Raw genomic sequence first — 72,089 nt, 5'->3', positions numbered from 1 at the left:
CATAGATGGAAGGCCGGGTGGACCAGCATGGATCTATTGTCCTCTGAAGATTGTCTAGTGATGAACTGGTAGAATGGATACTCTGTCCGTCCTCTCCTAGCCCACGTTTAGCCTGGAAAATACCTAGCCCACGTTTTTAGCCAGGAGAATACCTGCCAGCCTCAGACTGTTTTTCTCGACTACAACTGCAGATTCCTGCCGACCATTAATAATCACAGCCCCAAAGCTAGCCCTGAGCCCGGCTAGCAAATGAATTAACAACAAATACAATACCTTTTTCGCCATCTGGCCCGGTCCCTTTGTCGACACGGCGTCCCGCCGTACCACCAGGACTGGTCCGCAGACGTAATTCCATCAGCTGTGCCTTCAACCGGCCTTTGCCGGACGACGGAGCAGACGCTTCTCCTTACCCCGGACTGCTAACTTTAAACGCTGTGTCTCCCGCGTGCTAGTGTAGTGTCGACTGCCTAGCTGTTTCCCTGTTTCATCGATTGCTGTACACTGCACCCTATGATCACTTGGCTACATAGCTGATGCCTGCTGGACTGTTCATTTATCACGGTACTCCACTTTGTTTACCTTTGTTTATTTGTAGGCCCTAGCCCCGAACTCAGGCCCTGTGTGTAGTTAACCGACCCTCTCTGCCCATTCATCACCATTTTACCTGTTGTTGTTGACTTAGCTGATTAGCTATTGTTATCTTAGCTAGCTCTCCCAATCAACATCTGTGATTTCTTTATGCCTTGCTTTATGTCTCTCTCAAATGTCAATATGCCTTGTAATCTGTTGTTTAGGATACTTTTCATTGTGTTAGTTTACTTTGGAGCCCCTAGTCCCACTGCACATGCCTTAGATAACTCCTTTGTCCCACCTCACACAAATGTGGTGACCATAACCAGCATGTCCAGAGATGCAACCTCTCTTATCATCACTCAGGGCCTGGGGTTACCTCCACTGTACCCGCACCCCACCATGCCCTGAATCTATTCTATCACGCCCAGGAATCAGCTCCTTTTATTCTCTGTCCCCAACGCACCAGACGGCCAGTTTTGCTAGCCAATATAATTATACCTTAACCTCTAGCGACGAGCAATCCCGTATCTGGGAGCGTAATCATAGCCTCAAGTGCATTACCATAACGCAACTTTTTCTATTCATGAAAATCGCAAATGAAATGAAATAAATATATTCAAACACAAGCTTAGCCTTTTGTCAACAACACTGTCATCTCAGATTTTCAAAATATGCGTTACAGCCAACGCTAGACAAGCATTTGTGTAAGTTTATCATGGCATGATGCTATGCTAGCTCTGCTGGCAGCAGGCAACATTTTCACAAAAATAAGCAAAGCAACCAAATTAAATCATTTACCTTTGAAGAACTTCAGATGCTTTCACTCAGGAGACTCCCGGTTAGATAGCAAATGTTCCTTTTTTCCAAAAATAATATTTTTGTAGGCGAAAAACGTCCCGTTTGTTCATCCTGCTTGGCTGAGAAATCGACCAAAAAATACTTACGTCAATACTTACTTACTATAACGCCAAACTTTTTTCAAAATGAACTCCATAATATCGACATAAACACGGCAAACGTTGTTTAGGATCCATCCTCAAGGTGTTTTTAACATATGAATTCGATAATATATCCATCGAGGCAGTTGGTTTCTCATAAGAAACGATTGGAAAAATGGCTACCTCAGTATTTTACGCAAGGTTTTCTCCGGGAGACACCATGCGACCATTCGCCCTATATGGTCTCTTACAGCCATTCTCCAATGGAAATGCCTAAAAAGACGTCACAATGCTGTAGACACCTTGGGGAAAACGTGGAAAACGTAAGCTGACTCCTAGCTCCTTCACAGCCATATAAGGAGTCATTGGCATGAGGCGGTTTCAAAAAATGCAGCACATCAATGATTGGATTTTTATCTGGGTTTCGCCTGTAACATCAGTTCTGTGGCACTCACAGACAATATGTTTGCAGTTTTGGAAACGTCAGAGTGTCTTCTTTCCAAAGTTGTCAATTATATGCATAGTCGAGCATCTTTTCGTGGCAAAATATCTTGTTTAAATTGGGAACGTTTTTCATCCAAAAATTTAAAGAGCGCCCCCTATATCCAACTAGTTAAACTTATATAATATGGCATCCTACTCCTCCTCTGTTCCTCGGGTGATGTGGAGGCTAACCCAGGCCCTGCATGTCCACAGGCACTCTCATTTGTGGACTTCTGTAATCGAAAAAGCCTTGGTTTCATGCATGTTAACATCAGAATCCTCCACCCTAGGTTTGTTTGCTCACTGCTTTAGCACACTCCGCCAACCCTGATGTCCTTGCCATGTCTGAATCCTGGTTTAGGAAGGCCACCAACAATTCTGAGATTTCCATACCCAACTACAATGTTTTCCGTCAAGATAGAACTGCCAAAGGGGGAGGAGTTGCAATCTACTGCAGAGATAGCTTGCAAAGATCTGTCATACTTTCCAGGTCTATGCCCAAATAGTTTGAGCTTCTAATTTTAAAAATGTATCTCTACTGAAATAAGTATCTCACTGTTGCCACCTGTTATAGACCCCCCCTTAGCTCCCAGCTGTGCCTTGGACACCATATGTGAATTGATTGCCCCCCATCTATCTCCAGAGCTGGTTCTGTTAGGTGACCTAAACTGGATATGCTTAACACCCCAGCAGTCCTACAATCTAAGCTAGATGCCCTCAATCTCACATAAATTATCAAGGAAACCACCAGGTACAACCCTAAATCCGTAAACATGGGCGCCCTCATAGATATTATCAAGACCAACTTGCCCTCCAAATACACCTCTCAGCGATCCGCTATGGGTCCGCAGACAAACGACCACCCCTCATCACTGTCAAACGCTCCTTAAAACACTTCTGCGAGCAGGCCTTTCTAATCGACCTGGCCCAGGTATCTGGAAGGATTTGGCCTGGTCGTTCTTTAAAAGTAATATCCTCACCATCTTAAATAAGCATGCCCCTTTCAGAAATGTAGAACTGAGAACAGATATAGCCCTTGGTTCACTCCAGACCTGACTGCCCTTGACCAGCAAAAAAACATCCTGTGACGGACTGCAACAGCATCGGATAGGCCCCGCGATATGCAACTGTTCAGGGAAGTCAGGAACCAATACACACAGTCAGTCAGGAAAGCAAAGGATAGCTTTTCCAACAAACTCCAAAAAGTTTTAGGACACTGTAAAGTCCATGGAGAACAAGAGCACCTCCTCCAAGCTGCCCACTACACTGAGGCGAGGCGAAACGGTCACCACCGATAAATCCGTGATAATTGAAAATTTCAATAAGCATTTCCCTATGGCTCGCCATGCTTTCCTCCTGGCTACCCCAACCCCGGCTAACAGCTCTGCACCCCTCGCAGCTACTTGCCCGAGCCTCCCCAACTTCTCATTCACCCAAATCCAGATCGCAGATGTTCTGAAAGAGCTGAAAAACCTGGACCGTATAAATCAGCTGGGCTTGACAATCTGGACCCTCTCTTTCTAAAATCATCCGCTCCATTGTTTCAACCCCTATTACCAGTCTGTTCAACCTCGCTTTAATTTTGTCCGAGATCTCTAAAGATTAGATAGCTGCCGCGGTCTTCCCCCTCTTCATAGTGGGTGACGGTACAGACCTATATCCATCCTGCCCTGCCTTTCTAAAGTCTTTGAAAGCCAAGTTAATAAAAAGATCACTGACCATTTTGAATCCCACAGCACCTTCTCCGCTGTGAAATTCGGTTTCCGAGTTTGTCACGGGTGCACCTCAGCCACGCTCAAGGTACTAAACGAGATCATAACCGCCTTCAATAAAAGATAGTTCTGTGCAGCCATCTTCATCGACCTGGCCAAGGCGTTCGACTCTGTCAATCACCGTACTCTTATTGACAGACCCAATGGCCTTGGTTTCTCAAATGACTGCCTCGCCTGGTTCACCAACTACTTTGCAGATAGAGTTCAGTGTGTAAAATCGGAAGGCCTGTTGTCCGGACCTCTGGCAGTCTCTATGGGGGTACCACAGGGTTCAATTCTCGGGCCGACTCTTTTCTATGTATATATCAACGATGTCGCATTTACTGCGGGTGATTCCCTGATCCACCTCTACGCAGATGACACCATTCTGTATACATCTGGCCCTTCGTTGGACACTGTGTTAACTAACCTCCAAATGAGCTTCAATGCCATACAACACTGCTTCCGTGGCCTCCAACTGCTCTTAAATGCTAGTAAACCCAAATGCATGCTTTTCAAACATTCGCTGCCCGAACCTGCCCGCCCGACTATCATAGCTACTCTGGACGGTTCTAACCTAGAATACGTGGACAACTACAAATACCTAGGTGTCTGGCTAAACTGTAAACTCTCCTTCCAGACTCATATCCAACATCTCCAATCCATCGGCTTTCAATTTCGCAGCAAAGCCTCCTTCACTCACGCCGCCAAACTTACCCTAGTAAAACCGACTATCCTACCGATCCTCGACTTCGGTGATGTCATCTACAAAATAGCTTCCAATACTCTACTCAGCAAATTGGATGCAGTCTATCACAATGCCATCCATTTTGTTACCAAAGCACCTTATACCACCCACCACTGCGACCTGTATGCACTAGTCGGCTGGCCCTCGCTACATATTTGTCGCCAGACCCACTGGCTCCAGGTCATCTACAAGTCTATGCTAGGTAAAGCTCTGCCTTATCTAAGCTCACTGGTCACGATAACAACACCCACCCATAGCACGCGCTCCAGCAGGTATATCACACTGGTCATCCCCAAAGCCAACACCTCTTTTGGCCGCCTTTGCTGCCAGTGACTGGAACGAATTGCAAAAATCGCTGAAGCTGGAGACTTAAATTTCCCTCACTAACTTTAAACATCAGCTATCTGAGCAGCTAACCGATCGTTGCAGCTGTACATAGTCCATCTGTAAATAGCCCACCCAATCTACCTACCTCATCCTGATATTGTTTTTATTTACTTTGCTGCTCTTTTTCACACCGGTATCACTACTTACACATTATCATCTACTCATCTTTCACTCCAGTGTTAATCTGCTACATTGTAATTACTTTGCTACTATGGCCTATTTATTGCCATACCTCATGCTATTTGCACACACTGTAAATATACTTTTTTTATGTGTTGACTGTACGCTTGTTAATTCCATGTAACTCTGTGTTGTTGGTTCTGTGGCACTGCTTTGCTTTATCTTGGCCAGTTCGCAGTTGTAAATGAGAACTGGTTCTCAACTAGCTTACCTGGTTAAATAAAAAAAAATTTAAAAATACGGGCGGAGAGGGTATCACTTCTTTAGTGAATAAGAGTTCAAAGTTCATAAGTTGCAATACGTTTAAGATCATGCTATATTCTGGCTGGTATAATTCATCCTTTCGGCGTGTGGATCGTCATCTTGAAATTCGATGCTAATTTCGTTAGGTTCTTGTCATTCAACCAGAGCTCACGCTGAGGTTGGCTTAGTTCTGTAGGTGATCTTTGTCCTTTCAACGTGGGGACCGCAAGTCTGCACGTTCCTTGGAATAGGAAGTTGAATTTTTGTCAAGGGGTTTATATAGTGGTGAAAGAAGGGTGTGTTTCATAGTTTTACAACCCATGTCTGTTCACTTGGGTGGGGTGAGTGAGTAGAGTGGTGTTCTTATGACAAACTGTTCTCTCATTAAAAAGCTAAAAATATATTTAAACATTTAAATTGCATAACAATTCCATGTGAAGATACAGTTTGTCGTCCTATCATCAGTAATCATGTCTCAGATGTCAACTGATCTGATTTCATATTCATTAAGTACCAACGCACATTTTCAACTGGTTGGATTACCGAAAGACGGTTCCATTTCCCACCTTTTGATGTCACCAGACTCTCTCTCTCTATGTTAACAAAGGCTTTACAAGAGTCAACTCTATAAAGTAGAGAGAGAGAAAAGGGGAAAGGTATTTATGGGGTCATAAACCTCCCCAATCAGGCCAACGTCATGACAAAGCACATACACACAATCCCTAGTCTGGAATCCCTGTTTTTACAATAAATGTATTTGTTGCTCGCTAAATTCAAATTCCTATAAAAATCTAACTTTCATGAAATCATACGTGTAAGATACCAAAGTAAAGCTACACGTGTTGTGAATCCAGCCAACATGTCAGATTGCAAAAAGGCTTTTCAGCAAAAGCAAACGATGCTATTATCTGAGGATAGCACCTCCATAAACAAAAGAGAGAAAACATATTTCAACCCTGCAGGCGCGACACAAAATGCAGAAATAAAAATATAAATCGTGCCTTACCTTTGACGAGCTTCTTCTGTTGGCACTCCAATATGTCCCATAAACATCACAAATGGTCCTTTTGTTTGATTAATTCCATCCATATATATCCAAAATGTCCATTTATTGGCGTGTTTGATCCAGAAAAACACTGGCTCCAACTTGCGCAACGTGACTACAAAATATCTCCAAAGTTACCTGGAAACTTTGTCAAAACATTTCAAACTACTTTTGTAATACAACTTTAGGTATTTTTTAAAGTAAATAATCAATAAAATTGAAGACGGGATGATCTGTGTTCAATACAGGAAGAAAACAAATTGATGCATGCTTTCTGGTCATGCGTCTCTATCAAAAAGTACACATGAAGTGACCCTTGTTCAAGATGGCCGTAGTTCTTCATTACACAAAGGAATAACCTCAACCAATTTCTTAAGACTGGTGACATGCAGTGACACAAGCGGTAGGAACTGCAAGAAAGTCCCTTAGAAATCTGGATTCCCAATGAAAGCCCATTGAAAAGAGTGACCTCAAAAACAACAAAACATCTGAATGGTTTGTCCTCAGGATTTCGCCTGCTACATCAGTTCTGTTATACTCACAGACATGCTTCAGAGTGTGTTCCATCCAAATCTACTAATAATATGCATATCTTATCTTCTGGGGATGAGTAGCAGGCAGTTGAATTAGGGCATGCTTTTCATACAAAATTCCAAATGCTGACCCCTATCCTAGAGAAGTTAAGCCCAGGATTCAGGTGCTCCTCTGTAGCTAGGTTTCTTTTCAATGAAGTAGAAAAGTAGACATGGCTGAATGGGGGCCTCTGTTTGTCAAGCCAAGCAGAAGCCAGGATGTAGCTACAGTACCTAGCTAGCTAATGATGGTATCATCTTTCGGAGGTGCACTGCATACAGCATGGTTCGCCACAACTTCACTTGAACTGCAATAGAGTTTGACAGCATTGTTGTTCTAAATCTCCTTCACTTTAATCCAATTATTATGACAATGTTTGGGGGTGGGGGTCCATGTGTACCCAGTTTCACCTATGGTATGCAAGCATACATATTTGATACACCCATGGGCGTCATTGCTCTTATTTGGACCTTATGTCCAGAAGGTGTGACTGAGGATAACAGTGTTGCTTCCATGCCTCATGTTGGTCCAACCTGGGCATGAACCAGAACATTTCTGAACACGTCGACACAACTCACCCACAAAGTAGTGTTACCAGTTGTGCAACAAAAACCACAGCTCTTGCAAAGCAATGGAAACAACTACTTCTTGGTCTCAGAGTGGGTGACATCACTGCTAGCGCACCGCTAACCAGTCGCTAGCCATTTCACATACACATACATGAAACTACCAATGTACCAGATACCTGTGAGCTTGCAACAGCTCCAAGAAAGCAGTATCCCTTGTGGGAGTGAGTATTTTCTAACGTCAAGGTAGCTACAATATAATTATACCTTAATCTTATGTAATACTTAAATAATATGGCAGGACTGCTGTTATCAAACCTTCTGGGAACAAATCCTGGAAGTAAATAAAAACACTTTTTTTAAAGTGAAAAATGTGCTTTATTCTGAAGCCAAAAAAGACAGGAAATTCTAAGTCTGATTTGAACTATGCACTAACAAGACTTCAGCATGCACAGCTTGACACCGGCTAGATTACTGTAGCTTTATTGATCTCCTGTACTTCAACAACAGATATACTCACATTGGATAGTTTGATTAGGATTTAAACATCTAAAACCAGCCTAATACATACTCTTACAGTAGGTTTACGCATGAATGTACTTGGTAACGCAAATGTGTTTTTTCTTGTAAGACACACATGCAATCTGCCATTTTGGAATCTGTTTGATGGTCATTACATTGATATCCATTGGTATTTAAAGGGACAATATGCGGTTCAAAGAACAACAAATCTGTCACCTTTCCATTGTTTTGGTAAGGAATTGGTTGTGGATTAATGTAACCACTCTCAAATTCATCAATAGAGCTATGGATACAACATGACAATTTTAACCATATTCAGAGGCTAAACAGCATTTTTTTTACAATTATATTGTTTACAAAATATTTTTTGAACAAGCAGATATTTTGGGTTCTGATGGGGTAGTCATTTGGACTAAGCTCATGAGGCCTTATGTACGTTATATTCGTGAATAATCAATGGGTTTGTGTAAATAAATTAAAACATTTTTTATCACAGATTGATCCTTTAAATAAAATAAATTATCACGGTCTCAAAAGCATAGCACAACGGCCTTACCATATTAAAACACAAAATATAAGGTTGCATAATTCCATTGTTTAAAACAGGAACATAAACATTGATACTAATGGGTATCAATATTATGACCATACAGATTCCAAGATGACAGACTAACACCATGTATAGCTTCAAGATATGTAATACGTTTCCCATTTCCCATTAGAGTAGGCCTATGTACAGTTGAAGTCGAAAGTTTACTTACACCTTTGCCAAATACATTTAAACTCAGTTTTCACAATTCCTGACATTTAATCCTTATAAAAATTCCCTGTTTTAGGTCAGTTAGGATCACCACTTTATTTTAAGAATAATAGTAGAGAGAATGATTTATTTAACATTTTATTTCTTTCATCACATTCCTAGTGGGTCAGAAGTTTACATACACTCAATTCGTATTTGGTAGCATTGCCTTTAAATGGTTTAACTTTGGTCAAATGCTTCGGGTATCCTTCCACAAGCTTCCCACAATAAGATGGGTAAATTTTGGCTAGGAATGTGATGAAATAAATAAAATGTTAAATAAATCATTCTCTCTACTATTATTCTTAAAATAAAGTGGTGATCCTAACTGACCCAATTCCTCTTGACAGAGCTGGTGTAACGGAGTCAGGTTTGTAAGCCTCCTTGCTCGCACACGCTTTTTCAGTTCTGTCCACACATTTTCTATAGGATTGAGGTCAGGGCTTTGTGATAGCCACTCCAATACCTTGACTTTGTTGTCCTTAAGCCATTTTGCCACAACTTTGGAAGTATGCTTGGGGTCATTGTCCATTTGGAACTCATTTGCAACCAAGCTTTAACATCTCAACTGATGTATTGAGATGTTGCCATCTATTTTGTGAAGTGCACCGTACCCTCACAGCATGATGCTGCCATCCCTGTGCATCATGGTTGGGATGGTGTTCTTTGGCTTGCAAGCCTCCACCTTTTTCCTCCAAACTTAACAATGGTCATTATGGCCAAACAGTTCTATTTATGTTCATCAGACCAGAGGACATATCTCCAAAAAGTACCATCTTTGTCCCCATGTGCGGTTGCAAACCGTAGTCTGGCTTTTTATAGCAGTTTTGGAGCAGTGTTTTCTTCCTTGCTGAGCGGCCTTTCAGGTTATGTCGATATTGGACTCATTTTACTGTGGATGTAGATACCTTTGTACCTGTTTCCTCCAGCATCTTCACAAGGTCCTTTGCTGATGTTCTGGGATTAATTCTTCACCATTCGCACCAATGTAAGTTAATCTCTAGGAGACAGGAGGTGTTTCCTTCCTGAGCGGTATATTGGCTGTGTGGTCCCATGGTGTTTATACTTGCGTACTATTGTTTGTACAGTTGACCGTGGACCGAGGTCTACAATTTTTTTCTGAGGTATTGGCTGATTACTTCTGATTTTCCCATTATGTCAAGCAAAGAGGCACTGAGTTTGAAGGTAGGCCTTGAAATTCATCCACAGGTACACCTCCAATTGACTCAAATGATGTCAATTAGCCTATCAGAAGCTTCTAAAGCCATGACATAATTTTCTGGAATTTTCCTAGTTGTTTAAAGGCACAGTCAACTTAGTGTATGTAACATCTGACCCACTGGAATTGTGATTGTGAATTATAAGTGAAATAATCTGTCTGTAAACAATTGTTTGAAAAATGACTTGTGTCATGCACAAAGTAGATGTCCGAACCAATTTGCCAAATCTACAGTTTGTTAAAACTTCCTAGGGCTGAGATCCCGCTAATGGGATCGATATGACAACAGCCAATGAAAGTGCAGGGCACCAAATTCAAAACAACAGAAATCCCGTAATTAAAATTCCTCAAAGATAGAAGTGTTTCACACCATTTTAAAGATACACTTCTTGTTCATCTCACCACAGTGTCCGATTTCAAATAGGCGAATGCACCACAAACGATTATGTTAGGTCAGAGCCAAGTCACAGAAAAACACAGCCATTTTTCGGTCAGAGCCAAGTCACAGAAAAACACAGCCATGGAGTCACATAATTCAGAAATAGAGAGAGAATGAATCCCTAACCTTTGATGATCTTCATCAGATGACACTCATACGACTTCATGTTACACAATACATGTATGTTTTCTTCGATAAAGTTCATATTTATATTAAAAAATCTCAGTATACATTGGCACATTATGTTCAGTAGTTCCAAAAACATCCAGGGATTTTGCAGAGAGCCACATCAATTTACAGAAATTCTCATAATAAATGTTGATGAAAAAACAAGTTTTATGCATGGAATTTTAGATACACTTCTCCTTAACCTCACTAGGGTACGTGGGAAACTAACGTCCCACCTGGCCAACATCCAGTGAGATTGCAGAGCGCCAAATTCAAATACAGAAATACTCATCATAAAAATTCAGAAAACAAAACACATTTTATATAGGGTTAAAGATTAACTTCTTGTGAATCCAACCACGGTGTCAGATTTAAAAAATGGTTTACGGCGAAAGAATACCTTACGATTATTTGAGAACATAGCCCAGCAGACAAATCATTACAAACAGTAACCAGCCAAGTAGAAGAGTTACACAAGTCAGAAATAGAGATAAAATGTGTCCCTTACCTCTGATAATATTCATATGGGTGCACTCAGAAGATTAATTTACTCAATAAATGTTCCTTTTGTTCGATAAAGTCTCATTATTTCCAAAAACCTCAATTTTGTTAGCGTGTTTGTATCCATAAAGTTCATAGAAACATGTCAAACGATGTTTATATTCAATCCTCAGGTTGTTTTTAGCCTAAATTATCTCTAATATTTCAACCTGACAATAATGTTGTCAATATGAAAGGTAAACAAGACAGGCACTCTCTCTGGATTGCACATGAAAAAGCTCTGTGACACGTCAGGGTCCACTCATTCAGACTGGTCTTACTACCTCATTTATCAGAATACAAGCCTGAAACAATTTCTAAAGACTGTTGACATCTAGTGGAAGGGATAGGAACTGCAATTTGAGTCCTTAGTTAATGGATACTTTAATGGCATTGAATAGAAAACTACAAAAACAAAAAACAAACTACTTCCGGAATGGAGTTTTCTCAGGTTTTCGCCTCTGTTATACTCACAGACACGATTTAACAGTTTAACAGTTTTGGAAAGTGTTTTCTATGCATATCATATCTTCTGGGCCCGAGTAGCAGGCAGTTAAATTTGGGCATACTTTTCATCCAAAATTCCGAATGCTACCCCCTACCCTAGAGAAGTTAATGCAACCGCTGTGTCAGATTTCAAAAAAGCTTTATGGAAAAAGCAAACCATGCAATAATCTGAGTACAGTGCTCAGAGACCAAACAACCCCAAAAGATATCCGCCATATTGTGCAGTCAACAGAAGTCAGAAATAACATCATAAATATTCACTAATTTTGTTAGCGCGTTTTGTAAACAAATCTAAACTCACGAAGCGCAGACGAAATGTTAAAAAGTTCCGCTACAGTCTGTAGAAACATGTCAAACGATGTATAGAATCAATCTTTAGGATGTTTTTAACATAAATCTTCAATATTGTTCCAACCGGATAATTCCTTTGTCTGTAGAAAAGCTATGGAACGCGAGTTACCTCTCACGTGAACGAGCGTCACGAGTTTGTGGCACTCTGCCAGACCACTGACTCAAAGAGCCCTTATGAGCCCCTCCTGTACAGTTGAAGACTCAAACAAGTTTCTAAAGACTGTTGACATCTAGTGAAAGCCTTAGGAAGTGCAACATGACCAATATCCCACTGTATCTTCAATAGGGAATGAGTTGAAAAACGACCAACCTCAGATTTCCCACTTCCTGGTTGTATTTTCTTCTCAGGTTTTTACTTGCCATGTGAGTTCTGTTATACTCACAGACATGATCTAAACCGTTTTAGAAACTTCAGAGTGTTTTCTATCCAAATATACTAATATTTGCATGTATTAGCAAATGGGACTGAGTGGCAGGCAGTTAACTCTGGGCACCTTATTCATTTAAGCTACTCAATACTGCCCCCAGCCATAAGAAGATATATCAAGAAATGTGTGGAGTGGTTGAAAAACAAGTTTTAATGACTCCAACCTAAGTGTATGTAAACTTCCGACTTCAACTGTATTAGGCTAGGTCACATGCAGGAAATCATTTTTGCTGTAGAGTCTCCATTGGTATTGCTTTTTAGTCCCGGATTAGGCTTAATCTGTTTCCGGGAAAGCCTCCCCATAATACTTAAATTACTGGAATATGGGATGATGTTTTATATGAAGAAAATAAATGCTTACATTACCAAGTACATTCATGGAGCAAACCTAGTCTAAGAGTGTGTATTATGATGTTTGAGGGAAGGTTTCAATCCTAATCAACCCATCCAATGTGAGTACATCTGTACTTGAAGTTCAGTAGATCAATAAAGCTACAGTACTCTAGCAGGTGTCTAGCCGTGTATGATGAAATGCCTTGTTTGTGCACAGGTCAAATATGATGTATTATTTAATGTCTTTTTAGCTTCACACAAAAAGGCAATATTTTGTTTAACATAGTTTTTGTATTAATTAAATATTAAAATTGAACTTGTGTCAGGTGTTTTTTCTTCTTCTTTAAAAGCAATTATTTGCATTGAGAGTAAATCAATGTGAATGTGAATCAAGACCTAATTAAAATATGCAGCATTCACTGCCTATCTATTAACCCTGTCAGCTGTTTTGTTAACTTCCTATTTGATTGCGATAGAAAATATAATTTATGTGTGAAAGAGGAGCATTCTTTTTATTTTATTTAGATTAAATGCAGTTAGTAAATCAATTATCACACATCCAAACTTGATGGAGGTGAAAACTAGATTATCCGATTGCTAATGGGGTAGTTTTGAAGACGGGCACAATCATGCTTTCATTGATCGTATACTCTGATAATTGAACCTAGGGGTTAAAAGAAAGAAAATCAATTTGTAATCAGCGATTGTGATATCCTCAGAGTCCATGTTAGGGTAGCATTTTTCAGGCCTCTTTCATTGGGTCTCAAAGTTAGTTTGGCGTTGCGTGGGGTAGTTTTGTGGTATATTGTGGTGTGGTATATTGTAGTGAACCTAAAATGTTTTGAGTTTGTCACTTCTATGTCTTCCCTAAGCCGTTTGAGAGAGAATAGTCTGAATCATAATATTTGGTTGCCTTAATCTTTGCCTGACTTTTTACAATACATTATAGACAAGCCAGCCCTCTCTCTCTACTTCTCTCTCTTTACCTCTCTCTCCACCTCTACCTCTCTCTCTCTACCTCTCACTCTACCTCTCTCCCCTAAGCCCCCAAGTGCTCTACCCTAATGTTATTATGCCTCTTCATTCTTTCTTTTTATTTATTCAAATCAGAGTCATTGTGTGATTATGTGCATTCCGCTCCCATCTTCCCCTTGCTGCTTGTCATATTGTAATGACGGGCCAATCATGCCCATTTACAGTCAAAGCCACAGTTTATTCCTCTACTAAAATATCCCCTCGTATTATTATTAATATAATTAAAAAGACACTGAAAGGATGGCCTCTAATTAGTGCTTTATGATCAAACACAATGACTTCATTTTGGATCTGCTGCTTGATTAAAGAGGTTATCAAGTTTCAATGGTTCCTTTTCACATAGGGATAATTTCCCCAATCGGAGAGAAGAGGAGATAGTGGAGTTTGATGAATTGATTAATAATCAATGTTCCCCCATCTGTCTCTCTCTCTCTCTCTCTCTATGTATATATGTTTTTGGTTCCAATGAGGTATGACAGTTGAACTAAGCTCATGAGATATTTCTAAGTTATATTCTTCAAGAGTCAATGGGCACATATAATTTGTTTTCAAGTACAAAATGGATGTAGCAGCTGCAGCTTGCCCCTTCAACGAATAGGATGAGGAAGGAGAGAAGGGAGAAGGGGATAAAGAATAGAGTCAGCTAGGTGGTGACCCCTGCGAATCCCCTCAAGAGTAATCCATTGGATGACATTGGATGAGGAAATACTAATGGCATGCTAAGGTCAGAAAATACCTCGGTGTGAACCCAGCTTCTCCCCCAGTTCCACATGATTATTTCTCACCTTGTTAGCCCGAACAAATAGTCAAGGGTCTCTTAGCAAGGCCTTGCACTCACTAGAATCAATGCTGATTCTAGCAAGTTGGTCCAAAAGGAACTGGAGCGTGGCAACCACCAACCAAAGAGAGACAGCCAGGGCATAAGAGAGAGAAAAACAGGGGTTTTCAGAGTTAGCACTTTCTCTTTCTCCATGATAGCCCAATCGAGGGTTGTGAAATAATTGGCCTGAGTTGGGTAGTGGATAGCCGTGGTGTGTAGTGATGGGTAATACCGAATCAGGCACTATATGGGTAGACTTGCCTTGTTAAATCATTCACACTGGTATGCTGTATGTGTTAGCATGTGAATGCATATCCATCCACACCAACAGCTCAATAACTATAATAGGGCTTTGATTTAGGCGGCGTGTACTGTATATAATAAGAGAGAGAGTCCAAGGAGTTTAAAAGTTCAATAGATACCAGCAATTTCTTTGTTTAACTGCGCTCGCTCTGTACTCTGGATTGTGATACTACGACCAGTGGAGTGGAGAAGTCAATTAAAAACAGGACACCATTTTTAATGACACTCTGTCCAGCAGCCTGTAAAAATCTCTCATTGTGGTAATGGAGAAAATACACACAGACACACTCTCACGTGCACACACACACACACACACACTCAGATGCTATCTCCATTGCTATAACCAGGTACACAGCCATTATCTAAGACAAAAACACACACCCTTTAGCTTTGATGTAGCAAATTGTATGTGGCATTGACAAACACACACCTCACTGAGTGTGGAGAGATTGAAGAGACGTATCATCAGATGGACACTGAGCCTGTCAACTTTCCCACCGCCAACAGATGGCTCTTAATGCTATACCAATGCTCGCCAAAGGAGTAGGAAGTCAGTGTGTGCGTGAGTGATAATGTGTAGATATGGGAGACACACCACAGGGATAGGATATTAGCAGATTAAGGAGGCACGATATACTTTAGATTCGTGAACACACTCGACTCAGCTCAGCTGAGATTGAAAACAATGAGGATTTCAGATGCTCGCTAAATCTGGAGCTATAGCATCAGAAAAATCATTGGATGGGAGGTGTTTCATTCTTAAGTTACTGGCCAACACCGTTGTAATGTCTTTCGAAGGGGTGTGCCAGCGGTCATATAGCATATAGGGGCGGTAAGCGGGGCCCTATCTCCACAGACGCACATCTGAAGCCCCTGTCTCAGCATGACCTCTTCCCTCCTTTACTCCATCCCTCCTCCCTCCACCTCCATCATGATTAGAGAGGTAGCCCACACAAGTCTACCACTCTAATCATCGCATGCTATCACGCACCTAACCTTTCGGTCTATTTCATCCTTTACTTCCCCCTGTTTACTATCTCCTCTCTCAATTTCTTTCTCTCCTAATTGACAGGAGTCAGGAACAGTGGCATTTAAGCAGTGCTTTGGTGCATGTACTCGCATCATTTGAAAATTAAGGAGGTTTATGGAGAAGAAGAGCAGGAGAGGAGGGGTGTTGGTGGGGTGATTGACTAATGATAATTATAATAAGTGATTTGAGCCCACTCGTGGTACTGCTAGAGGTTTGTCACGTTGTGACCCCGCTTAGTTGCTCAATTATGATATACTGCTTAGCATGCATTCTCATATGGGCTTAAACTAGAGACAATTGACGCAACCGTGCGTCACACATTGATGTAATTTTGAATATTGAATAGCTCCCCATGTGTTTATGCTAGAGACTTACTGTTGGCTGCAGCTCAATCCCCTCTTTCTGCCTATTCCATAAAATGGGGCTTATGAAATCTTCTGTGAAACCTAAACCGTCTGAACTTTAGGTTGTGGATGTCCTCATTTCGCAGAGTTCTTCTCACAAAACTGACTGTCCAGGCCAAACCGTTGGAGATGCAAACTAATATGTCAAAAAAATGTAACTGCTGTACAGCTTTATTATGCACAAAAGGTTCAGGGGAGTTGTCTGAATGTACCCCAGTACTGGGCTGTAAAAATTGCAAAAAGTGCATAGGGGTTAAAATGTGCCAAATAAACAAACAACATTTTCTACATCTACTAATTTTTCCAACAATTGTTTACAGACAGATTATTTCACGTATAATACACTGTATCACAATTCCAGTGGGCCAGAAGTTTACATACACCAAGTTAACTGTGCCTTTAAACAGCTTGAAAAATTCCAGAAAATGATGTCTTAAAAAGCTTCTGATAGGCTAATTGAAATCATTTGAGTCAATTGGAGGTATACTTGTGGATGTATTTCAAGGCCTACCTTCAACCTCAGTGCCTCTTTGCTTGACATCATGGGGAAATCAAAAGAAATCACCCAAGACCTCAGAAAAAAAATTGTAAACCTCCACAATTCTGGTTCATCCTTGGGAGCAATTTCGAAATGCCTGAACGTACCACGTTCATCTGTACAAACAATAGTATGCAAGTATAAATACCATGGGACCACGCAGTCATCATACCGTTCAGGAAGGAGACACGATCTGTCTCCTTGAGATTAATGTACTTTCGTGTGAAAAGTGCAGATCATTCCCAGAACAACAGCAAAGGACCTTGTGAAGATGCTGGAGGAAACAGGTACAAATGTATCTACATCCACATAACCTGAAATGCCACTCAGGAAGGAAGAAGACACTGCTCTTGAACCACCACAAAAAAGCCAAACTGCACATGAGGACAAAGATCTTACTTTTTGGAGAAATATCCTCTGGTCTGAAAAAACAAAAATTGAAATAATTGGCCATAATGCCCATCGTTAGGGGGAGGCTTGCAAGTCGAAGAACACCATCCCAACTGTGAAGCACGGGGGTGGCAGCATCATGTTGTGGGGGTACTTTGCTGCAGGAGGGACTGATGCACTTAACAAAATAGATGGCGTCATGAGAAAGGAAAATTATGTGGATATATTGAAGCAACATCTCAAGACATCAGTTAGGAAGTTAAGGAAGTTTTTTGCAAATGGGTCTTCCAAATGGACAATGCATACTTCCAAGGTTGTGGCAAAATGGCTTAAGGACGACAATGTCATGGTATTGGAGTGGCCATCACAAAGCCCTGATCTCAATCCTATAGAACATTTGTGGGCAGAGGGGATTTTGACTCAGTTACACCAGCTCTGTCTTGAGGAATGTGCCCAAATCCACCAAACGTATTGTGGGAAGCTTGTGGAATGCTACCCGAAACATTTGACCCAAGTTAGACAATTTAAAGGCAATGCTTCCGAATACTAATTGAGTGTATGTAAACTTCTGACCCACTGGGAAAGTGTTGAAAGACATAAAAGTTTAAATATGTAATTCTCTCTACTACTATTCAGACATTTCACATTCTTAAAATAAAGTGGTGATCCTAACTGACCTAAGACAAGGTATTTTTATTCGGATTAAATGTCAGAAATTGTGAAAAACTGAGTTCAAATGTATTTGGCTAAGGTGTATGTAAACTTCCGACTTCACTTGTATATCTACAGGGGTCCAAAAATTCATATTGCTTAATTATACATTTTATGACCATCTTAAAACAGTTTCATATGTTAGTTTATTAGATATTGCAATTATAAGGCGTTGACATTAATGCAATCTCTACTCATTTCACTGTTGCTTGTTACAGATAGTGTATTGGTGGTTGGAAACAGAAGCAATCCCCTGGATTGACTCAAGGTCCGCGTTCCAGACTGAAAACATTGCAGAAGCATGCCAGATCTCACAATATATAAATAGGTGTTTAAAACCACATCATAGGATACAGCAATATGATGCCCGGCTGCGCATTTGATGCCATTGTTTGGTCATTTCAGGGGACTATGGTTATTATAGTTTTTGTATAGATTTGAGCTACAGTATATGACTATGCTTTTTATCCAATGTGAATCTACAAATATCTCACTGCTGGATTGATATTACAGTTGTATTGCTTGAGGAATGCCGTGCTATTAATGAACTCAACACACAGCATATTCAGACACTCAAGCAACATAAAATCTTCATCCCAAAGTAGAGACCACTGTAACCGCTTTCACCGGAAGAAGAGGAATCGTCAGACCAAAATGCAGAGGGATACGTGTTCATCTTTATTATAACACTGAATACAAAAATAACAAAAACGAAAACCCGAAACAGTCCTGCATGGTGAAACAAGCACTAAACAGAAATTCAACTACCCACAACCAAAAGTGGAAAAACAGGCTACCTAAGTATGATTCCCAATCAGAGACAACGATAGACAGCTGTCCCTGATTGAGAACCATACCTGGGCGAAACATAGAAATACAAAAACCTCGTCATACAAACATAGAACCCAAATCACAGCCGGACCAAACAAAAATAGAAACATGCAAAGCATTCTACGGTCAGGGCGTAACAACCACCAACTCACCCTTAAGGACTGAGAAAGACAACATTATAGCTACCAGTTCTCCTGCCACCTACTTTTCTCCACATTTTGACATTGTTTTCTCCGGCTTGAAAGGGGCCAGTGTACAAGTGTTTCATGACTTGTAAAAAGGTAGTCAGAAGAGTGCTGACTTTGCATGGTGCTCCAAACATAGGGGGACACAAAGTGGTGGGAGGTAGTCAGGCAGGGAAGGGAGAGAGGCAGACAGGCAGAGAAGGGATACAGGAGTGCTGGGTACTGTTGAGAAGAGAACAGTTGTGAATTTCTCACCTGGAAGACTATTTGGAAATGGGCCAGAGAAGGGCCTTCAACTAGGTGTTAATGATGTGTCAAGTGCCCGACTTTAAAGGCTACCTGCAGTAAATATCTCTCCCCATTTAACAGTCGAAGGAAGGAAGGAAGGGCCCGTTCGAATTGTGAAATGGGCACTGACAGGTGCCATGTGTGGCTTCGTCTGTACTCATTTGGCTCAAATAGGCACTCTATGCTGAGTTAAGAATTCAAATATTATGGGTAGGTATCTCTCAAAACGGAGACGCACTCTTAACGCTGTGCTGTGTTTGTATTGTAGGGTTGGTCTTTAGACACAAAGGCAAACATTGTTTCTCTCTCTAGGGGCATTCATTTGTTTACTAGTAATGAGTATAATCATCACATCTGTGGTCCCAGAAGAGAGAGTGTGTGTGCGTGTGCGCGCGCGCATTCACGTGTGCACCTGTATGCATGAGACATCATTTTTACATTTATGCAATGTGTTTTGCATGTAGTTTCTAAATGTCTGCAAATATGTCTGTATACTCTGCATCTCTGCTGTGTGATGGAGTGGGCTCACGACGGCTCTGGGTGGCTTCTTCTCTGCAATCTCAAAGTAAAGCAGTGAAAAGCCCTTAGCTCTTTCATGTGCAGATTTTTACGTGGATTTTCACAATGTCATGTGTGCTTAATCAGCTTACAATATTCAAAAAAATATTTTGCCTAAATGGATACTGAACATCACTGAGCATCCAATCCAATATATGTTGCCTTTGTCTCAGTTCGTGTCTGTGCGTGTGATCACATGCATGTGTGAGTTGATGCATGTGCTCTTGTGTTGCGTAGTTGGTCAGGTGGGTGTGATTAACCATTGTGTCTCCATATCTCTGTAGTCAGCTTGACTGTCCCTTGTGCTGCTGATTTTTGTTTCATGCAGAGTGCTTCTGCAATGTATAATTATTCCCTTTACAGGGGACAGTATCCCATGGACAAAATATCTCTCAACTCAAATTCATTTATGGAGTAAGTAAATCAATTTTTTTAACATAGTTTAATAGTAATACATGTGAAAACGCTGAGCCAGAGAGTATATGATGCCAGATAATAACATGACTGAGATGTCGGATGCTTTTTGTAAAATCTCCATTAGTTCTGAGATTACTGACATCCTGCATACATGTATTGAAACAAATCTAGTCCATATCTGAGGCAGAGTTCAGTGGCATGTTGTAGCTCAGAGCAGTGTCTATAAAAAGAAAGATAGGGCTTTTTGTAAAGTTTGTCATTTGCTTACAACATAGTGTGGGGATTTGGTAAAGACACACTTAACATCTCGTGAAACACCAACAACAAAAAAACGGTTTTACTCTCCCTCCGCCATGGGGGATGTGGGGTGTCTCATAAAAAATGCATTTGAAGAGGGACAGTCTGCTGGTTATAAGTGCCTCTCAAAAGTGGCGCCCAATTAGCTTTGAGAAAGAGCTCCCCATCGTTGCCATTTACCCACACCACCAACAGAGGATTGGAGACACCGGGACATGACATAATGAACCCAATCAACAATAATTAGTAGGGGGAACGAGTAGCCCTCACTTTGAGCCATCATAAAGATGGGCAAAGGCTGCTGGTTACATTTTGAGTGACCTCTCCTTCTTGCCTACCAGGAGTTTAAAATGTATAACCCTAAGAGATTTGTACAGTCTTCATTTCAGTTAATTCATCCAGTTTACAGAGCGCATATGGTGAGCTGACTAAGATACACAAAGAATACTCTATTACCTGCTGCAAAGTTTGAGACAGAGCATTTGTGTCTCTTCAAACTAAAAACCAACATGGCTGATTTGGGCTGCTGTATTTCTTTTATCAGTCTTTAAACTGGACCCAGATTCGTTTTATCCAGTGTTTCATACTGACATTGATTCCATCCATCAAACTCTTTGAAGACACAGAGACCTACCCAGAATCCTCAGGGGATTTGAGTGAGCGAACTGAACAGCGGGGTGGAGGGGGAGGCCGTGGGGCTGGGCCGTGTGCCTCGATCAGCTCTAATGGACATGGGTACTGTGGGAGTAGAAAAGGAAGGTAGCCAGGCAGACAAGCTAGGCCAGAGCAATTCTTTAAGAGGGCCTGGAAACCCTCCAGAATACCAAGCAATGAATCTAGGATCTAGCTAGCTCCAGTGGAAAGAGTGAGGAGAGATGATGCCAGGAGCTGAAGTACTACTGGATAGATGCTATGATGGGTGGTTGGCTGGTGTTGACAAAGATCAATAGATGAAGAGTTTGAAGACGCACATGTTTGTGTATCCGGTGATGTGTCTGTACGCTCTGTGCCATTCACCATGGTTTACTGATGGTTACCAGCTTCAACCAAATGAGATATATTAGGTTTTGTCCAGACTTCAACTCTTTATTCTCTCTTTACCCTCTGTGAAAAACAAAACCCTGACACCAGAGGACATTAAGTTATTCTCTACTTTGGCAACAAATTAGGACTGTTAGAAGTCCGAGGAATTATTTTCTGAACATTGGAACTAACAGATAAGTGAGACTCCTACTGTTGTGTGAGAGGAAATGTTATTATTCACTGTCGTATGCAATTTGTATTGGTGGGAGGGAGATGGGGGACAATATCTGGAGAAATGTGAAATAATTTATGATAATGCTAGAATTCACGGCCAGGATTTTCACTTTCTAATCAACAAGTTATGCCGCAGAAGACTTAAACCAGGAAAACCTAATGCAATTACAGAAGGCAAATTAACTGTCCTTATAGGCAGGCTTTCCAGGCTTAGATTAAAACATTATTGCAAGGATAATTGCAAACCTATTCTTATTATTCCAAACACTTACAATGCAATTTGATTTTAAGCTTTGTTTAATATTTACATTTAAAAAAAGATTCTGAAGAAAATAAGTAAAGGATGGTGAAAAGTTATAATATTTTAGTAACTTTTTCTATCACCTGTGGTTTAATTCTGGGGAATATAACCAAGGAATAAGTATTAGACAGAACCTGTAATGGCTGTCTTCCTCCGACGAGGAGGAGTAGTAAGGATCAGATGACCAATGCGCAGCGTGGTACGTGTTCATGCTCTTTATTAAAACAAGCGAACACCGAAACAAAACAATAAACGACATGTGAAATAACCAACCGAAACAGTTCCGTGTGGAACACACAGACACAGAAAATAAACACCCACGAAACACAAGTGGGAAAAGGCTACCTAAGTATGATTCTCAATCAGAGACAACTAACGACACCTGCCTCTGATTGAGAACCATACCAGGCCAAACGCAAAACACAACATAGGAAACGGAACATAGACAAACCCACCCAACTCACGCCCTGACCATGCTAAAACAAAGACATAAAGGAACTAAGGTCAGAACGTGACAGAACCCAACACACTCAGACAGTAGAGCGCTTTGCAAAAGTATTCATCCCCCTTGGTGTTTTTCCTATTTTGTTGTATTACAACCTGTAATTTAAATTGATTTTAATTTGGATTTCATGTAACAGACATACACAAAATAGTTCAAATTGGTGACGCGAAATGAAAAAAGTAACTTGTTTCAAATAATTCTATACAATAAAAAATAGAAAAGTAGTGTGTGCTTGTGTATTCACCCCTTTGCTATGGAGCCCATAAATAAGATCTGTTGCAACCAATTAGCTTCAGAAATCACATAATTAGTTAGATTGCACACAGGTGGATTTTTATTTAAGTGCCACATGATCTGTCACAGAGGAGCTCTCCAAACAGGTCAGGGACAAAGTTGTGGAGGAGTACAGATCAGGGTTGGGTTACAAAAAAATGTCAGAAACTTTGAACATCCCACGGAGCACCATTAAATACATTATTAAAACATTGCACCATAACACCACAACAAAATATGTTGCATGTTGTGTAAATCAAATAATGCAACCCCCCCTCCAAAAAAAAACATATTTTAATTCCAGATTGTAAGGCAACAAAATAGGAAAAATGCTAAGAGGGTGTATACTTTCGAAAGCCACTGTATCACCGCAGTCAATGGATAGCTGTATTGTACCTTACACGTCTGCTTTCCCACTTAGCCCTAGACTAAAGAGCATGCAGGACCTAATTTGTGTACAGTATGTGTAACCAAATCATGAAAATATCCATCAATCATTTAATTTTCACATGTTAGCAATGTTTCCCACATCATTTACCAAACTAAGTTGTTTGAATGTCATGTACCCTTCATGGGTCACTCTGACAATCTTTTATTATATAGTTGAAGGCCATTGGAGGCAGCAGAGACAACTATAGCACATCAATGCTCACATTGTGAGGGTGTCAAGTGACAACCAGGCCTTTAGCAGATAAGGGGTTTCTTCCCTTCTACCCTTCCTCCTTTTGCACAGAAATCAATTCAAGCTGCCCATTCCCATTGACTTGACAAGCCTGTGATCGACACTATTACGGCAGGATTAAAGCTGTTGTAGGGCGTTGCTGTTCTACTGTTTGTCTCAGAAACCTCGACAGAACCAGCAAACATTTCTCTCAGCTTCCACGGAATCTTGGCTGAGAAACATGTAGTCTCCTGGAAGCTCTGTGTTGTGAATTGACTCAATCTATTTTGGCGCAGTCATGGAGAGTGTATATTTACTGTAGAGGTGTGTTGCTCAAACAAGTCTATGCACTTATGCTGATACATGCAATGCATTTTACTGAGGGGTTTGAGGCAGAGGGGCTTGTCAGTATGGCCTAATAGAATATGACATGTCTTTATACAAATGATTAGGTTGGAATATTGGAGCTTGATACAGTCAGAGCAATGCCTGGCTACAGGAATGTTTACACTTCAGTGCTGTCTATGTAAGCAGAAAACATTGACCAAGCAATGTGTCAACGTTTAATATCAACTTCCAAAGTCAAATGAAACTGAACCAAATCATATGGAACGGATTCTCCAGAGCAACAGGTCTAATGGCATTATTGCCAAGCTGCTTCATATGCCCGCAAGTCATAATATTACTTCTATTCTTTAAAAACCAATCATAAAGGTTGAATGGGAGTTTGAATTCAGCTAAGCAACTGTGTATAAATGTACTGAATTCCACATTAAGCCCCTAATTATTAGCGGCTAGTTAGTGCTTAGGAGAAGGTATCACAATTAATGGATTAATGACAGTGCAGCCGCGCATGTAGAAGTATAATGCTTTAGGTTCACTGACTGATGAGATCCATTATTCTTAAAATTAAGTTGAATGTTCTTTTGAGCAGGGGATATTTCAGCCTGATGTGTGTGTGTGTCAATGTTTGTGTGTGCCTGCATGATTGTAAGAGTGTCAGGTCCTAGAAATAAGCTATGAACAGTGCCTCCTAAACACATGACTGACATAGCCCACCCTCCTTTACTATCAGCTGATCATTGATGTTGAATGATGTAATTCTGCTAGTTATCTAGCTTGCTTCATTTTACTGAATGTGATTTACCGTATTCATAATCTTGTAAGGGATCAAAATGTACAAAGTGTTATATTTCTAGCTGCTGGGAAGGTGTAAATAAAATGACTCCCGGCCTGCTCTTGCTGATGAAACCCTTTTGTGTGTGCTGCTTAACCAATGCTGTGCTGTGTAGCCCTAAAGTGGTAGTTCAGGAGGAGAGTCAAATGAGGGCCTTGGCGTTGGAGCCTATTTCTTCCTATTTAAGAAATAAGAGGTAGGCCTACCTGTTTGACAGATGAAATTAGGCAATCGGCTGCTATAGCCATAGATTTGTCAGCCAATTCCTCCACCCACCATGCACTCTTTAAATAGCCTATCTCTGTGTCAGTGGAGGGCTGTTAAGTTAGAACCAATGCTCTAATTGAGGGGTATGAGAGGGTATTCCATAGGCCTACCTTTTTATGAAATAAAATTACAAAAAGCACATGCCTACCCCTTGTTAGCGTAAGATTTTGAAGAACATTTATATGGACATTAACAGCACTTTGGTTTGCGATGCTTTTTGCTAGAAACAAACTGTAAAATACCTAGGACATTTGATATCATGGTTTCGTTTTATTGACATTCGGAGGTTGAGCTACAACCTTTAATAGCCTTCTATAGCCAAGGATATATATATTTTTTACTTTGCTTGAGAAGTAATCTAAATATGTCACTATCAATTGATTAAGCTATTCACTTTCAGTACAATAGAATATGTTTAAACCCAGTGTCATGACTTCCACAGAAGTCGGTTCCTCTCCTTGTTCAGGCGGCGTTCAGTGGTCGGTGGTCGGCATCACCGGTCTTCTAGCCATCGTCCTTCCACTTTTTTGTTTTTGTTTTCCTACACACCTGGTTTTCATTTCCATCATTTATTGTTGTGTATTTAACCCTCTGTTCCCCCCATGTCTTTGTGCATGAATTTGTGCGGAATTGTTTGTTGTAAATGCTTGTGCACATGTTTACTGGTGTGTGTTGGGTTTTGTACTTATGTTGGTTATTTCTTTATGCCGTTGGGTTTGAAATTAAACTGGCCTGCTATTACCTAGTTCTGCTCTCCTGCGTCTGACTCTCCTCCGCCCTGCCACCAGTTACGCACCCTTTACACCCAGACAGCTTTAGAGAAACACTTGTGACCTTCTCCTGTTGGTTTAATTAAGCCACAGAAGAAGAGTAGCCAGCAGATAAGCTTACATCTTTCTGCATTGGCAGGCCTACTCTGTATGTGGTGGAAAGGTAGGCCTAACTTTTTAAAGGTACCATGCTCAGATTCGTAATGACTTCTTCGATTGAATTATTTGCAAACAGGAACAGTACCGTTGTAAGCAAGACGCACAGATTTGACATTGGAGAAATATAAGATACTAAAAATAACTATTATTATGTATTACATTTCTATCGTGCTTTTCATCATCTCAAAGCGCATCAAAAGCAAAAAAAGGTCACAGGTCAAGAGACAAATTGAATTAATCAAGGTGACACATTCAAAGAGGCCAAACTCTGTCTTGCCTGTGTCATGCATCCTCCAAAGATGAAGGGGACAGGTCATCAGCGTGATCTGAGGAATTTAGATTTGATGAAAAGATGCTGAACAATAAACCCTGGGAAAAATAAACTGGACTTCTCCTTCACAAGGTTAGTCTCTAAACAAAGTCAACCTCCCACAAACACAGGTTGCTAAAAGGGCAGCCTATAAAGTTTACAATAGGGGTTCTCAATCAGAGACAACTGAATAGACAGCTGTCCCTGATTGCCTGTGTCTGATTGAGAACCCAAACCCGTCTTGCCAAAACATAGAACATAGAATAGGACCCCAACTCACGCCCTGACCAAACCAAAAGATGAGAAATAAAAAAATCTAAGGTCCGGGAAGTAAAGGTTACCCCCCTAAAAAAGTCGGACTCCCACAAAACCTAAACCTATAGGGGAGGGTCTGGGTGGGCATCTATCCGCAGTGGCGGCTCAGGTGCGGGACACAGACCCCTCTCCACCACTGGCTCACCCCACTTTGGTGGCACCTCTGGTGCGGGGAACCTCTTCGTCGACCCCGGACTGGGCACCCTCATTGCGGGCCCCGGACTGGGCATCGTTGTAGGCTTCGTACCATAACTCCTCACTGGAGGCTTCTGGCCATGGATCATCACTGGAGGCTTCGTGCCATGGATCATCACTGGAGGCATCTTGCCATGGATCATCCCTGGAGTCTTCGTGCCATGAATCATCACTGGAGGCTTCGTGCCATGGATCATCATTGGAGGCTTCGTGTCATGGATAACTGGAGGCTTCGTGCCATGGATCTTCACTGGAGGATTCGTGCCATGGATCATCACTGGAGGCTTCGTGCCATGGATCATCACTGGAGGCTTCGTGCCATGGATCATCACTGGAGGCTTCGTGCCATGGATCATCACCGGAGGCTTCGTGCCATGGATCATCACAGGAGGCTTCTTGCCATGGATCATCACCGGAGGCTTCTTGCCATGGATCATCACTGGAGTGAGGAGCTGTATGTGCAGTCTGGTACGTGGAGCTGCCACAGGGCTCACCATGCTGTGGAGACATACAGGAGGCCTGGTTCTGGCAGCAGGGACAGGACTCACCAGGCTGGGGAGACATACAAGAGGCTTAGTTCTGGGCGCAGGCACAGGACTCACTGGGCTGGAGAGACATACAGGAGGCCTTGTCCTTAGCAGAGGCACCGGAGGCGCACTGGCGGTCTCAAGCGCAGAGCTGGCACAACCCGTTCTGGCTGGATGTCCAATTCCACCCAGCAAATGCGGGATTCTGGCACAGAGCACACCGGCCTGTGCATGCTCACTCGAAACACCGTTCGCATCACCCCATAGCACGGTGCCTGACCAGTCACATGCTCGCCATGGTAAGCACGGGGAGTTGGCTCAGGTCTCCAACCTGACTCAGCCACACTCCCCGTGTGCCCCCCAAAAAACATTTTTTGGAGCTGCTTCTCGGGCTTCCTTGCTAGCCGAATCCCTTCGTAACGCTCTGCTCTTGCTGCCTCCCGTGGACAGTGATACTCCCCAGCCTGCCTCCAGGGTCCCTTACCATCCAGGATCTCCTCCCAAGTCCATTAATACTTGACACGCTGCTCCTCCTTACCATGCTGCTTGGTCCGTTGTTGGTAGGAAGTTCTGTCACGGCCGTTAAAGGAAGATGACCAAGGTTCAGCATGGTGAGCGTACATTTTATTTTTATTAGAAAAGTGACGCCGAACAAAACAAAAAACCCTACAAAAACAAACCATGAAGCTAAAGGCTATGTGCCCAAAATAAAGTCAACCTCCCACAAACACAGGTGGGAAAAAGGGAGACCTTAGTATGGTTCTCAATCATAGACAACGATAGACAACTGTCCCTGATTGAGAACCCTACCCAGCCAAAACATAGAACTACACAACATAGAATACCCACCCCATCTCACGCCCTGACCTAACCAAAATGGAGACATAAAAAGGATCTCTAAGGTCCGGGCGTGACAGCAGGCATATTGCTAATATAGGGTGTAATCAAACATTTGCAAACAAGAGTTTCCATTTGACAAATTCAGGTATGTTTATCCCTGTTTCGTTCCATTTGCTTCCGTTTAAGAAACGTTTTTCAACAGAATCGGCAGAATGAATACCGACACAACACATCAGCTGTCTATGACCAATCGAAAAAACTTTTCCAAGCCAAACCTTCATATCATAAATGCTAACCGCTACACTCAGCCTACACCATATTAGCTACTGTCATAGACAACATAGCTACTAGAACTAATGTGTTAGCAAACCCTCTGCAATCATGCAGTTACACCGGCGGGCCCCAGTCGCAATAAATGAATAAAACCAAAAACGTACCTTGACTTGGAAGAGTTCCACTGTTAGATAGCCATAGCCAGCTAGTTAAAAAAGCATCCCTCTCTGTTTGAGTAGGCTAAACTAGCCTGCTGCATTCGCTACACCCGCAATAAACATGTGTATGTGACCAATACATTTTGATTTTGATTTTGATTTGAAAGTGAAAAAATGACAACAAAAAATAATACAACAGTACATCTCTCTCTCTCTCTTGCTTCTCCTTCATTTTTGAAGAAATTAATTTGTTTTAAAACCTGTTATGGCTGCAACCCTTTGTTCTCAATTCCCGCCTGAAGACATACCCAAATCTAACTACCTGTAGCTCAGCCTCAGGGGCAAGGATATGCATATTCTTGGTATCATTTGAATGGAAACATTCTGAAGTTTGTGAAAATGTTAATTGAATGTAGGAGAATATAACACAGTAGATCTGGTGGAAGAAAAGAGAAAGAAAGAGCATATGTTTTCTGTTTTTTATTGTTGTAGTATCATCTTTCACATGTACTAGAATAGCCACACAGTCAGATAGGATGCTGGAGATAATTTTGATGGATAACACAAGAGGGCAACTGTAGGTGTGCAAAGTTTGAGACTGATAACTTCAGGAATGGGTGAGCTACATGACATTTAGCATGAAGTCACCCAGGTGTCCCACACAAGTTGCCCAAATGTACCCAAGTGGCCGAATTGGTGAAATGACCCATAACTATATACAGCAGTGCAAATAACTATATACAACATATCAAAAAGCAATTCTAACACACACACATACAAAAAAATGTTTAAAAAATATTAGAAAATAAATATGAAAAAAAACAGTACACACCCCTTGGAAGTCCTCGTCATAATATTTTGCTGCCTGTGCCATGTCCCATAGCAGTCTCTTTCTGATGTAAAGCAGAGGCAAACTGAACAAGTGGTACATTTCATGCGACACAGAACACAACGACGCCTCCATGCTGTGCCCTTTTGGCTCTGAGGCACAGTCATGCCTGCAGTAATGAACTGTGGCATATGAACACCACTGGGGGCACAGGTAGAGCGGGCAGCATGGCACCGGGGCCTCCCAGTCGGAGTCGCTATCACTGTGAAAGAAAACATAAAAAAAAATATTTGTATTGTATGAGCCTTTTATCATCACATAAAATAAACAGATATGTATTGATTGTATAGAGCAGAGGGAACAGTCACTAAGGTGTTCCATTCAACTCCGGCCATTGTTGTGTATATATATACACACACACACACCCAAACAAACCACACAAACAAACCAACGCACACACACACACACACACACACACACACACACAAACAAACAAACACATTTCATTGCAACAAATTTTTTATTTATTTTTATATATAATATATATATATTTTTATATTTCATTAAACGGCATTAGCACTTACCCGTCCAGAAGTACGTCCTGTCCTTGCAGAAACAGCTCCTCATTTCGTTTGAATCATAACACTCCAAGATTCCTCAAACAAAAAATCTGTCTCACTTTCACTTTTACTTTAGAGTTTGACTTCGCTTTACACAATGTATTCGCCAGGATATCTTCAATGAAATCGTTGAAACTACAACTTTCCGAAATACAGCTGCGCGTAAAAAGCCTTACAGCAACCCCTCTGATCGTCAAGGCGAAAATGGAGTTCCCGTAGTTTGATTCCAACCCCAAACCATTACATACTGGCATTTTCAGCTCATTGGCTATCTACCCAGCTAGATTTCAAGAAGAGCAGTGGTCATTGGGCAGAAATTTCAATCAATGAATGTAAAATTATTGGTTCAGGTAGTCATTTATTTTTCAAATCAGCTCACTTGTCAATTTCCCCCAAAAAAACCGTCTTGAATGTGGTGCAAACATCCAGAGGAATGCAGCAACATGATGAAATAAACAATTGTTTACAGAACATCACTCTCGAATGCTCCGTAAAAAATTGATAGAGATCTCACTTCAAATTTTTACAAAATGTTTAATTTAGGCTATAAAAAAATTTTATCAAAGAACACCACACTTCATTTGTCAATGGGATACTCAGGAAGAGAAATAAGAGCAAGATATCAGAATGAATCATTTACCTTCAGGTGTAAATTTTCATTGTTTCTGTTCTTGATTGTTCTCAAACAAAAGCTAACTGTAATAGCTATTTTAAATTGAAAACGTAGTTTGATTACCAATTTATTATCTAATTCTTTGAAGGAGGAACAAGACACAGTTCATTTTCAAGAATGTTTAATGTTACGAAATTGTATTTTTAGTTGTCACTCTGAAATTTGTCATAATTACTGTGTAATTCTTTGGAAGAGGGTGAGAATCCATGAGCATCCTAGGTTTTGTATTGAAGTACACAGAGGAGGATGAAAACTAGCTGTCCTCCTGATACACCAAGGTGCTACCGATACATAGTGCTGTTGAGGCTACTGTAGAACTTTATTGCAAAACAGTGTGTTTTAATCAATAATTTGGTGACATGGATATATTTAACTTCTGTAAACGTTTCACTATTTACATTTTTCTTAAATTCACGTGAAGATGGTCTTCCTCCTCTAAGGAGGCTCCACTAGTCTGCTGCTGCCTTGACACGCATGTGCAACTCCTGACTAACCAGAAACCGTGGATTGATGGCAGCATTCGTGTGAAACTGAAGGCACGAACCACTGCTTTTAATCAGGGCAAGGTGTCTGGTAACATGACTGAATACAAACAGTGCAGCTATTCCCTCCGCAAGGCTATCAAACAAGCTAAGCGCCAGTACAGAGACAAAGTAGAATCTCAATTCAACGGCTCAGACACAAGAGGTATGTGGCAGGGTCTACAGTCAATCACGGACTACAGGAAGAAACCCAGCCCAGTCACGGACCAGGATGTCTTGCTCCCAGGCAGACTAAATAACTTTTTTGCCCGCTTTGAGGACAATACAGTGCCACTGACACGGCCTGCAACGGAAACATGCGGTCTCTCCTTCACTGCAGCCGAAGTGAGTAAGACATTTAAACGTGTTAACCCTCGCAAGGCTGCAGGCCCAGACGGCATCCCCAGCCGCGCCCTCAGAGCATGCGCAGACCAGCTGGCCGGTGTGTTTACGGACATATTCAATCAATCCCTATACCAGTCTGCTGTTCCCACATGCTTCAAGAGGGCCACCATTGTTCCTGTTCCCAAGAAAGCTAAGGTAACTGAGCTAAACGACTACCGCCCCGTAGCACTCACATCCGTCATCATGAAGTGCTTTGAGAGACTAGTCAAGGACCATATCACCTCCACCCTACCTGACACCCTTGACCCACTCCAATTTGCTTACCGCCCAAATAGGTCCACAGACGATGCAATCTCAACCACACTGCACACTGCCCTAACCCATCTGGACAAGAGGAATACCTATGTGAGAATGCTGTTCATCGACTACAGCTCGGCATTCAACACCATAGTACCCTCCAAGCTCGTCATCAAGCTCGAGACCCTGGGTCTCGACCCCGCCCTGTGCAACTGGGTACTGGACTTCCTGACGGGCCGCCCCCAGGTGGTGAGGGTAGGCAACAACATCTCCTCCCCGCTGATCCTCAACACTGGGGCCCCACAAGGGTGCGTTCTGAGCCCTCTCCTGTACTCCCTGTTCACCCACGACTGCGTGGCCATGCACGCCTCCAACTCAATCATCAAGTTTGCGGACGACACAACAGTGGTAGGCTTGATTACCAACAACGACGAGACGGCCTACAGGGAGGAGGTGAGGGCCCTCGGAGTGTGGTGTCAGGAAAATAACCTCACACTCAACGTCAACAAAACTAAGGAGATGATTGTGGACTTCAGGAAACAGCAGAGGGAAACACCCCCATCCACATCGATGGAACAGTAGTGGAGAGGGTAGCAAGTTTTAAGTTCCTCGGCATACACATCACAGACAAACTGAATTGGTCCACTCACACAGACAGCATCGTGAGGAAGGCGCAGCAGCGCCTCTTCAACCTCAGGAGGCTGAAGAAATTCGGCTTGTCACCAAAAGCACTCACAAACTTCTACAGATGCACAATCAAGAGCATCCTGGCGGGCTGTATCACCGCCTGGTACGGCAACTGCACCGCCCTCAACCGTAAGGCTCTCCAGAGGGTAGTGAGGTCTGCACAACGCATCACCGGGGGCAAACTACCTGCCCTCCAGGACACCTACACCACCCGATGCTACAGGAAGGCCATAAAGATCATCAAGGACATCAACCACCCGAGCCACTGCCTGTTCACCCCGCTGTCATCCAGAAGGCGAGGTCAGTACAGGTGCATCAAAGCTGGGACCGAGAGACTGAAAAACAGCTTCTATCTCAAGGCCATCAGACTGTTAAACAGCCACCACTAACATTGAGTGGCTACTGCCAACACACTGTCAATGACACTGACTCTACTCCAGCCACTTTAATCATGGGAATTGATGGGAAATGATGTAAATATATCACTAGCCACTTTAAACAATGCTACCTTATATAATGTTACTTACCCTACATTGTTCATCTCATATGCATACGTTGATACTGTACTCTATATCATCGACTGCATCCTTATGTAATACATGTATCACTAGCCACTTTAACTATGCCACTTGGTTTACATACTTATCTCATATGTATATACTGTACTCGATATCATCTACTGTATCTTGCCTATGCTGCTCTGTACCATCACTCATTCATATATCCTTATGTACATATTCTTTATCCCCTTACACTGTGTATAAGACAGTAGTTTTTTTTGGGAATTGTTAGTTAGATTACTTGCTTTTTATTACTGCATTGTCGGAACTAGAAGCACAAGCATTTCGCTACACTCGCATTAACATCTGCTAACCATGTGTATGTGACAAATAAAATTTGATTTGATTTGATTTGATTTTGACTGAAGAAGGGATCGAGTTGTGTTGGAGGGTCGTTGACACATACTCTACTGTGTCTTTCTGCTCTCACTGCTGCACATAAAGGTGAAGTCGGAGGTTTACATACACCGTAGCCAAATACATTTAAACTAATTTTTTCACAATTCCTGACATTTAATCCGAGTAAAAAATCCCTGTCTTAGGTCAGTTAGGATCACCACTTTGTTTAAGAACGTGAAATGTCAGAATAATAGCAGAGAATTATTTATTTATTTAATCACATTTCCAGTGGGTCAGAAGAGTACATACACTCAATTAGTATTTGGTAGCATTGCCTTAAAACCTCTGGTGACTCCCCATTCCGGGTCCGGGAGCGTAATCATCGACTGACACTAATTAGCGAAATAGTGTAATATATTGAGAAACATCTTAGCCTTTTGTTAATCACCCTGTGATCTCAGATTATCAAAATATGCTTTACAGCCAAAGCTAGACAAGCATTTGTGTAAGTTTATCGATAGCCTAGCATAGCATTTTGTCCAGCTAGCAGCAGGTAACTTGGTCACGGAAATCAGAAAAGCAATCAAATTAAATAATTTACCTTTGATGAGCTTCGGATTTTTTCACTCACGAGACTCCCAGTTAGAAAGCCAATGTTCCTTTTTTCAAAAAATATTATTTTTGTAGGCGAAATAGCTCCGTTTGTTCTTCACGTTTGGCTGAGAAATCGCCCGGAAATTGCAGTCACAAAAACGCCGAAAAATGTTCAAAATTAGCTCCTTAATATCGACAGAAACAGGGCAAACGTTGTTTATAATCAATCTAATAATATATCCACCGGGACAATTGGTTTTTCAGTAGGACCGATTGGAATAATGGCTACCTCTGTATTTTACGCGCGAATCACACTGAGATCATCAGGTGACCACTTGCACAATGTAGCCGCTTACGGGTATTCTTCAAAATAAATGCGTAAAACTACGTCACAATGCTGTAGACACCTTGGGGAATACGGAGAAAAAGTAATCTGGTTGATCGCCCATTCACTGCTCAATAGGCACGCATTGGAACGCAGAGCTTTCAAAAGATGAGTCACTTCCGGATTGGATTTTTATTCTTTCAATATCAGTTCTGTAAACTCACAGACAATACTTTTACGGTTTTGGAAACTTTAGAGTGTTTTCTATCCTAAGCTGTCAATTATATGCATATTCTAGCATCTTGTCCTGACAAAATACCCTGTTTACTACAGGAACGTTATTTTTCCAAATATGAAAACACTGCCCCCTAGTCACAAAAGGTTTTAAACAATTTGAACTTGGGTTTTGGGTAGTCTTTTTGGTAGTTTTGTGTAGTCTTCCCATGGAGCTGATGTAACAGAGTCAGGTTTGTAGGCCTCCTTGCTCACACACAATTTTTCAGTACTACCCACAAATTTTCTATAGGATTGAGGTCAGGGCTTTGTGATGGCCACTCCAAATTCTTGACTTTGTTGTCAAAGCCATTTTGCCACAACCTTGGAAGTATGCTTGGGGTCATTGTCCATTTGGAAGACCCTTTTGCGACCAAGATTTCACTTCCTGACTGATGTCTTGAGATGTTGCTTCAATATATCCACAAAATTGTCCTTCCCCATGACGCTATCTATTTTGTGAAGTGCACCAGTCCCTCCTGCAGCAAAGCAGGAGATGCTGTCACCCCGGCTGCCACCCCCTTGCTTCACGGTTAAGATGGTGTTCTTCGGCTTGCAAGCCTCCCCCTTTTTCCTCTTAAGATAACGGTGGTCATTATGGCCAAACATTTCTATTTTTGTTTTATCAGACCAGAGTACATTTCTCCAAAACTATGATCTTTGTCCCCATGTGCAGTTGCAAACCGTTGTCTGTCTTTTTTTGTGCTGGTTTTGGAGCAGTGGCTTCTTCCTTGCTGAGCAGTCTAACAGGTTATGTTGATATAGGACTTGATTTACTGTAGATACAGATACTTTTGTACCTGTTTCCTCCAGCATCTTCACAAGGTCCTTTGCTGTTGTTCTGGGATTGATTTGCACTATTCACACCAAAGTACGTACATCTCTAGGAGACAGAACGCGTCTCCTTCCTGAGCGGTATGAAAGCTATGTGGTCCCATGGTGTTTATACTTGTGTACTATCGTTTGTACAGATGAACGTGGTACCTTCAGGTGTTTGTAAATTGCTGCCAAAGCTGAACCAGACTTGTGGAGGTCTACAATTTGCTTCTGAGGTCCTGGCTGATTTATTTAGGTTTTTCCATGATGTCAATCAAAGAGGAACTGAGATTGAAGGTATGCCTTGAAATACATCCACAGGTACTCCTCCAATTGACTCAAATGATGTCAATTAGCTTATCAGGAGCTTCTTAAGCCATGTTGTGGCGTTACTGTTGATACTAGGTAGACAGCTACACACACTCTACTGGTGAAAGCATCTCTCAAGCCATGCGTGGTTGGAAACCGGGAGTGTTGAATCGAAACACAGGGATACAGGGCAACAGTGTGTGAGCTCCATACACCACAGTTGTAAACATCGTACTTGGTGGGGGTGGCGAACTTGACAAGGTCATGACGACTTGCAGGCATTGGGTTCCGAACAACAATGACAAACGATGTATACAAAAATATATATATTTTGGGGTAAATTATTCCACCATCCAAAAGGGCACTTTGGAGACTGTAAGGGCAAAGGGGCATATGATCTGCACAGGTAGAGCCCTATCTGTGCACATGCGTGTGTGTGGGTGTGTACATGTGTGCACATATTCGTGTAGGCCTATGCGTGTCTGTGTGTGTTCATAATTTTTTGAGTGTATGTGTGTGAGAATTGTTGAGAAATAATGCCTGTGCTGAATCATGGGAAGCATTTAGAGACATTAATGGAGCCAAAGACATTGAACCAAAATGTATTATTCAGTGCTTAAAAGCATGGAGCATCTGCTCACAGCAGTTAAAGCCATGTCCAAATCCATTACTTTAATATTGCACAGTGAAACTGACTGATTCTTGTCGTATTTAACTGAGGGTGCATACAATCTTATGAAGACAGGGATGACCTTGAGGAAAATAGGTACATTTGAGGTCATAGGTCAACTCTGGGTGTTGTAGTTAGTGTGGCTGGTGAAGGGACAAATAGTGTGTGCATCAGAAAAGGGACATGATCTCATCTCTGAATGGCGTTGCCATCTCTCTCTCTCTCATATCCCAAATGCATGTAAATGGTTCAATTTAGACTATGCCTGTTTTAATGGATGACAAAGCTCTACCCACAGACAGATTGCAGTGCCAAGATACATCTCCCACAATGTGACATTTTATTGTGAAATCTTTTGTATCCTGTTTGCATATAATTCATTGCATTTCTGTGTCCTTGAGTTGCCCCTGAATCTGCTAGAAAATCTGATAGTTTTGACTGAGCAGTCAGGCACTGGAGAAGTCATTTGCTTCAGAAAGTGGACAGAAAGCAGAAACCAGACCCTTACATTTTATGGAATAGGACAATTTAATGCCCTGAAGGAATGAGAGACGAGCTTGCTTTTCCTCTAGCGTTTGACTAAGGGTAGCCTTATGCAAATGCCTCTCTCTCAGCTTTTCAGTATCATCTTAGCTGCAGAAGGCAAAACCATGATACATGTTTGTATATTTCTCTTAAGTATGCGTTCTGTAATAGATTCACACAGTGATAAAAAACAATCTGAAAAAATGTAATCACCAAACTTGTGGACGGACGCACAATCAGCCCCTTAAACCAAAACATTTTGAAAATGTTCCTTTGAATATCCCTAAAACTCAGAGGCTCAAACCCAAATAAAATATCACTACATTTCCATTCATTTGTAGAAGAAACTCACAAATTAGGCCCTTTAAATGTCCAGGATGGGGCCGGTAAAGATGGTCGCATCACTTCAGGTCCATAGGAAACTATGCAGTAATTATTTTTTTACGTATTATTTCTTACTTTGTTAGCCCAGAAAATCTGAAGTGTTATTACATACAGCCGGGAAGAACTACATTTCTGCACAACGCATCACCGGGGGCAAACTACCTGCCCTGCAGGACACCTACAGCACCGATCTCACAGGAAGGCCAAAAAGATAATCAAGGACAACAACCACCCGAGCCACTGCCTGTTCACCCCGTTATCTTCCAGGAGGCAAGGTGGATCAAAGCTGGGACCAAGAGACTGAAAAACAGCTTCTATCTCAAGGCCAACACACTGTTAAACAGCCATCACTAACATAGAGTGGCTGCTGCCAACATACAGACTCAAATCTCTGGCCTCTGTAATAAATGTAAACTTTTCACACCTACAAACACATGGGTGTGATTATTCTACAGTGGTCCCTGTAGTGTAAGATCAAACCAGTGTGATTAGAACGCGTATTTAGAACGTCCAGTTTCGAATGACGTAACAATCAGCATTTGAGCTGGCCACTGTTTTTTTCAGAAACATTTTGCACAAACACAGTCCACAATGTGAGCAGTTTATTTTTTGGATGCAATGTTCAGACATTCACAGAAGTATCTATAGCATGACACAATCATCCAAACCAAAAAATTGTAGGCTACATTTGTCCTAGCGCTAACTGAGGAAATATTGACAAAACACAAGTGGTCATATTTTTATAATTCTCGGCTGACAGAAACTACAGTATGAATTAGCTAATGGTAATTACTATTTAAAATGAATCACATCATGGGTGAGCTCACCGTTGATTGAAATAATTGAAAAAAAACACTTTTTAGAAATTGAATGACAATGGGTAGTTTGTGAGTGCCACCATGCTTGTTTTTTCCACATGATAAGAGACCAGATAAGATTGGTCTGTTTTATAGTATGCATGTTGAAGGGGGTGTTTCGTCTACGATCATCCACTTCCCTTCATTCACTTCCGGAAGTTTACCTGAAAGATGAGAGAACCATTCCTTCACCTCATTGTAACATCTTTGGTCTGGCAGATTACGTGACACCAAGAATGCATTGTAAATTTCAAACACGGAGCCACACATGTGCACACTGCCCACCAAATGAGCTGGAAACTGAGCTACACTTCCTAACAAATATATGACCATATTAGAGACACATACTGTATTTCCCTCAAATTACACAGACCCACAAAGAATTTGAAACAAATCCAATGTTGATAAACTGCCATTTCTATTAGGTGAAATACCATAGTGTGCCATCACAGCAGCAAAATTTGTGACCTTTGGCCACAAGTGAAGAACAAAGGACATTGTATACACAATGCATATTTATGTTTATTTATTTTCAATATTGTACAGTGGCTTGTTAAGGTATTCACCCCCTTGGCATTTTTCATATTTTGTTTCCTTACAACTGTCACGGCTGGCTGAAGGACTGGACCAAGGTGCAGCATGGTAAGCGTACATTTGAACTTTATTTAAAAATGACGCCGACAGAACAAAAAAACTAACCGTGAAGATTTGGGCTATGTGCCCTGAACAACTACAAAGTTAACTTCCCACAAAACAGGTGGTGGAAAATGGTACCTAAGTATGGTTCTCAATCAGAGACAACGATAGACAGCTGCCTCTGAGAACCACACCCGGCCAAACACATAGAAATAGAAAATCATAGAACATAGACTGCCCACCCAAATCCCACCCCGACCAAACCAAAATAGAGACATAAAACGCTCTCTACGGTCATTGCATGACAACAACTTGGAATTAAAATTGAGGTGTTTGTGTCATTTGACTTACACAACACTTTGAATATGCAAAAATATTTTTTGTGAAAAAAAAACAAGAAATAAGACAAAAAACTGAAAATTTGAGCGTGCCTAACTATTCACCTACCCAAAGCCAATACTTTGTAGAGACACCTTTTGCAGCAATGACAGCTGCAAGTCTCTTGGAGTATGTCTGTATAAGCTTGGCATATCTTGGCACTCTGATTTTTGCCTATTCTTCAAGACAAAACTGCTCTAGCTCCTTCAAGTTGGATGGGTTCTGCTGGTGTACAGCAATCTTTAAGTCATACCACAGATTCACAGATTGGTTTGAGGTCTGGGCTTTGCCTAGGCCATTCCAAGACATTTAAATGTTTCCCCTTAAACCACTCGAGGATTGCTTTAGCAGTATGCTTAGGGTCATTGTCCTGCTGGAAGGTGATCCTCTGTCCCAGTCTCAAATCTCTGGAAGACTGAAACAGGTTTCCCTCAATAATTTCCCTGTATTTAGCACCATCCAACATCCCTTCAATTCTGACCAGTTTCTCAGTCATTGCCAATTAAAAACATTGCCACAGCATGATGCTGCCACCATCATGCTTCACTATGTCTGTTACATGAAATCCAAATTAAAATCAATTTAAATTACAGGTTGTAATGCAACAAAATAGGAAAAACTCCAAGGGGGTGAATACTTTTGCAAGGCACTGTACTATTTGCACAAGACATTACATAGCCATAATTTGACATTTGAAAAATCTCTTCTTTTTAAATTAGTGTAATATTTACTGTTCATTTTTTGTTGTTCATTTCACTTTCTTTAGCAATATAAACATATTAATTTAATCAAAATAAGGATGGAGTGAAATAAAGAAACCTGAAGCCCTCGTTTTAAGGATAAACTAAGCATGGTCATGGAAAATGAGCTAGGTTACAGCTCAAGAAAACGCTGAAGAGTTTATAATGGCTCTGATGACTGTGCTTCCCAAGCCTGTGGGCTGGATCAGCTGGTTGAGCTCACAAACCCATGTAGGGTAATTCTATGTCATTTCAGCAAGCCATGACACCCACCATCTTAGACTGCTCTGAAATTGTTTCTGTAATTAGAAACAGATAATATTAATATTAGTGTGACATTATTTAATTTATTTATAGGATTCATATAATATTCAATAAATATACTACTTAATTAACTTCAGATTTTGACCAAATATTTTTCCAACAATGACTTAAACATGAATAATCCAAAGAAATTGTCAACATAATGTTGCAGGAATGCTAATCTTATCTGTTTCGAACAACAAACAATTTCAGAACAATCTGAGATGGTGGGTGTCGAAATCCTTTTTCTTGTACATTTTGAGGTGGAAGGACACTGTATGGAAATGGTGATAACCAGAAGTGTTGTTTACAAACCCAACCATATGATAATGTTGGTAAACAAAATAGAATGAATGTTCTTTTATAGTCTAATTTCTATATATTTCCTTTGCATGCTTAATGTGTTCTGATCAATTACCTGAAAAGACAATAATCCTTAAACCAATACGATTAAACAATATCATAGTGATTATTTTCTTCTTATACATCTCATCTGCTGTCATTTAAACTATAGGCAGTGGAGAGTGAAGGGACAATACCGCAGGGTGCCATTTCACTATGCAATAACCATGATCTTAGCCCTGGGCCTAGCGTGGCCCAGTTGTAAATCCCCATTGTAAATCCTGTTTTTTATGTCAGTCAGACTCTGACGCAGACCCCGAAATGGCGGCGCTCCATGAAAAACCTCTCCAATTCACTTTTCCTTCTAAAGTGTGTCTTTTGCTGGTGTCAGTTGGGGTGAAGGCTAAGTGCTTTGGAGAAGTCTGACGGGAGAAAATTAACCTCAGAGAACCACACGCTTATGGAGATCATTAAGACAGACACCTGCACCGCGCTGCGGAAGACTTCCGAAGCATTTAAGAAGACTCCCCCTCCTACATCTTTCCCGCTCCCTCGACCCCCTCACTCCCCTGCAGAGGAGCCTCTTCACAGCCATAGGAACGAGATTATGAGAGAGAGACGGAGAGAGAGAGATAGCGAGAGAGACTGGACACTATAAAGAGACTGAAGGGAATTTCGGTGGAATAATAATAGACAGGGCGCTGAGTCTGAGGACGTCCCACTGAGAGAGAGATAGAGATGTAGCTTACTCTTCTCCTCTCACCCTTGACATCCAGCAGAGACGGGGGAAGAGAGGGAGGGAAAAGAAGGAAGGAGGAAAAGAGGGAGCGAACGAAAGGCATCCTAAGTGCTGTTCACCGCAGGTCAGAGGTGTTCCGGGGCCGACCGCCACACGCCCTCACCTACAGGTCCCCTTAGCCACAGTGTCCCATTGCCACGGAAATGTTATGAATAATTCCCCCTCTCCTATGGCCCCCAGCTGAAACCTGGCAAGGGATGTATCATTAATGCATGGCCGTCTTACGACACTTAGAGAGGTGAAGTAAAATGCAGATTTGGAGTAGTGCTAATAACAGATAAGGTCATAGTGCAATTTTTTTTTGCTAATGGTTGTAAACTCTCTGACTCAAACACACACATGCTCATGCCTGCGTGTGTATGCACACACACATACACAGAGAGAGAGAGAGAGACAGATAGACATTAGACATTGATGCATGACTGTGGTGACAAGATATCTAAGGTAGCACTCTGGCATCTATGTGTGAAGCTGACATAGTGCTTACATTTCTCCATTTCCTTTTTTCACTTTACAGACATTCGTAATTGAGCCTCCACCTGCCATGAAAGATCTACACCGGCAATCCGCTATCCAAGAAGTTCTTCAAAGTTCTAAATGAAAAGAAGGGGAAGTCTGTGGAACAATCGTTCCAAACTAGCCACATAGTTAGATATGCATAGACGATACAACTCAAGAAAATTAATCGTAGATTTCTGTTTAAAAAGACAACACTTTCACATTAGTGTAGCTAATATGAAATGTACAAGATAAAACAAAACTATGGTCATTGACATCATCACATAATGGCCATGTGAAACACTGCAGACCTAGGACAACTATGCTTTGTGGAGGTCACAGACTAACTAATGACAAGGCCATATATGGAAATGCATGTTGAAAATATGAATACAATGACTAGAGCAAATGCAATCTTCTATACTAGTCAAATCGTCGTAATTGATCTACACAATACATTTCTATGTGAAGATTTTGTAAATGTCAATTTTCCTGAATGTCCATTGCGCAAGGGGTACATCAACCAATTAACCAATTCTATTTCGTACAGATAAGTATGAATAAGTTGTGATGCTCCACTACTGTTTCAACATGCCACTGAAAAGGTCAAAGCTGCAATTCAGTTTGACGCTGAAAATAATGCAGTTATTGAAAGTCGTTTGCAAACAGTAAATTGGATGAATAACAAAAACAACTTCGAACCTCTTCAAAACTCTGTCCAAAGAGTTGTACTTGTTCTTATTTCAAACATACATTATACCATCATTAAAGGGATAGTTTACTCAGAATACAAACTAACATGTTTTTCTACCGAACTTAGCTGTAGTTGATTCAAGAAAGTAGTTTTGGGATATCAAATCATGAAATAAAATGTTATTTATCACATATGCTAAATACAACACTGTGAAATGCTTACTTAAAGCCCTTAACCAACAATGCAGTTCAAGAAATAGAACTAAAGTGCAGTAGCAGAGAGAATAGTCCATGACTGGAGTCCTTTACCATTTTTTGGGCCTTCCTCTGATACCGCCTAGTACACAGGTCCTGGATGGCAGGAAGCTTGGCCTCAGTGCTCACATTGAGGGAGAGGTTGTTGTCCTAGCACCACACTGCCAGGTCTCTGACCTCCTCCCTATAGGCTGCCACATCGTTGTCGGTGATCAGGCCTACCACTGTTGTGCCGTCAGCAAACTTAATGATGGTGTTGGAGTGAAAATATGAATTGTGCTATATTGTTTGTGTTTTTTCGTATTTTTTGTTGCCACTACCGTCTCTTATGACGGAAAGAGCTACTGGATGTCAAAACAGTGATTAACCACCTAGAACTGGACCCCCAAAAATATTTAATGAGTCCGACGTGAAGGACATACTGTTTTTCCGAGACCATGCACATTTCCCGTTATTCGCGTGAAGAAAAGACGGATGTGCAGGGGGCGGAGATCAGGGTGCCTTGTGAGAATTCTTTGGCGAGTGGGTAACCTGCCTCTATCATCTGTTCTATTGGCCAATGTGCAATCACTGGAGAATAAACTGGATGAGCTCTGTTCGAGACTATCCTGCCAATGGGACATTAAAAACTGTAATATCTTATGTTTCAGCGAGTTGTGGCTGAACGACGACACGGATAACTTACAGTTGGCTGGGTTTTCCGTGTATTGGCAGGACAGAACTGCTACATCCAGTAAGATGAGGGGTGATGGTGTGTGTCTATTTGTTAATAACAGCTGGTGCATGATGTCTGATATTAAGGAAGTCTAGAGGTATTTCTCACCTGAAGTAGAGTACCCCATGATAAGCTGTTGACGACACCATCTACCAAGAGTATATTATTTTCTATATTTTTTCTAACCGTCTATTTACCACCACAAACCGCTGCTGGCACTAAGACTGCACTCAACGAGCTGTGTGAGGGATCAGCCGGATCAAGTGTTCCGACTGCGCCCTCTCCTGTAGGTGGGCCTCAGTACAGCCACTACTGATTCATTGTTTGTGCTCTCTTAACCTTTACTGACTCCCCATCCCGCATGCGGGAGCGTAATCATCGCCTGACACTAATTAGCATAACGCGACGGACATAAATATCCCTAGAAAATGTTCCTATTCATGAAAATCACAAATTAAATATATTGAGACACAGCTTAGCCTTTTGTTAATCACCCTGTCATTTCAGATTTTCAAAATATGCTTTACAGCCAAAGCTAGACAAGCATTTGTGTAAGTTTATCGATAGCCTAGCATAGCATTTTGCAAGACAAAGTTGAGCAAGACAAAGTTGCTGATTGTGGACTGCAGGACAAGGCGGGCCGAACAGACCCCCATTAACATCGACGGTGCTGTAATGGAGCGGTTCTTGAGTTTCCACATCACCAGCGAACTATCATGGTACAAACACACCAAGACAGTCGTGAAGAAGGCACAACAAAACCTTTTCCCCCTCAGGACACAGAAAATATTTGGCATAGGTCTCCAGATCCTCAAAATGTTATAAAGCTGCACCATCAAAAGAATCATGACCGGTTGCATCACTGCCTGGTATGGCAACTGCTCGGCATCTGACCGTAAAGGCACTACAAAGGGTAATGCGTACGGCCCAGTACATCACTGTGGCTAAGCTTCCTGCCTTCCAGGACCAATATAACAGACGATGTCAGTGGATAGCCCAAAGAATTTTCAGAGACTCCAGTCACCCAAGTCATAGACTGTTTTCTCTGCTACCACACGGCAAGTGGTGCCAGAGCTCCAAGTCTAGGACCAAAAGGCTCCTTAACAGCTTCTACCCCCTAGCCATAAGACTACTGAACAATTAATCAAATATCCACCGGACTATTTACATTGACACCACCCCTCCATTTGTTGTGTAATCCCCTGCAACTCGTTGTTTATTATCTATGCCCAGTCACTTCATGTACAATTTACCTCAACTAACTTGTACCCCCGCACACTGACCCCCCGTATACAGCCTCGTTATTATTTTTTTGTATTACATTTTATTATTAATTAACATTATTTGAGTCAATTGGAGGTGTACCTGTGGATGTATTTCAAGGCATACCTTCAAACTCAGTGCCTCTTTGCTTGACATCATGGGAAAATCAAAAGAATCAGCCAAGACCTCAGAAAAAAAATTGTAGACCTCCACAAGTCTGGTTAGTCTTTGGAAGCAGTTTCCAAATGCCTGAAGATACCACGTTAATCTGTACAAACAATAGTATGCAAGTATAAACACGATGGGACCACACAGCCGTCATACCACTCAGGAAGGAGACGCGTTCTGTCTCCTAGAGATGAACGTACTTTGGTGCAAAACGTCAGGCTACGGTTGCAACGGCACATGGGGGCAAAGATTGTACTTTTTGGAGAAATGTCTGATGAAACAAAAATAGAACTGTTTGGCCATAATGACCATTGTTATGTTTGGAGGAAAAAGGGGGACGCTTGCAAGCCGAAGAACACCATCCCAACCTTGAAGCACAGGGGTGGCAGCATCATGTTGTGGGGATGCTTTGCTGCAGGTGGGACTGGTGCACTTCAGAAAATAGATGGCTTCATAAGGAATGAAAATTGTGTGGCAATATTGAAGCAACATTTCAAGACATCAGTCAGGAAGTTAAAGCTTGATCGCAATTGGGTTTTCCAAATGGACAATGACCCCAAGCATTCTTCCAAAGTTGTGGCAAAATGGCTTAAGGACAACAAAGTCAAGGTATTGGAGTGGCCATCACAATGCCCTGACCTCAGTCCTATAGAAAATCTGTGGGCAGAACTGAACAATCCTGTTTGAGCAAGGAGGCCTACACACCTGACTGTTACACCAGCTCTGTCAGGAGGAATGGGCCAAAATTCACCCAATTTATTGTGGGAAGCTTGTGGAAGGCTTCCCGGAACGTTTGAACCAAGTTAAACAATTTAAAAGCAATGCTACCAAATACTAATTGAGTGTATGTAAACTTCTGACCCACTGTGAATGTGATGAAATAAATAAAAGCTGAACTAAATAATTCTCTCTACTATTATTCTGACATTTCACATTCTTAAAATAAAGTGGTGAACCTAACTGACCTAAAGCAGGCAATTTTTTACCAGGATTTGTGAAAAACTGAGTTCAAATGTATTTGGCATACATTTGGTGTATGTAAACTTCCGACTTCAACTGTATATTTGATTTTTGAGATTCTTCAAATTAGCCACCCTTTTCCTTGAGGACAGCTTTGCACACTCTTGGCATTCTCTCAACAAGCTTCATGAGGTAGTCACCTGGAAAGCATTTCAATCAACAGTGTGATGTCTTAACTACAAACAAAAAAAAATTGGTAAAAAAAATAAAGATTAGTTGTGTCCAAACGTTTGACTGGTACTGTATATATCATTTTTCAGGAGGTATACGATTGGACTTAATACATAAACTCTGAGGGAATGTGTTTGTGTATGTGATGCAAACATGGCAAAATGCCTGCCACTCACCGTATATTTCTCACCTCCATAGTTCAAATCATAGCCTCAAGGGAAAAAGTAAAACAGGAACCTTCTCTTTAGAAAACGAACACTCTATACCATGTTTCACCAAATTCCCTTCCACAAGTAGATCTCCAATGGGTGTTCAGAGTGGCAGCCTTGCCACCCCCGTTCTCTCTCTTCACCGATGATGTCAAAGTAAAAGCTGGCCAGGTGCATGGCTGTGAGTGTTGCTTTTTACCTCAACGGTCCATGCCACCCAGATGCCAGGGTCTGTTGTATGGCCATCACTTAGGCCTGCGGTTAATTAAACTGGTTAACCCGTCCGGTAGCCATGGTCTGTGGGTACACAGAGTGGTGATGACACCATTGAGCGGTCATCAGGATCCTGTGTAGGCGGAGCGTAGCTCTGACAATTCAGTGATGGGAAGGGATCTTAACGGGGCCATTAGCGTGGGCAACACAGTTGCATTCTGGGATGTTATAGGGCAGACAGCATTTAGCCGAACTCCGGCGGGTGGCGTAGTCATGAATGGGGTGGAGAGGTAAAACATGTTAGCAACCCCTCCCTCCTCACCTCCAACCGGGATGTCCATACGTCCTTGACAGGATATTAATCAGTCAGTGGCACTATGGAAGTTTGTCTCTCCTACCCGGTGGCTCTTAAAGCGAGGTGACCCATGAATAAGGCTGGGCTGGCTCCGGACCCAAGGCCTAAACTGTGAATCTAACGGTTTGTAGTGACAGAAATCACTTGGCTGCACTTGCCGACCAAACCACACTTACAAGGGTTACGTCTGTGAACTGTAGACTTCTGAGGGATATGTATTTAGTGTGACAGACTACTCAACTAAATTAATGTAATACAATATACCGACTTGGGATAATGTAATATTATATCCACCGGTAGTCTTATCTCTAAAAGAGCAGAGTAGATTGCTCTTGTCTTCTTGACAAAAATGGGATATTGATTGTGTCTAATCTGTCAGTTAATTCAGGTGTGATCGGTAGACAACTTTAGCGCACTTTGACACCTTTACCCTGTTTCAACCCCTTAAGGTAATCTCATTAAATCGCTCTGTCACCGAGTTCTCACCTGAATAACTCACTGTATTGACATTCAGCGTTTCCAGGAAACTTTATTGTGAATAATATGATGATGTGTCACTTGGAGATCAGAGCATAATGCAGAGGTGCTGATCTCCCCAGCTGTCTCATTATCACTACAGCATGCATTTGGATACCGTTCTGATGTACAGTGGCAGCCATTATCGTAAGCTAATAGGTCTCTACTGACTTCACTCCTCCACTCTGTGGCTCCTAAGTGCCCTGTGGGACCAGCTAGTGAGTCTATGCAGCGTCCAAGTCCATATCCATCTCACAGGTTCAACTATTGTATTTATCTTGAGCAAGAAGTCTTTGTTTAAATGAGTCTCACTCACTTACTAGGTTGTATTTCATTTTGGATGGAGAAATGACTAAAAATAACTCAAATTGGGTTTCTACTTACAAGCAGGGGAAGGTAGCTGTGTCTGAATAGCTCTCAACTCTTAAAGGATCAGTGTGTATGTGTGTGTGTGTGTGTCTGTGTGTGATGCACGTTCACGTGTGTGTTCCAGTGTGTGTAAGAAAGAGAGTTTCAGATTAAATGCCTGGAGAGGGATTATCATCCTTTCTCCCTGTTTGGGTTGCTTTCCTAATGTGACCTTTCAGAGAATTCCCCATTAGCGGAGATATCCGAGGAGACCATGTTGTTAAAAGGGCACTGAGAGAGGGAGGTATGGAGCCTCGGATGGGGTGGGGTGTGAGCTGTTAAATCACGTCAGTCCGCTGGTAAAGGGCTCTATTCAATATTCATTGCAGAATTTCAGCTTTATAAGGTGATCTGAACACAATTTTCTCGCTTTAGCGAAGACTGCATTTATGGTAAACACAGCTTATGTCGGGTCAATCGGAAATTACCTTCTATTGCGGAATCTACCTTCCTACATTTCTATTGCGGAATCTGTAACGCTTCAAGATAAAGAGTTGTGGGGTATCAGATGAGATTGTGAGTTAGCTGAATGGCTGGGGACATAGGCTAGCAACCATATATAATAACTACATACCTGTGTTGATTAACGAAAAGGGTCGGTAGAACACACACCCAAAACTTAGATACAGTCAAATCCATAATTATTGGCAACCTTGATAAAGATGAGCAAAAAATATGTAATACAAATACTGAGCTATATTGTAGAGTGTGTCGTCGGAAGGTTGTGACCAAGGCGCAGCGTTCTTTGAGTTCCACATAATTTATAAACGACCGAACAGCTTCGTTGTGCAGACTACCTGCACACAAACAAAGAACAGATCCCACACAGAAGGAGCGAAAGGGCTGCCTAAGTATGATCCCCAATCAGAGACAACGATAGACAGCTGCCTCTGATAGGGAACCCCACTCGGCCAGAAACAAAGAAATAAAGAACATAGAATGCCCACCCAAATCACACCCTGACCAAACAAAATAGAGACATAAAAAGCTCTCTAAGGTCAGGGAGTGACAGTACACCCCCCAAAAGGTGCGGACTCCAGCCACAAAACCTGAACCTACAGGAGAGGGTCTGGGTGGGCATCTATCCGCGGTGGCGGCTGTGGTGCGGGGACCCTCGTCGCGGGCCCAGGACTGGGGACCCTCGTCGCGGGCCCTGGACTGGGGACCGTTGCTGGAGGCTTCGTGCCATGGAATCTTTGCGCCATGGATCGTTGCTGGAGGTTTTGCACCATGGATCTTTGCTGGATGCTTCGCGCCATGGATCGTCGCTGGAGGCTTCATGCCATGGATCATCACTGGAGGCCTCGTTTGTGGAGCAGGCACAACCCGTCCTGGCTGGATACCCACTTCAGCCCGGCACGTTCGAGGCGATGACACAGAACACACTAGGCTGTGCAGGCACATTGGAGACACCTTGCGCAGAGCCGGCACAGGATATACTGGACCGTGGAGGCGCACTGGAGTTCTGGAGCGCAGAGCTAGCACAACTCGTCCTGGCTGGATACCCCGTGTAGCCCGGCAAGTGTGGGGAGCTGGAACAGGATGCACTGGGCTGTGCTGGCGTACCGGGGACACCGTACTTAGAGCTGGCGCAGGATAACCTGGGCCGTAGAGATGAACTTGAGGCCAGGAGCACTGAGCCGGCACCATCCGTCCTGGCTGGATGCCCACTCTAGCCCGGCCGATGCGGGGAGCTGGAATATAGCGAACCGGGCTATGAGTGCGCACTGGATTCCCCTGGTGTCTTTAGACCTACCTTTCCCCATGCACTCCTTAGATAGCCAACCAGGAGTGGTCAGGGAACCCACGATGCCACTGGACATGGTAACGCAGGGGGGTCATAAGGAGCAGATTAGTCTTATTGATTCACCTGCGTTTCCAGTGGTGTTGGGAATTCCCTGGCTAGCTCTTCACAACCCGGTGATTTCCTGGCGACAGGGGGCTCTTAGAGGGTGGTCAGAGGAGTGTTCAGGCAGGTGTATAGGAGATTCCATTGGTGCGACTATGGTGGAGAGTCCAGACCAGGTTTCCACCGTGCGCATTCCCTCTGAATATGCCGATTTGGCTTTCGCCTTCAGTAAGAGGAAGGCGACCCAATTACCACCCCATTGTCGAGGGGACTGCGCGATAGACTTCCTGGAGAAGGCTGCACCTCCTAGGAGTCACGTCTACCCATTGTCCCAGGAGGAGACAGTAGCTATGGAGACATATGTTGCTGAATCGCTGGGACAGGGGTACATTCGGCCCTCCGCATCACCCGTCTCCTCAAGCTTCTTTTTTGTGAAGAAGGAGGGAGGTCTGCGCCCGTGCATTGATTATCGAGGTCTAAATCCTATCACGGTGGGGTAAATTTAAAAAAGTAAATAAAAACAATATGGGGATGAGGTAGGTAGATTGGGTGGGCTATTTACAGATGGACTATGTACAGCTGTAGCGATCGGTTAGCTACTCAGATAGCTGATGTTTAAAGTTAGTGAGGGAAATGTAAGTCTCCAGCTTCGGTGATTTTTGCAATTCGTTCCAGTCACTGGTAGCAGAGAACTGGAAGGAAAGGCGCCCAAAGGAGGTGTTGGCTTTGGGGATGACCAGTGAGATATACCTGCTGGAGCGCATGCTACGGGTGGGTGTTGTTATCGTGACCAGTGAGCTGAGATAAGGCGGAGCTTTACCTAGCATAGACTTATAGATGACCTGGAGCCAGTGAGTCTGGTGACAAATATGTAGCGAGGGCCAGCCGACTAGAGCATACAGGTCGCAGTGGTGGGTGGTGTAAGGTGCTTTGGTAACAAAACAGATGGCACTGTGATAGACTACATCCAATTTGCTGAGTAGAGTATTGGAAGCTACTTTGTAGATGTCATCGCCGAAGTCGAGGATCTGAAGGATAGTCAGTTTTACTAGGGTAAGTTTGGCGGCGTGAGTGAAGGAGGCTTTGTTGCAAAATAGAAAGCAGATTCTAGATATGATTTTAGAAGGAGAGTTTACAGTCTAGCCAGACACCTAGGTATTTGTAGTTGTCCCCTTGTCCCCATATTCTAGGTCAGAACCGTCCAGAGTAGTGATGCTAGTCGGGGGGGGGGGCAGCGATGGGTTGAATAGCATGCATTTGGTTTTACTAGCGTTTAAGAGCAGTTGGAGGCCACGGAAGGAGTGTTGTATGGCATTGAAGCTCGTCTGGAGGTTAGTTATTAACACAGTGTCCAAAGAAGTTCCAGATGTATACAGAATGGTGTCGTCTGTGTAGAGGTGGATCAGGGAATCACCCGCAGCAAGAGGGACATCGATATATACAGAGAAAAGAGTCGGCCTGAGAATTGAACCCTGTGGTACCCCCATAGAGACTGCCAGAGGTTCGGACAACAGGCCCTCGGATTTGACACACTGAACTCTGTCGGCGAAGTAGTTGCTGAACCAGGCGAGGAGGTCATTTGAGAAACCAAGGCTATTGAGTCTGCCAATAAGATTGTGGTGATTGACAGAGTCGAAAGCCTTGGCCAGGTCGATGAACAGTACTGTCTTTTATCGATGGCGGTTATGATATTGTTTTGTACCTTAAGAGCGGCTGAGGTGCACCCATGACCAGCTCGGGAAACCGGATTGCACAGAGGAGAAGGTACGGTGGGATTTGACATGGTCAGTGATCTGTTTATTAACTTGGATTTCAAAGACTTTAGAAAGGCAGGGCAGGGTGGATATAGGTCTATAAAAGTTGTGTCACCCCTTTGAAGAGGGGGATATCCGCGGCAGCTTTCCAATCTTTAGGGATCTCGAACGATATGAAAGAGAGGTTGAACAGACTGGTAATAGGGCTTGCAACTATGGAGGCGGAAAATTTTAGAAAGAGAGGGTCCAGATTGTCTAGCCCAGTTGATTTCTATGGGTCCATCATTTGCAGCTCTTTCAGAACATCTCCGTTCTGGATTTAGGTGACGGAGAAGCTGGGGAGGCTTGGGCAAGTAGCTGCGGGGGGTGCGGAGCTGTTGGCCGGGGTTGGGGAAGTCAGGAGGAAAGCATGGTCAGCCGTAGAGAGATGCTTATTGACATTTTTGATTATCATGGATTTATCGGTGGTGACCGTGTTACCCAGCTTCAGTGCAATGGGTGCTCTTGTTCTCCATGTCCCAAAACTTTTTGGAGTTAGAGATACAGGATGCAAATTTCTGTTTGAAAAAGCTAGCCTTTGCTTTCCTGACTGACTGTGTGTATTGGTTCCTGACTTCCCTGAACAGTTGCATATCGCGGGGACTATTCGATGCTATTGCGGTCCCCCACAGGATGTTTTTGTGCTGGTCAAGGGCAGTCAGTTCTGGAGTGAACCAAGGGCTATATCTGTTCTCAGTTCTACATTTTTGAAAGGGGCATGCTTATTTAAGATGGTGAGGAAATTACTTTTAAAGAACGACCAGGCATCCTCGACTGACTGAATGAGGTCAAAATCCTTCCAGGATACCCAGTCCAGGTCGATTAGAAAGGCCTGCTCGCAGAAGTGTTTTAGGGAGTGTTTGACAGTGATGAGGGGTGGTCGTTTGACAGCGGACCCATATCGGATGCAGGCAATGAGGCAATGATTGCTGAGATCCTGATTGAAAACAGCAGATGTGTATGTGGAGGGCAAGTTGGTCAGGATAATATCTCTGAGGGTACCCATGTTGACGGATTTAGCATTTTACCTGGTGTTTTCCTTGATAATTTGTGTGAGATTGAGGGCATCTAATTTAGATTGTAGGACTGCTTGGGTGTTAAGCATATCCCAGTTTCGGTCACCTAACAGAACGAACTCTGGAGATAGATGGGAGGCAATCAATTCCCATATGGTGTCCAGGGCACAGCCGGGAGTTAAGGTGGGATTTTAACAGGCGGCAACAGTGAGAGACAAATTCCCGGGGAGATTATTTTTTTCAATTAGAAGCTCGAACTGTTTGGGCATAGACCTGGAAATTATGACAGAACTTTGCAAGCTATCTCTGCAGTAGATTGCAACTCCTCCCCGTTTGACAGTCCTATCTTGATGGAAAATGTTGTAGTTGGGTATGGAAATCTCACAATTTTTGGTGGCCTTCCTAAACCAGGATTCAGACATGGCAAGGACATCAGGGTTGGCGGAGTGTGCTAAAGCAGTGAGCAAAACAAACTTAGGGAGGAGGATTCTGATGTAACATGCATGAAACCAAGGCTTTTTCGATTACAGAAGTCAACAAATGAGAGTGCCTGGAGACACGCAGGGCCTGGGTTAGCCTCCACATCACCCGTGGAACAGAGGAGGAGTAGGATGATGGTACATCTAAAGGCTAGCAAAACTAGTCGTCTGGTATGTTGGGGACAGATAATTAAATGAGCAGATTTCTGGGCGTGGTAGAATAGATTCAGGGCATAATGTGCAGACAGGGGTATAGTGGAGTGCGGGTACAATGAAGGTAAACCCAGGCACTGAGTGATGATAAGAGAGGTTGCATCTCTGGACATGCTGGTTATACTGGGTGAGGTCACCGCATGTGTGGGAGGTGGGACAAAGGAGGAATCGAGGGCATGTACAGTGGGATCAGGGGCTCCGCCGTAAACTAAAACAATGAAAACTATCCTAAACAACATTATACATGGCATATTGACATTTGAGAGAGACATAAAGTGAGGCATAAAGCAATCACAGGTGTTGATTGGGAGAGCTAGCTAAGACAACAATAGCTAATCAGCTAAGTAAACAACAACAGGTAAAATGGCATTGAATGGGCAGAGAGGGTCGGTTAACTACACACAGGGCCTGAGTTCAGGGCTAGGGCCGACAAATAAACAAAGGTAAACAAGGTGGAGTACCGTGATAAATTAACAGTCCATTAGGCATCAGCTATGTAGCCAAGTTATCATAGAGTCCAGTGTACAGCAATAGATGGAACAGGGAAGCCGCGAGGTAGTAGTCGCTACGCTAGCACGCGGGAGACACGCCGTTTGAAGTTAGCAGGCCGTGGTAAGTAGAAGTGTCTGCTCCGACATCCGGCAAAGGCCGGTTGAAGGCACAGCTGATGGAATTACGTCTGCGGACCAGTCGTGGTGGTACGCCGGGGCGCCGTGTCGACGAAGAGACCGGGCTAGATGGTGAAAGAGGCATTGTAGTTGTGGTAATTTCGTTTGCTAGCCGGAAGATGCACCTGGCTCAGGGCTAGCTTCGTTGCTGCGTCCCTCAGTGGCAGCTAGCTAGCTGTGATTATCAATGGTCCAAGGTTTACGGCAGGAATCCGGCGTTGCAGTGGAAGAAAAAGGTGGCAGGTATTATCCAGGCTAAAAAACGGCTGGTGCCTGAGCAGAGGATAAAGGCCGCTAGCAGTGGATAACAATGACTAAGTTGTTATCTAATTAGCTGTCTAGCTTCTGATGAAAGTTTTGGCAATAAGGTCTAAAACTATTTTTTTTCTCTTTATTTAACTAGTTAAATAATACAAGTCAGTTAAGAACAAATTCTTATTTTCAATGACAGCCTAGGAACAGTGGGTTAACTGCCTGTTCAGGGGCAGAACAACAGATTAGTACCTCGTCCGTTCGGGGGTTTGAACTTGCAACCTTCCGGTTACTAGTCCAATGCTCTAACCACTAGTCTACCCTAGCGGATCCGTGTCTCATTGAGTGAGGTGGGTTACAGGAAGGTATATTTAATGGAAAAATGGAAAAAGAGATTGAAAAATAAATTGGAATATATACAAAAAATACAAAAAGTAAACGAGAGGACGACAAACCACGTCTGCACTGCTACGTCATCTTGGATTTCTTTTTTGAGTTAACTGCTCACCACATTTTATTCACTGCAGTGCTAGGTAGCTTTATCTTGTAATTTCAGTGCTAGATTCATTATCTGATCCTTTGATTTGGTGGACAACATATCAATTCACTCTGGAAGAGCTCTGATAGGTTGGAGGATGATCTCCAGAGGTTTTCATAATTACTGTGTAAGTCTAGGGATGGGGGTGAGAACCAAGAGCCTCCTAGGTTTTGTATTGAAGCCAATGTACCAAGAGGAGGACAGAAGCTAGCTGTCCTCTGGCTACCCCATGGTGCTACCCTACCGAGTGCTGTTGATGCTACTGTACGTCACTGCAAAACACTGAGTTTTAATCAATTACTTGGTGACATGTGAATATATTTAGTCTAGTTTGTCAATGTTTTACCATTATTTACTTTAAGAAATTCACTGAGGAGGATGGTCCTCCCCTTCTTCCTCTGAGGATCCTCCACTGGTTTTACGGAATTGGGGAACAAGTTCGGAGAGATCTTAGACCATTCCTCTGTACATAAGCTTTCCAGATTCTTAATATCATTTGTCTGCTCCTATGGACTTCCCTCTTCAATTAAAACAACAGACTTTCAATTGGGTTTAAGTCTGATGACTGAGATAGCCATTGCACAATTTCGATTTTGTGGTCAATTAACCATTGATTTGTGTATTTTGTTTAGAGCTTGTGGTTATTGTCTTGCCTCAAGATTCATTCGTTGTCAGCCTCTCGTTTTTTGTCTAAAATATCCTCCTACTTGGTAAAGTTTATGATGCTGTTGACCTTAACAAGAGCGCCAGTACCAGCGGAAGCAAAATAGCCCCACAACATCAAAGATACATCACCATATTTAACAGTAGCTACATTACATTACCAAAAGTATGTGGACACCTGCTTGTCAAACATCTCATTCCAAAATCATGGGCATTAATATGGAGTTGATCCCCCCTTTCCTGCAACCTTCTGGGAAGGCTGTCCACTAGACATTGGAACATTGCTACGGGGACTTGCTTCCATTCAGCCACAAGCACATTAGTGGGGTTGGGCACTAATGTTGAGTGATTGGGCCTGGTTCGCAGTCGGCATTCCAATTCATCCCAAAGGTGTTAGATGGGGTTTAACTCAGGGCTCTGTGAAAGCCAGTCAAGTTCTTCCACACCGATCTCGACATACCATTTCTGTATGGACCTCGCTTTGTGCATGGGGGCATTATCATGCTGAAACAGGAAAAGGCCTTCCCCAAATGTTGCCATAAATTTGGAAGCACAGAATTGTATAGAATGTCATTGTACAGTGTTTCCTTCTTTAAAAGTTGTGAGCTTACACCGCAGGACTCAGATGTACCCAGCTTCAAGGCTTCATTGCTCCAGACTACCACAAGGGAGAGTTAGAGCACTCATTATGCATTTGGGTCCCAAGGTTTTTATATGACCAATATTATCGAGTGGTTCCATTGACAAATTTGACGCGAGACTCCTGTCCCTGGTGACTTTTGTCAGCAAAGATGGCTGACAAAACATGTAATGACGTCATAACGATTCAAGCTAAAAATGTACAGTTGAGAGGAATATGTCAGTTAATGTAGAGACAAAGGATTGTGCATATTGTTTTGTCATAAAGTTTTTAAAAATCGCGATTTTGCTAGCTGGTGTTATGACATGAATACAGTATGACATTGTGATTCATGTTGTTTAATGTTTTAGGGACTCCTGAGAAAACCAGCAAACCAGGCTGTCGTCTTGGGAAACAGTGGATGTAAAGAATCTAGCTAGCTTGCCTTGTCATGCCATGCAGCTGAGGTAACATAGCTAGCTAACTATTTACTTGCTTATTGTGTAGTGGAGGATAAAAATAACTGTATGCCTTTGGATGTGTTGCTAGCTACAGTATGTAGCCGATCTGTGTATGGACACTAAAACGTTAGGTTCTGAACTAATATTCATAACAATCTATGAACCTCAGCTATCATAGTTGTTGTAAAAACATCAAGTCTGAATGGCATTAAGGAAGCCTATGGATAGAGTAGAATATAATAACTTTATAGTGTCAAGGATGCAAGTCCTATATACATGTACTTTTGTTATTACCACGCATGAGATCCTTACATTGTAGCCTGTATGTTGAATATATTCACTGATCATGTACTCTTCCTTGGAAAATAAAAGTGGGGTTCAGGTATGAATCTCTGTGAGACATTCTTTTTCAGGCATATCCATTGCCAGGTGCATCAAACTCAATTCATTGAAGTCAGAAGTTTACATACACTTATGTTGGAGCCATTAGAACACTTTTTTCAATCACTCCACAAATGTCTTGTAAACAAAATATAGTTTTGGCAAGTCGGTTAGGACATCTACTTTGTGCATGACACTATACATTTTTCCAATAATTGTTTACAGACAGATTATTTCATTTATAATTCAGTGGGTCAGAAGATTACATACACTAAACAGCTTGGAACATTCCAGAAAATTATGTCATGGCTTTAGAAGCTTCTTATTGAGTCAATTGGAGGTGTACCTGTGGATGTATTTCAAGGCCTTCCTTCAAACTCAGTGTCTCTTTGCTTGACATCATCGGAAAATCAAATCAGCCAAGACCTCAGAAAAAAATTGTAGACCTCCACAAGTCTGGTTCATCCTTGGGAGCAATTTCCAAACGCCTGAAGATACCACGTTCATCTGTACAAACAATCGTATGCAAGTATAAACACCGTGGGACCACACAGCCGTCATACTGCTCAGGAAGGAGCCGTGTTCTGTCTCCTAGAGATGAACGTACATTGGTGCAAAAAGTGCAAATCAAGAACAAAAGCAAAGGACCTTGTGAAGATACTGGAGGACACAGGTACAAAAGTATCTATATCCACATGAGTCCTATATCGACATAACCTGAAAGGCAGATCAGCAAGGAAGAAGCCACTGCTCAAAAAACGCCATAAAAAAGCCAGACTACGGTTTGCAACTGCACATGGGGACAAAGATCGTACTTTTTGGAGAAATGTCCTCTGGTCTGATGAAACAAAAATAGAACTGTTTGGCCATAATGACCATTTTTATGTTTGGAGGAAAAATTAGGCTTGCAAGCCAAAGACACCATCCCAACCGTGAAGCATGGGGGTGGCAGCATCATGTTGTGGGGGTGCTTTGCTGCAGGAGGGACTGGTGCACTTCACAAAATAGATGGCTACATGAGGAAGCAAAATTATGTGGATATATTGAAGCAAAATCTCAAGACATCAGTCAGGAAGTTAAAGCTTGGTCGCAAATGGGTCTTCCAAATGGAAAATGACCCCAAGCATACTTCCAAAGTTGTGACAAAATGGCTTAAGGACAACAAAGTATTGGAGTGGCCATCACAAAGCCCAGACCTCAAGCCTATAGAACATTTGTGGGCAGAAATGAAAAAGTGTGTGTGAGCAAGGCCTACAAACCTGACTCAGTTACACCAGCTCTGTCTGGAAGAATGGGCCAAACTTATTGTGGGAAGCTTGTGGAAGGCTCCCTGAAACTTTTGACCCAAGTTTAACAATTTAAAGGCAACGCTACTAAATACTAATTGAGTTTATGTAAACTTCGGACCCACTGGGAATGAAAAAAATAAAAGCTGAAATAAATAATTGTCTCTACTATTATTCTGACATTTCACATTCTTAAAATAAAGTGATAATCCTAACTGACCTAAATCAGGGATTTTTTTTTCCGGATTAAATGTCAGGAATTCTGAAAAACTGAGTTCAAATGTATTTGGCTAAGGTGTATGTAAACTTCCGACTTCAACTTTATGTATTACAATTATACACTTCAACGGTGTCAACCACTCCTGCTTCTGGGACATCAATGATTACACATTGTAACTTTGCAATAGCCTAAATACGTGATTTAAGTAAAGGCTGATTTGTAATTCATTTATCCAGAAAAAAACTATGCATTAACTAACTCCCTTTATCTGCATTAATCTGAGGACACAGGATAGTATTTCAATGAGATACTGAATTTCAACCAGTGGAGAATGTGAAACGCTTTATTGAAAGAAGTTCATTATCCAGGTGTTATAAATACATAATACATGCATTATGATTATGATAATTGTAATATATTATACATAGATGTTCAAGCTGTACTTCAATGCTCATATTGTGTGCATTATAAAATGAGGAATATAGACAAGGTGGGGAGAGAAGTGTAGAAGACAGAAAGGGAAAGAGGTTAGAACAGAGGCAGAGAGCATATGATTAATGAATTACAGTGCTACCCTAATATTCTCTCAGTTCATCACAATTACAGTGTCTTTAGCTGTGTCTCCTAACCAGCCTTATGCCCCAAGTTGGCCCGAAGGTTAAGAGTGGGTGAGGTGGCAATGACCGGACTGGCTTCCTCTCTCACCTGAAAACATACTTGCAGACGAGCGATAGATGGATAGAGAGAGAGCATGATTAAGCCTTGTTTTTTTATTCTAACACGGTCAGTCATCATAATCATCAGGAGGTAAAATGCAAAACTGACCTTGGATTATTAACTCTGAGACAACTACATCTCTATCTGTATTTCATTGTAAAGCATCTCTTTACTAATACTTCCTGTTGACCTGAACAAGTGACCTCTCACCTATGATCATTCTGTGCCCTCTGTGTCAGCCAGGTCAGATGCGGAAGGGGTTCAACAACACACCTGATATAACCTAGAGGATTTAGGGAGAAGGGGGAGAGGGATGAAGTGATGGAGAGAGACTGTTATTGTGTGTGTGTGTGGTCTCACCTGGTGTCCACACTAAGTGGCTACAGATTACATTATGCTGAAAAACAAACACGAGGACAAACAATAGAAGATACTGTCAGTATTAGACATACATGCCGCTTGTAAAAGTAGCTAACCGGTACACTGTCATGAAATATGATTATATTTCGACTATGAAACAAATATGACATAGCCTGCTTATGAATTGCCATGAAAGAAAGTTAGATTAATTCAACTAAAAATAGAACAGGGTTTCTTAGCTAAATGCTTTTGGTTAACTTGAGAATAGTAATTACATTCCGCAGAATGACAAATCATGCAATGTTATGAACTGACCAGGAATCGTAGGAGCTAACAACCAGCTATTTAAAAGATGAATGGAAGAACGCCCAGTGCCACTTACCTGAAATTCCATCATCACAAAGTCCTTCTTCGTAGGTGTCCGCTATGACTTCCTTTGTGTCGGAAAAAAGTAGCTTTCAGAACAATTATTTTTGATTGAAAATAAAACAGTTTTGCTCTCGACAAAAAGACACAAATGTAACCCATAGCATATAACAATTTGCCTGTGAATAACCAGAGTAACAACAATTTGTTGCAAGTTTGGGGGGGGAGCTAATAGCTGAGCTACAGTAGGTGTGAAAACCCCCCCTCCTCCTATCACAGACCAGATTTGCCCTAACGACTAAGGGGTAGCTTGCTACTCAATATAATAAAGTAATGATTTTTCAAATAAGTTACCTTACACGTTATGTTGGCTGACAATTTGTTAGCTACTCTGTCCTTACGAACCACATAGCATATCATTACAACAGTATGTACTGGTATGTTAGTAGTTATACAATAAACTTGCCAGTATATTAACTGTACGCTATCTAGCTACCCAATGTTTATTGACTTGATTATTTCTGTCATTCTTAGCGTAGCTAAATTGTATAGTCCTTGTGCATTCTCAATGGACATTCGGGTGCTTTCGTAAATTTGCTCTGGCTATCCACACAGATTTCAGAGCACTCTCGTCTGAGTGTACCAGAGCGCAGAATAATGAATTTACGAGTGCTCAACACACGTTGAATATGGCTGGTGTCAGTAAACGTCGGCAAAAAAAGCGTAATTAAATTGTTTCCAGTAGCACATTTACAGTCACCAACACTCTGGTTAACATGAAAACTGCCTAACTTTCTCTGCTAGGGTGAGTAAAATGGTCACAGTGGTCTCATTTGTGTCTGGAAGTAGCTAGCAAGGTTGCGAACGTTAGCTTGGGTGCTTGAATACCGTTGTAAGGCCAGAACGCTCAAATCAACCCTACTCCTCGGCCCGAACGTCTGGTGTGCGCTCCGAGAGCGAAACGGTCTGAATATACAATCTGACAACGCTCTGAATTTATGAGTGTCACATTGTACAGCGCCATATGTTCTAATCTATCCTAACGGAAAACCAGAGGGTTTTTTGTTTTTCATGGAATAGAAACACCATAATATTAATCAAGCAACACACCTACTCATTCCATGATTTGTCTATATTTGTACTATTTACTACATTGTAGAATAATGAGAACATCACAACTATGAACTGACACATATGGAATCAGTTAAGAAATAATTCTTATTTACAAGGACAGCCTACTTCTTCCTCCCCATTGAGGGATTGAAACCCGGTTTCCCTCGTGCCTGCACTATGGAAGACTATCAAATGCTTCTCAAAGATGCCCTCTGCTGGTCCACTTAGCAATAACTTGCATTAACAGAAAAAATGGCTGACAAATAGATGACGTGCCACAGAATGCTGCAGCAGCCCGCAAGGTGTGTCGCAGTATGACGCAACTTTTAACCTGTCTGGGATATGTAGGACGGTAGCGTTCCATCTCGCCAACAGCCAGTGAAAGTGCAGGGCGCCAAATTCAAAACAACAAAAATCTCATAATTAAAAGTCCTCAAGCATTCAAGTATTTTACACCATTTAAAAGATACAATTCTCATTAATCCAGCCACAGTGTCTGATTTTAAAAAATGCTTTACAGCGAAAGCTCCACAAACGTTTATGTTAGGTCACCACCAACTCACAGAAAAACACAGCCATTTTTCGAGCCAAAGAGAGGAGTCACAAAAATCACAAATAGAGATCAAATGAATCACTAACCTTTGATGATCTTCATCAGATGACACTCATAGGACTTCATGTTACACAATACATGTATCATTTGTTCGATAAAGTGCATATTTAAAAAAAAAAATCTAATTTTACATTGGCGTGTTACGTTCAGTAGTTCTAAAACATGTGGTGAATGTGCAGAGAGCCAGATCTATTTACATGAAATACTCATTATAAATGTTCATGAAAATACAAGTGTTATACATGGAATTAGAGATATACTTCTCCTTAATTAAAACCTCTTAGAACTACCCCTCCCGGATCTGGGAGAATTGTCATCAACTGACACTAATTAGCATAATGCAATGGACAAAAAATATTACTCGAAAATATTCATATTCATGAAATCACAAGTGAAATATAGTGAAACACAGCTTAGCCTTTTGTTAATCACCCTGTCATCTCAGATTTTGAAATTATGCTTTACAGCCAAAGCAAGACAAGCATTTGTGTAAGTTTATCAATAGCCTAGCATAGCATTATGTCCAGCTAGCAGTAGGCAACTTGGTCACGAAAATCAGAAAAGCAATCAAATGAAATAGTTTACCTTTGACGAGCTTCGGATGTTTTCACTCACGAGACTCCCAGTTAGATAGCCAATGTTCCTAGATAGCCAATGTTCCTAGATAGCCAATGTTCCAATCAAATTAAATCGTTTATCTATCTTTTAACCTTTATTTAAAAGTAGGCAAGTCAGTTAAGAACAAATTCTTATTTTCAATGACAGCCTTAGGAACAGTGGGTTAACTGCCTGTTCAGGGGCAGAACAACAGATTTGCACCTTCTCAGCTCGGGGATTTGAACTTGCAACCTTCCGGTTACTAGTCCAGCGCTCTAACCACTAGGCTACCCTGCCACCCCTTTGATGAACTTTGGATGTTTTCACTCACGAGACTCCCAGTTAGACAGCAAATGTTCAGTTTGTCCCATTGTTGTGACTAGGGGGCAGTATTTTCATTTTTGGAAAAATAACGTTCCCATAGTAAACGGGATATTTTGTCAGGACAAGATGCTAGAATATGCATATAATTGACAGCTTAGGATAGAAAACACTCTAAAGTTTCCAAAACTGTAAAAACATTGTCATGTGAGTATAACAGAACTGATATTGCAGGCGAAAGCCTGAGAAAAATCCAATCCGGAAGTGCCTCATGTTTTGAAAGCTCTGCGTTCCAATGTGTCCCTACTGAGCAGTGAATGGGCTATCAACCAGATTACTTTTTCTACGTATTCCCCAAGGTGTCTACAGCATTGTGACGTAGTTTTACACATTTATGTTAAAGAATACCCGTAAGTGGTCACCTGATGGCTCGCAGAGTGATTCTCGCATAAAATACAGGAGGTAGCCATTTTTCCAATCGGTCCTACTAAAAAACAATTGTCCCAGGGGATATATTATCGAATAGATATTTGAAAAACACCTTGAGGATTGATTATAAACAACGTTTACCATATTTCTGTCAATATTTTGGAGCTAATTTGGAACATTTTTCGGTTTCGATTTCTCAGCCAAACGTGAAGAACAAACGGAGCTATTTCGCCTACAAAAATAATCTTTTTGGAAAAAAGGAACATTGGCTATCTAACTGGGAGTCTCGTGAGTGAAAACATCCGAAGCTCGTCAAAGGTAAACTATTTCATTTGATTGCTTTTCTGATTTCCGTGACCAAGTTACCTGCTGCTAGCTGGACAAAATGCTATGCTAGGCTATCGATAAACTTACACAAATGCTTGTCTAGCTTTGGCTGTAAAGCATATTTAGAAAATCTGAAATGACAGGGTGATTAACAAAAGGCTAAGCTGTGTCTCAATATATTTCTCTTGTGATTTTCATGAATAAGAATATTTTCTAGGAATATTTATGTCCGTTGCGTTATGCTAATTAGTGTCAGTCGATGATTACGCTCCCGGACCCGGGATGGGGAGTCACTAGAGGTTAACTAGACAAGTCAGTTAAGAACAAATTCTTATTTTCAATGACGGCCTAGGAACAGTGGGTTAACTGCCTGTTCAGGGACAGAACGACAGATTTGTACCTTGTCAGCTCGGGGATTTGAAGTCCAGTCCAACGCTACCCTGCCCCCTCTTTGATGAGTTTTGGATGTTTTCACTCACGAGACTCCCAGTTAGACAGCAAATGTTCATTTTGTCCCATAAAGATCATTTTTATACCCAAAATCCTCCTTTTGTTCTTCACGTTTGGAGGCCGATCCACCGAAACTGCGATCACGACAACGCAGAAAAATATTCTGTCCATAATATCGACAGAAACATGGCAAACGTTTTTTATAATCAATCCTCAAGGTGTTTTTCAAATATCTATTCGATAATATTTAAACCGGGACAGTTGGCTTCCCAGTAGGAGGGAGAGGCACAATGGCCGCCTTTGTCTATTACGCACAAGCCACCAGCTGACCACTGACGCAATGTTGTCCTTCACGCTCATTTTAAAAAATAAAAGCCTGAAACTATGTCTTGTGACACTAGACACATTAGGGAAGCCATAGAAAAAGGAATCTGGTTGATATCCCATTCACTGCTCAATGGGGACGCAAAGGAATGCAGAGGTTTCTAAATAAGAGTCCCTTCCTGATTGGATTTTCCTCAGGCTTTCGCCTGCAATATCAGTTCTGTTATACTCACAGACAATGTTTTTACCATTTTTAAAACTTTAGAGTGTTTTCTATCCTAATCTGTCAATTATATGCATATTCTAGCATTTTGTCCTGACAATATAGCCCGTTTACTTTGGGAACTTTATTTTTCCAAAAATGAAAATGGTGCCACCTAGGTTCAAGAAGTTAATGCATCCGCTGTGTTAGATTTCAAAAGACCTTGAAGGAAAAAGCAAACCATACAATAATCTGAGTACAGCATGCAGCCAAAAAGATATCCGCCATATTGTGTAGTCAAAATTAGTCAGAAATTGCATTATAAATATTCATTTACCTTTGATGACCTTCATCAGAATGCACTCCCAGAAATCCCAGTTCCGTTCGATAATGTCCATCATTTATGTCCAAATAGCTTCTTTTGTTAGCGCGTTTGGTAAACAAATCCAAACGCACGTTCAGGTCCAGTCGAACGTCGGACGAAAAGTTAAAAAAATTATATTACAGCCGGTAGAAACTTGTCAAACTAAGTATAGAATCCATCTTTAGGATGTTTTAATCATAAATGTTCCAACCAGAGAATTCCATTGTCTGTAGACAAGCAATGGAACGAGAGCTAACTCTCATAATGCTCAATCAGCTCTCATTCGCCCCCACTTCACGGTAGAAGCCTGAAACAAATCAAATCAAATTTATTTATATAGCCCTTCGTACATCAGCTGATATCTCAAAGTGCTGTACAGAAACCCAGCCTAAAACCCAAACAGCAAGCAATGCAGGTGTAGAAGCACGCTAAACAATGTGCTAAAGACTGTTGACATCTAGTGGAAGCCATATGAAGTGCAATATGACCCTATTTACACTGTACATTGGAATGGCAAAGAGTTGAAAAACTACAAACCTCAGATTACCCACTTTTTGGTAGATTTTTCTCAGGTTTTCGCCTGCCATATGAGTTATGTTATACTCACAGACATCATTCAAACAGTTTTAGAAACTTCCGAGTGTTTTCTATCCATTTACTAATAATATGCATATATTAGCTGGGACAGAGTAGCAGGCAGTTTACTCTGGGCACCTTATTCATCCAAGCTTCTGAATACTGCCCCCTTGTCATCAAGAAGTTAAAGGAGGAACCACTGTATGCTGTAGCAATAAGATTTCCCTTCACTGGAACTTTACAGTTGACACTATGCAGTCGGGCAAGTAGAGCTCTTCTGGCATCCGCCAAACCCAGATTTGTCCGTCGGACTGCCAGATGGTGAACCGTGATTCATCACAACAGAAAACGCGTTTCCACCACTCCAGAGTCCAATGGCGGCAAGCTTTACACCACTCCAGCCAACACTTGGCATTGTGCATTGTGATCTCTTGGCTTATTTGACTGTTTGGACAAGAACCCATTTCATGAAGCTCCAGTTATTGTGCTGATATTGCTTTCAGAGACAGTTTGGACCTCGATAGTGAGTGTTGCAACTGAGGACAGGGGAGTTTTATGCGTTACGTGCTTCAGCACTCGGCAGTTCCGTTCTGTGAGCTTGTGTGGCCTACCACTTTGCGGCTGAGCCGTTGTTGCTCCTAGACGTTTCCACTTCACAATAACAGCAATTGCAGTTGCCTGGGGCATCTCTAGCAGGGCAGAAATTTTACGAACTGACTTGTTGTATGGCTGTCTGCTCGATTGCATGGCTGTGTGCTCGATTTTATACACTTGTCAGCAACGGGTGTGGCTGAAATAGCCGAGTCCACATAGTTTTGTATATATATTGTATGAGGTACTTTTCTGCATATGCTTTCGTTTCTCGACGCCTAATCACCACTGTTATGCTCGGCCAAATAGCTCTTATTTCATGTCATCTGACCATAGCACCTATTATTTCCTGATAGTTACTGGATGAAAATACAATCTAAACAGGACCTTCTAATCAGCAGGTTTTGCATGGGTGGAGTTTTGGCATGCCTAGTGACATCACCAGGTTGTAAATTAGTTTATAGACCAATAACAAAGAGTTCCAAACTTCTCTGCCAATAACAGCTAGTTTCCCCTTTTCACCTCCCCACCAATCCCAGTCAGTGCTAGCTAAATTCTTTGAGAAATAGGTTTTTACCAAAAATGTATTTGTGTCCATTATAATGGAAAACGATTGCAGTTAGTTAGTTGTAGGTTGTAAATATCCTGTAAGCCTATCGTGTAACACGCGCACACACACACTTAATTAAGAAGGTCAACCCACTCCCCCCTTGGAAGATACCTCAAGGAGCGTCACACACGTCACACACCACTTTATCCTGTCCACGCTCTACTCCCGCTTATATTATTGCCAGAGCCACTCAATCAAACAACATTGTGAGGGGACACAAAGTACTGAGTTGATATGTGTGGGTGAAGGCCATACAGTCATAGATGCATAGATGTATAAAATAGACGTGATTCCAGCACCTGCTCATTACCACCTAGCACTGATCCCAGAAACCTCATCTTTCTATGATAGCACTGTTTTGCTGGCCTTGGAGAGGTACAAGCCTATGGGCTTCATACTGCTAAAATAGCAGTGTGATCCAACATTGTGTTAAGAGAAGTAATGGGGAGAGAGAACAAAAAAAGGATTGATATTGGGAGATGGAGTGGCAGATTGCGCAACATTTTTTCATTTTGCGAGGCTTTCTTGGATTTCACTGCAAAAACATTCTCCAATTTGAAGTCAGTCTGTTGGATCTGTGAGTTTGGATTGATGCTTTGGAAGACCTTGGTTCAGGGAGTGGGCTGTTGGGAGTGGGGTGTGCAAGGTTTACTTAATTGGAAATGTTTGTATTATCTGCTCATATTCAGACACCCATCTATTTAAAATAGTTCCCACACACTCGACATAACTGTTCTTTATTGTAATGGATCAAATTCAGCTAATCTTCACCACTTCTCAAGACCACAACCCCTGCAAATAATCCTGCATAAGTGTCCAATTGCTTCCTTTAGTCCTCTGAGAGATGCACTGACATTCTATTGGTATCATGCAAATGAAGGCACTGAATAAATTAATCAACCCCTTACACTCGTGGGATTTAGCCTATATGGATAGGTCTAAATTGAAATATTTCTAATTGAAGAAATATGGAAAGTATATGCATAACCATGGTAGCAATTAAAAGGGAACAGTTGGGAGATTATGGTAAAATTATTAGATTATAGTGAGTGAGAGGTCTAACTGGTGTTTCCAAGTGGCCACACATCACTCAAGGAAGAGTCTTCAACTATACAGTAAGGTGCTTTTTTGAGCTCTCCTACCTTTTCCGTTGAGGAACTAGAGCAAGCACACTAGCAGTTGTTTTGTTTGGAACACAGCCCTGCATTCCACCTTTACACAATTAGTGTGGATGTTTATGCAATCTATCCCATTATAAATTGCAATCTAGGTCAAATCAAATCAAGTTCATTTATCACGTGCGCTTACTTACAAGCTTACGTACTTACTTACAGGCTCTAACCAATAGTGCAAAAAAATATATTAGGTGAACAATAGGTAAGTAAAGAAATAAAAACAACATGAAAAAGACAGTGAAAAACAGTAGTGAAGCTATAAAGGTAGTGAGGCTACATACAGACACCGGTTAGTCAGGCTGATTGAGGTAGTATGTACATGTAGATATGGTTTAAGTGACTATGCATATATGATGAACAGAGAGTAGCGGTAGCGTAAAGAGGGGTTGGCGGGTGGTGGGTGGCAGGACACAATGCAGATAGTCCGGTTAGCCAATGTGCGGGAGCACTGGTTGGTCGGGCCAATTGAGGTAGTATGTACGTATGTACATGAATGCATAGTTAAAGTGAATGTGCATATATGATAAACAGAGAGTAGCAGCAGCGTAAAAGAGGGGTTGGGGAGAGGAACACAATGCAAATAGTCCGGGTAGCAATTGATTACCTGTTCAGGAGTCTTATGGCTTGGGGGTAAAAACTGTTGAGAAGCATTTTTGTCCTAGACTTGGCACTCCGGTAGTAGAGAGAACAGTCTATGACTTGGGTGGCTGGGGTCTTTGAACATTTTTAGGGCCTTCCTCTCACACTGCCTGGTGTAGAGGTCTTGGATGGCAGGCAACTTAGCCCCAGTGATGTACTGGGCCGTACGCACTACCCTCTGTAGTGCCTTGCGGTCGGAGGCCGAGCAATTGCCGTACTAGGCAGTGATGCAACCAGTCAGGATGCTCTCAATGTTGCAGCTGTAGAACCTTTTGAGGATCTCAGGACCGATGCCAAATCTTTTTAGTTTCCTGAGGGGGAATAGGCTTTGTCATGCCCTCTTCACAACTGTCTTGGTGTGATTGGACCATTCTAGTTTGTTGGTGGATGTGGACACCAAGGAACTTGAAGCTCTCAACCTGCTCCACTACAGCCCTGTCGATGAGAATGGGGGCGCGCTCGGTCCTCCTTTTCCTGTATTCCACAATGATCTTTTTTGGCATAATTTGAAAGCTTGTTCTATTGCCAACATGACTAGCTAAATTATAAAATATGATCTTACAGTGTTAGTGTCACGCCCTGGTCGAAGTATATTGTGTTTGTCTTTATTTATTTGGTCAGGCCGGGGTGTGACATGGGTTTATTGTGGTGTGTTTCGTCTTGGGGTTTTGTTAGGTATTGGGTGTGTGGCTTAGTGGGGGTATCTAGCAAAGTCTATGGCTGTCTGGAGTGGTTCTCAATCAGAGGCAGGTGTTTATCGTTGTCTCTGATTAGGAACCATATTTAGGCAGCCATATTCTTTGAGTGTTTTGTGGGTGATTGTTCCTGTCTTTGCACCAGATAGGGCTGTTTCGGTTTTCACATTTCATTATTTTGTAGTTTCTTCATGTATAGTTTTTTCCTTCATTAATATATCATGAATCATCATCACGCTGCATTTTGGTCCGATCCTTGCTATACCTCTTCGTCAGAGGAGGAGATAGAAGAAAGCCGTTACAGTTAGGCTTTCATAAGGCAATTTAGAGAATTAGATCATAATTTTGGTTTGCAAATAATGAGTCATTAGTGCATCTAGATGCGTGGTACATGGCATATTTTCTTCACAATCAACATTCTATTCAGGACAATGCCATGTAATTGTGTAACAGTACATCAAACATAAATGTTGACACTGTATATTACCCGTTTTATGATATGGAAATGTGACGTGCACATTTGGACGGATTTTTGCCTAGGCTGTATGACATCAAAGTGGTATTTATTGTAATCCTCAACATCTCACCTTTCAAAATACATAGAGTCCTCATAATTTACAGAATTCTTCTCACTCAGACAACAGAACATTTGCAAAAGATGCCCAATTAGCAGGAGGGATGGGGTCAACATCTTGCTGTGCACACTTCTCAAGTTCAGAAAGGCTGTCAGTCAACCTATACAGATCTGTGAAGTGAAGACCCTGAGCTCTAACGGCATGTATAGCATGTTACTCTACAGCCACTGCATTCCAATTTAGGCGCTTATCAGTGTCCAAATCTGCCATTTTCAACCCGTATTCTGGTGCGAGTGTAAAGGGCTATAGGAAATGATAGCCCGGTAATGTGCTGTTACAATAGAAAATGTATCTGCTCAAAGGCCCCCTTTTGACACAGACGTGAGATTTAATTGAAGAGGAAAATTCATCTCGGCCCATCAGAAATTGACCAATGGGAGAGCCCGAATAGAAATGTAAATGTTGGTCACTGTAAGCACGATATAAATGAGCTTATGGATTATTTCATAGTCATGTGAATGTACATTGGTTACATCACCTGTATAACTATGTAAATACACACACCTAAGCACCAACAGGTAAAGGGGGACCAAACACACATAGCCTTACATCATGCTAGTCTCAACAAAGTACCATGCTTTCTGTCCACCTACTGTGTGTGTGTGTGGGCATGTGGAATATTATTAGGTTCCCCCATTCTGCCCTACCAAGCAAAAAGGCAGTAACTGCTCATTTGGGGTCAATGAAATATATCCCTAGCATATCTACAGCGCATTCACACCATGCTATGCAAGAGCTCATATTTAGGTGTCTTAATAGATGCATTATTACAATGACAGCGTAGTGTTATCATTATGGCTGTTCTCAAAGTTGTGCTTCTGCCATACCTGTTATTAGTGAATATACCAAATGGCCAAAATTATGCTACTGGCCAGTATAGGCCCGTGACATCCTTTCTTCCTCTCGCTGAGGTCAATGGTGAATGAAAATCCTGACAGGGTTGAATCCTCAAGGTAGATTCTACAGATCAAAATGTGTTGTTGAGGTTCATATCAAAACTCTTTCGTAACTCATTAACAGCCCTCCTCCACATCACAATTAAGTTGGTTATACTGGTTTATAATGCACATGTGAAAGGTCTATGTATAAATGATATGTAGTCAAAGTCAAGTCAAATCTATTCTCCCGTTCATAAAGCATTTATAGCTGAGCACTTCCATGTAATTAACTGTGCAGTTTGCCACTCTGACCTATAACAGTGGCGCAGTAGTCTAAGGCACTGCATCTCAGTGCTAGAGGCACTCACACCCTGGTATGTTTCTAGGCTGTATCACAATCGGCCGTGATTTGGTGTCCCATAGGGCGGCGCACAATTGGTCCAGTGTCTTCCGGGTTTGGCCGGTGTAGGCAGTCATCTTAAATAAGAATTTGTTCTTAACTGACTTGCCTATTTAAATAAAGATGAACCTTTTTTTTATTACACCAACATTACAGTTCTATGTCTGAATTATATGTAGTCAATGTCATGTAATTTCTATTTCCCATTCATAAAGCATTAAAACGTGCCTCACTTATCAAAAACACTTTTTCCTGATGGAGCTGGAACATAAAACAATTGCTAAGGACATCAAATCAAATCAAATCAAATTTATTTATATAGCCCTTCGTACATCAGCTGATATCTCAAAGTGCTGTACAGAAACCCAGCCTAAAACCCCAAACAGCAAGCAATGCAGGTGTAGAAGCACGGTGGCTAGGAAAAACTCCCTAGAAAGGCCAAAACCTAGGAAGAAACCTAGAGAGGAACCAGGCTATGTGGGGTGGCCAGTCCTCTTCTGGCTGTGCCGGGTGGAGATTATAACAGAACATGGCCAAGATGTTCAAATGTTCATAAATGACCAGCATGGTCGAATAATAATAAGGCAGAACAGTTGAAACTGGAGCAGCAGCACAGTCAGGTGGAAGTTGAAACTGGAGCAGCAGCATGGCCAGGTGGACTGGGGACAGCAAGGAGTCATCATGTCAGGTAGTCCTGGGGCATGGTCCTATTGCCGAAGAATCCTACAATTGACATTTTTCATTTAGATTTTCGATTTACAAGAATTCATATTCAAAGCATTAAAATTCAATTCCCCATTTCAGACTCATAGCAATAACTATCTACGTGAGTAAAACTTACTAACACAGTGTGGTAAAGCTAGCTAGCATTTCCCCATTACTCACTAGTAGCTAGCCCCTGGCAATGTCAACAGGTTTTCCAACTTGGTCAGTCAACTTGACAATATCAGGTAAAGCTTTACTTTAAGGTGAAACTTTGCAGATATGAAACAAACAGACAATTGTAACATCAGTCAACAATATCAATATTCCCAGTTTATGCTACAAAACCAACTTCATAGGTTTTAAAAATAGCTTCTATTTGACTCAAATTCCCATTAAGTATAGTAAGGCATTGATGGCAGAATAGATTCATGCAATTCAATGCATGATTAATATACAGTATATTTGCCAAAATCCATTCAGGTGTATTTTGTGGCTTTTGGCGAATACTTTCCAATGCTCTAAAGTTACACTGTTGCTACTGCCTGTAAATACACAGTCCAGTTCAAAGTGAATGATGGCAGGCCCATGTGGCAAATGGGTTATTTGCACATAGGCCTACTGTAGCGCTGATTGGCTATGGTGCACCAGTCTTTGTAGAGTCCTGATTGCCC

Source organism: Oncorhynchus tshawytscha, linkage group LG10 (genome assembly GCF_018296145.1).
Source record: "Oncorhynchus tshawytscha isolate Ot180627B linkage group LG10, Otsh_v2.0, whole genome shotgun sequence".
NCBI lineage: Eukaryota > Metazoa > Chordata > Actinopteri > Salmoniformes > Salmonidae > Oncorhynchus > Oncorhynchus tshawytscha.
Note: the sequence above shows the minus strand (reverse complement) of the source record.